This window comes from Apium graveolens, chromosome 7 (genome assembly GCF_009905375.1).
Source record: "Apium graveolens cultivar Ventura chromosome 7, ASM990537v1, whole genome shotgun sequence".
NCBI classification, from domain to species: Eukaryota; Viridiplantae; Streptophyta; class Magnoliopsida; order Apiales; family Apiaceae; genus Apium; species Apium graveolens.
In genome coordinates, this window is record NC_133653.1 from 179,832,745 (window position 1) to 179,904,833 (window position 72,089).

The 72,089-nt window shown below is 36.3% G+C and overlaps 1 protein-coding gene and 1 non-coding gene across 2 annotated transcripts; both read left to right on the forward strand.

The window, feature by feature from the left end:
- The first annotated feature begins 8,207 nt into the window (after window positions 1-8,207).
- LOC141670995 (uncharacterized) lies at window positions 8,208-9,404 on the forward strand. Its single transcript, XM_074477059.1, has 5 exons — window positions 8,208-8,375; window positions 8,482-8,589; window positions 8,684-8,753; window positions 8,837-8,935; window positions 9,017-9,404. The coding sequence occupies exons 1-5, from the start codon at window positions 8,233-8,235 to the stop codon at window positions 9,110-9,112; spliced, it is 516 nt and encodes a 171-aa protein (XP_074333160.1). The 5' UTR covers window positions 8,208-8,232; the 3' UTR covers window positions 9,113-9,404.
- Window positions 9,405-35,250: 25,846 nt separating this feature from the next.
- LOC141675812 (small nucleolar RNA R71) lies at window positions 35,251-35,357 on the forward strand. Its single transcript, XR_012556444.1, has one exon. It is a non-coding gene; the product is annotated as a small nucleolar RNA R71 (small nucleolar RNA).
- Window positions 35,358-72,089: the final 36,732 nt, after the last annotated feature.

Sequence of the window (72,089 nt, forward strand, 5' to 3'; positions counted from 1 at the left end):
CAAAAAAATGTTGTTTACACCTACCATCTCATCGCAGAAGATATGGAGTTCCAAAAATACAAGGTACACACTGCCAAGGATCAGTTGTCAGAGATGGTATTTTTCTTCTAAGGAAATGAATAGCTGCAGGGATAGTATGCCCAATATTACTGAAGATACGATCTTGCATGAAATGTTTCAGCAGAATGAGAAGCTAGGTGGCATGTTTAAAGAAATTATTTATTAGCCAAATGCATCAACTTTGGTAGATAAATTTGATTTGATTGCAAAAGAGTAACACAATTCATGAAGAATTGATGAAGAACGTTCATGTTGGTAACAGCTTTTTAAACCTCTTCTCGCTTTCCCATTGTCTTGTATGCTATCTCAATTATCCTTCCTCTGATTTCATCTATTAGATTGACCTTAACCTGTTTTGATTTTTTTTCAGACAGCGTCATTGTAGGACTTTCCAATATTTATGAACTGAAAGACAGACTCTTACATTTAATTTCTGAAAATTCAGTTCATATTTAACTCACTGGCTTCATAAATGTTTGTGTACGTACTTACTATGTTCGCAAGTTATGCTGTTCATACCAGTAGAATTTTGCCCTTTAATTTTTACGACCCAGAACTGTCAAGTAGCATGGTAATTGGCACATGTCTTTGTGATAAATGGACATTTTTGATTTTTCCATGCCGACTGCATGTCTTTGTGAAAAATAGACATTTTTCCATGCCGATTGCATTGGAGCAGTTTTTCCAGCTTCTTACTGTTTTTTGCTACCGTCTATCTTTGTGTCCCACTTTGAGAGATTTTGAAGTGAATAATAGTCTTGCATTAACTTGGAATTGGTTTTTAGACACTTCGCGACTGGCTTAAAAACATCTGGACTTATTGGCCAACTAGATTTGGAGCCCGTGCAAGAAGACATGGGCATGCTCTAGGTCATGCCCTTTAACACGAGTATTCCAGTTACGATTCTCAGGTCAAGATAATGCATATACAACGAAATTTTTTATAATCTGCTTGAGGTTTGAATAAAAAAAGTATTATTTCCGAAGGTATATGGCTCGAACAAAAGTAGATTATATCTGTTGGCATCACATAATCTGAGTTCCTGTGGTGGCGACAACATGAACAACGGAGTTGCCATCTTGGAGCTTGGTCAACAGGTGTGGTCCCTTCTTCACTCTTTTGTTCTTAGTAGAGCCACCAAGGCTCCCCTATTCGATATGAAGAAACAAACATGAGGCTGGATGGTCGGGTTCGAATAACTTCTGTGGCCATATCTGTAAGGATGGGTACCAAAATCAGACGTCTAGTTGATATCACACACAAGGCAAAGTTTTAGAGTTGAATTCTACATTACACATCTGTCGGAGTGAGTTATTTGGCTGCCTACTGCAGGAACAGGAATAAGAAGCATTAATATTCCATAAGTATATGTATCGGAAAAGGCAATTCACTGAACACGGTATATGGAAAACTGCATGTTATAGGAAATTTTCAGTCCTGCCGTCCAGTCTAGGTTGTCATATCTTTAGTAAAAGGAATGTGTAGCCAAAAACCTGTAGGCTTAAATAATTTATAAGTTGTAATTGCTTTTTGTAGAGCACGTACGATAAACACAAGGACTTCAGTTTGCAAAATGTTACCAAAGGTGATGTCTTGAAAATTATTCCTTCGGTTATAGGAACTGTTTTTACCAAAATTTGTAGGTCTAGTGTTGGTTGATTGTTTTGTTTCAGAGATATTATTAGATTAGGAACAATGTAACTAAAAGTAAGTAAAGCAACAGAAAGAATTATTGGTGACGCTGAAAACCCTTAAATGGGAAAAAATCGCTGGTGGAATTTATTACCCAATTAACCTAAATTCGATCCACTAAATGATCTATAATGATTACAATGGATTTCACATGATACATTGTTTCTTTCTCTTTCTATGATTAGTGCTACTATCGTGTTTGTAGGCTTCGTGCTAGGTTAGTGTATTCTTGGAGCTTGCAGGATGTACTTCTTCGACGAAGTCTGTGAGGTGTAGTTTAGTTGTGTGTTATTGCTGTATTTCATTGATGCATGCTTTATATCCACCCTTGTATCCCTTATCCCCCTTATTCTTCAAATTGGCTTCCTTATCTTCTAGTTTGTTCATCTCTTTTTCTCTAACTTCCCACTTTTTCTCCCACTTTTCAATATAGTTGCCATTCATGTTAAATTGCCTGGCTGTTACTCCATTGAATTCGGACCGTAGATTGACATAGTCTTCTGGTGTTTCTGGTGTCATTGCGTTTGTTAATGTCTAGGACGCCTTCTTACTCTTCCTGTCTCGTCTCGTCACTCGCGTTCCTTGTCGTCCGTTGATCTGATCATATCATGGCATGGCTAAAAATATGGATATAACAATGTCCCCAGATTTTGTTAATTAAATAATTTAATTAACAAAATCTCCAACCATATTATTAATCAGTAGCGTAGATATATGCTATTATATCGTGTATAACTGGATCATTTGTGAACAGCTTTATGATATACATGCATAGGCTGTTTGTTTATCAAGAAACCCTTCCCAAAACTTATCAATAATTTCCTCTATTCCCTATATACATCCATCCTCCAATTTAGCCCCTTGTATTATATTCTCTCCACATCGTCTACGAAGCCCACTCTTCAAATCCTCCTCCTGAACCCTTCCGATGGCAATGTAAAACGTTAAGAGCTCTAACTCTCACAGTTCTACCCCCATTGAAACCCAGGCTGAAACCACCGATTGGGTTGCCACTGGTCTACTTGATTTTAAGGACAACCTCCAAAACTTTATGAAACCTGAAAAATTTGAAGAGGCAAAGATGCGGTTCCAGTCTAACGTCGTCGCCGTTATTCCTGACCCCTCTGTTCTTGCTGATTTCTACAAGACGAGATGGGTATACTTTTACTACTATCCTTTTAATGTTGGTCTTACGTTTCCTTTTTCCAAGTTTGTGTCTGCAGTTTTAAAAACCCTTAATGTGTCACCTGGGCAACTAATGCCTTTTGCATGGAGAACCCTGGCTTGTTTAGATGCTATTGATACAAGGCATCATCTAGGAGTGAATGTTAAGGTAGTGAAGCACTGTTATTGTTTGAAGAAATTTAGTGGTCGCCGAATTGGATTTAGCAATAAGAACACTAATGACCCATTGATACTGAACAACGATACTTTTAACGATCGTAACCGGAAGAAAGATTACCTTTTTGTTGAGAGTAGGTCGTTTGGTGATGATGTTGACTATTTGTTGGATCGTTGGAACAACTCAGGTATAACAAGTACCTCTTTTCTTGCTTAATTTCTATTTATTATTGCTTCTATTTTCATAGATCGCCGTTAACTGCTATTGCATGTCTTTTACTCGTTATAGACCCAATCAGTCATGCAGACCATGCTTTGAGTGCTAAATTTACATAAGTCCCTACCTCTTCGATGTCATTAGTTGTCGATCTGTTGTCATTTTCTTAGCATTACATTTCCATTTTCGTGTAGTTAAACTCGTATTATACCTATATGTAAAGATTTGTATACAAAAGTTCTATTATACTACACACGCCATTATATATTATACAAACTAATTTTGATTTTATAAATAAAATCAATGGCTAGGATGAAGGTCTCTAGTTCTCTTGATAGAGAGGTTCTCTCTAGATGTATATAATAAAAGTAATGACACATAAACACCTAAACTTGTATTCAAAAAATTTACACTGATTTCAGGATAATAATAGTCAAAGATATCAAGCTCAAAACATTATTTAGGATTGAATTTAAACCAACAAAGATAAAAAATAAAGAATTTATGAGTGATGATTCATGCATATAATAAACGTTATAAATCGATTATGGTTGCTAGGAGAGACGTTCAACTAAAATTTCAAATAAAGCCACTGAATGAGCATTTTAAAAAAATTATAAAGGAATATACTAATGGTTTTATAGAAAATAAAGTCAAATAAATATTTCCTTTTTTCCGGTTTTGGTTGCATATAATTAAGTCACTATTGAAGAGTACACACATTGTTTTATATATATATATTTTTTATCCTCGTTACATATATGTGATAGGGTATAACCACCCCTATAGTAATCAAACCTGCTCTGGGAGGATATCCTCAACCCTGGAAATAAGCTAATGGAGTGAGCCAGGCTCACATGGTTAGCCGGGCCCAGAGCAGGGTTACCTCCCAGCTAGAGTCCAACCCTATCATAGGGTAAGTCGAGCTCACGGAAGTTCCAGGCCCATCGCAACTCAGACACAAGCCTACCCCACAACCCACCAAGGAGGGGCACGTGGGCACGATCCAGGGCATCGACAATGACAGCTATCAACAACCAATAATTGAGACAAACATGACACGCGTCAGCATATCTTTGGTGCATTCTAAAGGTGGTCTTTACGTAGACACTTGTACGAAATATATCCAAGCCAGGTGTCCTCCGCCCCAGCAACAAACAGTTCTGATTTTAAGGTACCAACCCCTAAAACCTACCATTGGACTATATATACCCCAAAAGGAAGGGATTTAGGGGTTATGCTCTCTAACACACTCATATACACACACAACCACATCTTCCCAAAATAAGTTTTTACTCTCACATCGGAGACACCGCGGGATTCAAACCCCCTTCCGGTGTCGTTTTGCAGAAATCCCACAACAGTTACACCACAACCACGAGAAGGGTCCAGGCGCGACGTTGGAAGGAGCCCCGCATACCGGAGTTATAAATATGCATTTTCTCTATCTTTGTAGATCGTATTATGTTTTCACAGTAAACCTATCATTGTATTCCCGCATAAAAAATGATTATATTACTACATATAAAAGGAATCTGGAATAAACCTACGTCTTTCTGTCGCTAAACTTCATTGATTATGTTATCCTTTCATTTAATTTCATGATTTTTTTTTCTTTGTGGCCTGTCATTTGATTTCTAGCCCCGTTGTCTGAGTACTACACTTTTTAAACTCGTTTTTTTTCCTTTCATCCGTTCTTATACTGGTGTGACACCTTCTTCATTCAACAATAACTCCTCACAGTCATTATCATGTTTCTCCAGAAAAAGAGTCGGCTCATCATCTTCTGTCTGTGTCATTAGAGCTTCATGCCTCACTTCTTTCTCACGCTTTAGTTTCCTGCACTCAGCAACATAGTGGTCATATATATGACAGTTATAGTACCTTACTCTACTAGCACCTTATTCTACTTTTATCTCTTCCGTCACGACCCTTTACATTGGAACTACCTTCAACACCTCTTTTGTTCATTCTTTTCTGTCATTCTTCTCTAGTAAGGAGTAGTTTTTTTATCACTGCCTCCTTCCTTGATCCATTCTTCCTCTGTCAATAGCACCTGAACACTAACATTTTATGTGCTCCCTTTTATACTTTCTTCATGTGCCTTCAACGATCCTATCACTTTTTCCACCATCACTGTTTCTAAGTTTCCAAATTACTTCATAGTTGATGTTATTTACAAGAATTTTAGACGGAACTGCATGTAGAAATTTCTTTACCACATAGGTTTCTTTCACATCTCCTCCACGGGCTCGAATATTCGTCAGAAGCCCAACAAGTTTCATACTAAAATCATCCAGCATATTTGTATCCTTCATACTCAAGACTTCAAATTCGGCTTTCAAAGTCTGAACTTTTACTGATTTTTCTCTATGTACGCGTTGACACATAGTCAGTATCGCCTCTCATGTATCCTTGGAATGTTTATTTTCTAAGAGAGAGAGAGTAGCATTTTGTCAAGAATACTCTGATAGATTATTTCCATAGCCACCTTATTCACCTTTTCTTCCAGAGTTGCTTTTGGATCAGTCTGTTCCACAACCTCCCAACCTCATGTGCTTGCATAAAGACCTTCATTTTCATCACTCAAACTGTGCAATTCGTCCTCGTTAACATTGGATAACTCAAGCCCATTGGTCAGCCATTGCTCTTCCCTATGTCCATTGTCTTTGATATGTGTACTCGTCAAAATATGAGATGTTAAAGCTCGAATACCAAATATAGTTTGGTAACATAGATATGCAAGATATATAGAACTGATATTGAAGATAACACACAAGGCAATGTTTATTTAATAACAATATATTCTCTTTCTTTAATCTAACTGAAAGAAGTACAAGAAAATTTAAAACAAAAATACTTCCACACATAGTAGCTACAAACTTGGAAATAGAAAATGCACATACTTTCCTATATATCTCTACTTCTGCCATTATTCACTCATGATCCAAAGAGCAACTTCAGCGCGCCCGACTAATTTTTTATATTATTGAGCCCACAATTAATCCACGCAAGCAAAATATGGTCACAAAAAATAACTAAGTGACCAATTTCTTCCAACCCTCCCTCCTAACCTTTCTTTTTTTAATATTACTTTTTACATCTTATAGGTCCCATGTTCATTTACATGCCAAAATAAACGTAAATATATCATTTATTTTACATGGTATTCGTGCAATGCAGTTGGGTTGTGGCCACCAACTAGTGCATTTCCCTGTTTCTTTATTCTCCTCTGGTGCTAATAGAGAGGCCACGTCCGGATTGCTCTGGATCATCCCTTTAGTCATCATTGTGACTCTTTATGTCTACTACTATCAGAATTCTAACTACTGTTGCAGGTAAGTCTTTGTTACTTTATCCTATCTGCTAGGTAAATCACAGCCTCTTTACGATAAAATAAAGGTAATTTTGTGTATATATGCATTTTTCTGAGAGAATGAAAGAGTTTTGTGCACCAGGTACTCCCCTTTATCAGAGTTATAACTTCTCCGTAATACTCTGTACTGTACAATCATCGAGTAATTCTTAGAATAATGGAGAAACTGAATGAAGAACATATAACCATGTATTGTTTATTGCATAACATTGTAAATATGAACAGATTGAATATACTAATGTTGTACAATTTTGAAGAACACATTCAAAATGTGGGTATCGGTAAGGAAACATATATTGAAGAACATATTCAGGAGAAACCTTTGGTGGATGGCGAAGAACATATTCAGGAACATGGCGAGGCTCTCAAGGTTGTTGATGTTGAGGATAATCAAATGTTGGTTGAGGATGTGTGTCTGGAACCTAATAATGAGGAGGTGTTGGAGGTTAAAGGATGCACAGAGTGGGAATTAGCAATTGGCTCCCCGACAAATATCGTTGCTTATGCAACAGTCGATACTAAGTGTCAGGTTCTTCATGGGAAACAACTGGAAAAAGAAAATGTACGGGTCTCAATCACTCGTGTACTCCAAGGATCTGAAAAGATTCCCTTACCAATCCAAGATGAGATCGTGACGGTAGAACAAGCTGTGGGAACATATATTGCATGGCCGAGAAACCTCATAATGGAAGTGAAGACAAGCGCCGCTGCAGTGAAAGGAAGTCCAAAGGTTAAATTTTCTCTATATATATATGCAAGTATATTTTTAAACTTAGTAATCTAATTTTTACAATATCGGGTCTATATTTTGCGATATTGTTTCTCATGTTTAGGTTGAATAATTGTTTGGTTCAGTTTTTTATATAATAATTTTTTCCCCTTATTTCAGTGTTGATTTTGTGGTGGTTGTCACATATTTATTTTTGTTAAAATGTTGGAAATAGGTTTGATAATTAAATTAATAATGATGCAATTTTTAATTTGTTACGTATTAATGAATTAAATCTGTTTATATTATAATTCTTTTGAAACTTATGTTGTTTTTTAAAAGTAAAGAATAAAAACATAATTTAGATTTTCAATTACTTAACATGTCAACTTTCTTTAACTTTGCATTCTCTATTTTCTTTTTATATTTTCAATTCAGGGAGGCAAGAAAACTACTGGGAAAAAATGGAAGAAGGTAAAAGATTGTGTCCCGGAACCAGAGTATGTATTGGACATGTGTGCGAATTATCCCCCTGTTTTGAAACGTCTGTGGCTTTGGGCAAAAAATGCCCTAGCTGATGGACAAGTAAACTCTTTTATCTATGCCAAGAAGCTTTTGGAGTAACCGCTAAGAAGGCGCTGTTTTTATCGGATGTGCACGCTTTGTGCTCTGGGGGTGAGATATCAGGGTCCACCATTTGTATTTTTATCAAGTAAGCATTTTTCTAAAGTTTTGTTGCCTTTATGAATACTTATTGAGTTTTTTTTTTGAATTTTTCATAATCTGTATCTCCAATTTTTAACAGTTTATTGCAAGAGAATTTGAAAAAGCGCAAGATGGTTGACATGATAACGTTTGTTGATCCTGGGATGATAGGCGCACTTGGTTGTGGTAGTCCAGGAGAGAGGTCAAAATCCTTATCTATCAGATTCAGGAACGCTAAACCAGGACAAATTTTCCTGCTACCATATAATGCTGTGTTAGTACATGTTATAATAAATAATATATTCCTTACTTAAAGATTGTTTTTTGTATATCATCATCTCTGTATGTTATTGTAAATTTTGTTGTTCATAAATTATCAGGAATCATTGGACGCTCACTGCTGTAAATCCAGATTCACAAACTGTTTATCACATGTACCCATTGAAGCGCAGGATTGCAACTGAAGAATGGACAGAAGTGATTGACAAGTGAGTACAATATTAAAATTTTATTTCAACTACAATCACTTTAATAATTAAATACAAATATGACTTACAATTGATCTATATTATATTTTCGTAGTGCCATCAAACTCTACCAGGAAAAAGCAAAGAAGTTCTTAAAGAAGAAAATATCTTGGGAGAATCTGGGGGTAAATATAGTATATTTTATCAATTTCTCTATTCTACAAGAATAGTGTAGCTAGACATATATAAAGTTTTTAATGTTCTCCAGGGGGTACCTGTCCAAACTGGGAGCAAAGATTGTGGTTTGTTTATAATGGGTTACATGAAAGAGATTTGTGCCGATATGGAATTAAAATTTCATGAGAAGGTAATGTTATAGTTATCTTTCTTTTTTCTATATCCAAGTGTATTGTGGTAAATAAATGTGATTTTTACATCCATGTTTCAGTGGTTACGCAGAAGCAACCTAAGTTATGGCATGAAAGAACTGAAAGAGATAAAGACTGAATGGGCAAAGTACTTCATGAAGAAGCATGCCACTTGAACTTGCATACAGTGCTGCTGGGTATTTTGAGTTGTGAACATATTTTGTGTTGAAATTTGGGAGTTCTAGTCATGGTAGTTAACTCTATTTAAACGTTGTTTCTAATTACTGGCGTTTTTGTGGATATGTTCACCTGAAAATATTTTGCTTTCTACTTGAATGGTCTTGTTTTGTTTAAGATAAAACTTGGTTATAAGTTAGTTCTTGGTTGCAATGGTTAAATATTGGTTTAGTGGATTCATGTAATGGAGGGTTGGTTGATTGTTGGTGTAATAGAAGGATTGATGGTTGATTGTTGGTGTAATGGTGACAATTTGCTTGTAATCTGAATGATAGTTTGGGTTTTAATTTTATGGCATGTTCATTTTATAATGTTGTTGTGTTTAATTTTAATTTGAAAAACCATTGTTTGAGGAGCTTTTAGCCAATAAAGTTATACAATAACCATATTATATTGTGTCTCACACAACACTTATAAAGACCAAGCTCATCATGTTTTATAACATATAACAATGCTATTTAAAACTAAACATTGTTAAAAGAAGATTCACACAATAAAAAACCATTGTCTGAACAAAACTAACTATTATCCATTGTCCAACAATGCTATTAAGAATAAAAAGAATTATGCCTTGAAGACCACACAACACTTTCTACATTAAAATATAAGTGCAAAACATAATCATACAATACCAAGTGATAAAAAATGTTGTATAAAGCAATTCCAACAATACAAATTTAAAATAAAGGGGTTGTCTGTATGGTTGTAAGACAACAAAATTTTATCTTTTGAAAATTGTGTGTTAAGGTAGAGGACAATAAATAATAAGGGTTGTGTGTTATGTTCTACTCCTAAACTTTTAGTAAGAACATACACAACGTTTTCAAGAGAACTTGTCTAAGTATACTTGTTACAACAGAATATATAGAAAATACTTGTTTGTTATGGTTGTAATACAACGGTGGTTATCGTTTGAATTGTGTGTTAAGGTAGAGGACAATATATATATCTGAATAAGGGTTGTGTGTTATGTTCTATTCTAAAACTCTTAGTGACCACATACACAACCTTTTTAACATTACTTATCTAATAAATCTTTTTACAACAGAATTTATGGAAAGACGTTGTTTGTTCTGGTTGTAATACAATGGGGACTCATAGTTGGTCGTTGTCTTCGATGACTCACACAACTGTTTCTAATAGTTGTCTGATCTATGTAAGAGACGGTGGCTCAATAGACAACGGGTTTTCAGGGAATCAGATAACGGGTTAAAACACTTGTCTGAGCCAGTTTTCCTTGTAGTGACATCTATGGTTATAGTTTGAAGTCAAAGTGCAAGTATGCTTAAATATTCATGGGTTGACAGTATTAGGACTTCTAGTAAAAATGGTAGGCTACAGATAAAACCAGAGACGTGCATATATATGAAAGATTGTAAGTCCATGATTAACCAACTTTTTCTTCCATTTTAACACTTTTATTTGTGCTAACACTCTTAATACTCTTATTTGTGCTTTCTCCATTATCAACCGACTTTCCCTTCCATTTTAAATCATTCTTCTTTTAATAACTGCACTCTATCTCTTCATCTTTTCCATCATGGACCGATTTCTCATATGATCTCGATTCATCCACAATCTCATCATGATCAGATACATTTCCGCAAGTCTCATCTTCAGATCCTTTACTATCATCTTCAATAGAGGAATCAGACAATTTCTTATCCGCTACCAAATCTTTGAACTTGATCTCCTCTATGTGACTGTTAAATTTATAAAGATTAAAAAAAACTCTGAGTTTAGATTTAGATGTACTTTTTTAGAAAAAACTCTGGTATTATGTAGGCAACTTCTTACTAAATTTACTATAACTTTAGCTTTTTTTCCTATCTATTATAATCATCATGATTATACATATAAAGGTCTTAATTGTGGATGTGCTTAGGTAAAAGTCGAAACAATTAGTATTTCTTGGTTCATCACAGGAAAAAATTGATAGCAACCTACGTAGACGGATATTAAGTTGATATAAAGCTATCTGAATTCTCTTTACTTTCTGTTATATCCATATTTTTAGTCATGACATGATATGGTCAGAAGACGGACGACAAGGAAGGCGATAGACGTGACGGGAAGAGTAAGAAGGCGTTCGGGATATCAACAAACGCAATGAAAATCACCAAAAAAACTAGAACACTATATCAATCTATAGTCCGAATTCGATGGAGTAACAGCGGGGCAATATAACAAGAATGGCAACCATATTGGAAAGTGGGAGAAAAGAGTAGGAAGTTAGAAAAAAAGAGGGGAACAAACTAGAAGATAAGGAAGCCAATTTGAAGAATAAGGGGGATAACCAATACATGGGTGGATATGAAGCATGCATCAATGAAATACAACACACAAATACAACTCACAGACTTCGTCGAAGAAGTACATCCTGCAAGCTCCAAGAATACACTAACCTAGCATGAACCCTACAAACACGAGAGTAACATTGATCATAGCAAGAGAAACAAACAATGTATCATGTGAAATCCATTGTAATCATTATAAATCATTTAGTGGATCGAATTTAGGTTGAATAATGAATCTCACCCACGATTTTTTCCCATTTACGGGTTTTCCGCCTCACCAATTCTTTGCGTTGCTTTACTCTTTTTAGTTAAATTGTTCCTAATCTAATAACATCTCTGAAACAAAATAATCAACCAACCTTAACATTAGACCTACAAATTTTGGTAAAAACAATTGGCGTCGTCTATGGGAATCTTGTTAAGGATCCGGTTGGTTCACTATGATGGCAGGTGACGATATTGAAGAACATGTTACAAATCAAGGGGCTGAGACTGAGAGCAACAACAAAGAAATGGAAGCAACGTTGAAAAAACTACTAGATGAGATGGAGAAGATACGCTCTGAATATGAGACGTTGAAGAAAGAGTTAACCACGGCCAAATTACGAACCAAGACAGCAACAAAGAAGACGATCCCAAGTGTTGTTAGACGTTTGGACATTGATATTGTTGAGGAACAGGATCAACACGAAGGGCCAACGAAGGGTACTGAGGATGTGATTGAGATAGAGGATATAGAGAACATACCAAATAATGGTGATAACATAAAAAGACAATGTGATGAGCAACGTTATGATGATCCTGAGCATCGAGAAGGGGATAATGATAGAAAGAGATCACGCGATAGCAGTAGAAGGTCTCGAAACCAAATTACAGAGGAATTCAAATTTTTTTTACATGAAGTGAGGGACTTAATTGAAAGAATCGTTGGTATTCCAAAGCCATTAGAGAAGGAGACTCCTATAAGCTATGTTGATTCACCTTTTCATGAAAACATCGCTTTGGTAGAGATACCGAAACGCTTTACGGTGCTGTAAATGAGGCCATATGACGGTACTAATGATCTATTGGAACACTTCACACAATATAAGCAACGAATGTTTACGGTACCTATCACACGTGACTTAAAAGAAGCTTGTATGTGCAAGGGATTTAGTTCTACATTGTCAGGACCATCCTTATAATGGTTCGTGAATCTTCCACACAAGAGTATTAAGACATTTGCCAACCTAGAAGACGCATTGAACATGCAATTTTCTAGTACACTACAAGAAATCTTACATTTACCTACCAGTAATTTAGCTACAATTATGTAATAGTAGATAAAGACTAATTTTCATTTAAAATTATATAATTATAACCGTTTTTGGTAGCTAAATGTCGACGTAATGGAAGTTGTTATGCACTTTAAGCTATGGACCCACATCCATGCTGAGGTGTTTGTATTGCTTTAAAGTTTGAGCCGCGGTCAATATTCCTCCATGTTAAATTAATTTTCTCCTTCAAGTGCAAGTCATTGCGTTGCTTACCTGTAAGTTAAAACTGTTATTTAGCAAAAAAACGTTAAAATTGTTAGTATAGAAATAAAATTAAATCAATATACTACTCAATTATAATAATTGTTATGCGTATAATTGGAGAGCAATTCAACATATCCGGAAATGGATCACAAGTTTGTTATTAAATAACACGTGATACTTTGTCATTCCTCAAACTCATATGTATGCATTAAGGGTCCAATTCTCGAATCCGTTAAATCCAATTATTAAAAAAATATACTACGAGACTCTCAAGTTCGAATTTTGTTAAAAACCAATATTTTTATAGTTATTTATATGAAACTACAAATAAGTTTTCAAGTTGTAATCCAACCGACAACAAATACTTACATTATCATTTATAGATTTACAAATTAGATTGATGGTTTAAATTTGTCAATCATAAACTATTATACAACATTTTAAGAAAAATTATCAAAAATATAATTTTTCTAATTTTTTCGTTTTACAAATTTACTATATTATGAAAATTATTTACAAAAACACGGTGGAAATAAAGTCTAACTATACATGCAACTAGCTAGATATAGTTTTTTGGTTGGGTTCGAGGTTAATATTCATTACATTCTACGTTATATATAATTGTAAGGAGTTGTAAAAATTGTCGAATTTGCATTTATTTGCATCTAACTAATTGCAGAAAAATCGTATCTTTTCAAAAGAAATTTGAAAATTCAACATTTTAAAAATTAAAATTAAAAAATATCTTTTTTTTGCAATTTTTTTTAAAAACCAATAGTATTTTGAGAAATTACCAAAAATACTATTTTTTTCTAAATTTGTTTGTAATTTTACGATCTTTTAACAAAAATGCAAAAATACAGTTTGTAACTGAAAGCAACCGCGTATGCAATTTCTCCGAAGAAGTGCCGAAAAATACTTTTAATTGAAATTGTGGTTGCGTCGAGTTGCATTTGAGCTTATATCGGGTTGCAATGTGTTGCAAAATCGTATTTTTGTAAAAAAATTGAAAAATCGTATTTTTGCAAAACAAAAATTAAAAAATTGTATTTTTGTAAAAATCTCTAATATATTTACAAAATAAATTTTGAATTTTGAATTTTCAAAAAAAAAATCTTTTTATAAGCAGTACATAGCCCAATAATTGTTAGAGTACAAATTAAAGAAATGTGTGAACAGTAAAAGGAATTAGCGAGCAAACATCGATAAATAATTAATGATTTTTTTAAAATTAGCGCCTAAAATTCCCCCATAAATTTAAAATTTTTTCAAACTGTATAATGATACAACAAACCACTACATACACGTAATCTATATCGGAAAGTACAAAACTAACCAGTAGCGTAATACTATCCGTTCTTTACCTGCAAGACCTCCCCTCACCATAACTTGCCATAGTATCATCCATATAGATTTAATAAAGTTTTGAATAGTTCTATCTTTAAGTACTTCTTTTCACAATTGATACCATACTTAAACACATATCAACGACTCTTTTAACGAATGTGGCAAGGATCAATATTTCGTATAAAACTTATTTTATGTCCAATTTTTAGTCTGCCGTGGGTTGACTATACGGTGGTCCATTATTGAAATAGAGGGTAAAGGTAGTTGTCTAATTATCTTTTTATTGAACACCTTTATAGTTTTAATATTTTACTAGATGCTTTACGGACACCTTTCTCATGTATTTATTGAACTGTGTATCATTTGTTTGATGCATTACCTATCTATGAACCATACTTAATCTTTGTAAAACACGAGCACGTGCTTAATTCTTTTAACACTCGCATAGAACTATACATTCATTGCACTTTTCTTGTTCAATTTATTTCAGGAAAAGGTGAGAATTGATCAAAAGTTGTGATCGATATGCGAAGAATTATCATATAAGTTCAAGTTCCACGTGCATTTGGGAGTCGAAGTGGACGAAAAATTGCTGGAAAGATGGTTATAGTCAAGAACTACATGCTCCCGTTGTTGCGGTTCTTTCCGACTTTAACACCGACGTTTAAGAAAATAAACAAATGTTTTGTACTTGGTATTGTGTTCCCTTACCTGTTAGACATTGTGGCAGCTAAAAGCAGCGGTCAATAAACATCTTAGCTATGCAATAAATGCCCGCGGTGAACAATTTATACAAAGCAGCTTCTGATAGCTTAATTTTCTGAGGCGCTTCTTTCAAATTTCTGTGTATCTTATACATTTTTTAATTTTCGAATTGTATGAACTGACATGAAACATAATTTTTTGAATGTATTTTTAATTTGGTATTATGTTTTATTCATTTTATAAAAATGTTGTTTGTTGAAGGGATTAATTTGTTATGGATCAAAATTCTAATATTAACAAATCATTTAAAAAAATTAGAATATTATTATATTATGATAATATTAAGAATTAAATTTAATATTATCTTTAATTATATAGAAGACGCAATCAACATGCAATTTGCTAGTACACTACGAGAAATCTTACATTTACCTACTAGTAATTTAGCTACAATTATGTAAGAGTAGATAAAGACTAACTTTAATTTACCATTATATAATTGTAACCGTTTTTGGTAGCTAAATATAGATTAGATGGAAGTTGTTATACACTTTAACCTTTGGACCCACGTACATGCTGAGGTGTTTCTATTGCTTTAAAGTTTGAGCCGCGGTCAATATTCCTCCATGCTAAATTAATTATATACTTCAAGTGCAAGTTAATGCGTTGCATACTTGTAAGATTTATTTCTTTCTAAATATCAATTATTTTTAATTATATAGTTTCTATTATATCCACTGCGCTCGTAACTCAGATAACGTATATGTGTAATATAACTTATTTTATTCTTCCAAAAAAAAATAGAGAAATACTTTTTATAATTTTATTATAGACTAGAAGATAATAAAATTGAGATATTTGAAAATAAATTACGAAAGTGCATCAAACTAAAAACTATATCATCAAACTAGTGAAAGTTAATTTTTTCAGAATTTGAAATACAATTACACATTATACGACATAAGTTGGTTCTTCCATTTTTTATTATGAATTTATTATTTAGTATAAAAAATGGGAATTTATCAAAAAAAAATTGAAAATTATTTGCGATTTTACCAATTTTTTTACAGAAAAATGCTATATATTCTGAAAATATGTGTAAAAATACGATGTTGTATAAGAAGTTGCATTTAGTCTAAATTATGGTATCATCGTAAAATTTGAATAGTTTTAAAAAACCCAAAAATATAATATTTGAAAAATATGAGTATTTTTAGATAACTATTTCAAATAGTGTGATTTATGAATTATTACCATGATGCAAACAGAGGAGTAGATTTGGGTACGGAACTACCTAAAACCTTTCCTGTGAGCTACGAATAAGAGTATTTTCCCGCTTATCTATAAGTATCAGTTATCTCTCCTCGACAGTTTCTGTTCAAGTTTGACTTTGCACATTATTAAATCCTACTGATTCTAATTATAACCAGTTTTGTGGGGAGTCTGCCACTCGAAATAATTTATGTTAACACGATTAAAAAGTTAAAATTGTTATTTAGCAAAAAAACCTTAAAATTGTTAGTATAGAAATAAAGTTAAATCAATATAATACTCAATTATAATAATTGTGATGTGTATAATTGGACAGCAATTCTACATATCCGTAAATGGATCAAAAGTTCGTTCCTAAATAACACGTGATACTTTGTAATTACACAAACTCATATGTATGCATTAAGGGTCCATTTAATTTAAGTTTTATCAAAAATACAAATAAGTTTTCAGGTTGTAATCCAACCAATAACAAATATTTACATTATCATTTATAGATTTATAAATTAGATTGATGGTTTAAATATGTCAATCATAAACTATTTTACAACATTTTAAGAAAAATTATCAAAAAAATAAGATTTCTAATTTTTTCGTTTTACAAATTTACTATATTATGAAAATATTTACGAAAATATGGTGCAAGTATGCTTAAATATTCATGGGTTGACACTATTAGGACTTCTAGTAAAAATGGTAGGCTATAAATAAGACCAGAGACGTGCATATATATGAAAGATTGCGAGTCCATGATTAACCAACTTTTTCTTCCATTTTAACACTTTTATTTGTGCTTAACACTCTTAACACTCTTATTTGTGCTTTCTCCATTATCAACCAACTTTGCCTTCCATTTTAAATCATTCTTCCTTCTATAACCGCACTCTATATCATCATCTTTTCCATGATGGACCGATTTCTCATATGATCTCGATTCATCCACAATCTCATCATGATGAGATTCATTTCCGCAAGTCTCATCTTCATATCCTTTACGATCATCTTCACTAGAGGAATCAGACAATTCCTTATCTTCTACCAAATCTTTGAACTTGATCTCCTCTATGTGACAGTTAAATTTATAAAGATTAAAAAATAACTCTGAGTTTAGATTTAGATGTACTTTTTTAGAAAATTGATAAATATAAAGGCCTTAATTGTGGATGTGCTTAAGTAAAAGTCGAAACAATTAGTATTTCTTGGTTCCTCGCTGGAAAAAATTGATAGCAACCTATGTAGACAGATATTAAGTTGATATAAAGCTATCTGGATTCTCTTTAGTTTCTGTTATATCCATATTTTTAGTCATGACATGATATGGTCAGAAGACGGATGACAAGGAACGCGATAGACGAGACAGGATGAGTAAGAAAGCGTTCGGGATACCAACAAATGCAATGAAAATTACCAGAAAGACCAGAAGACTATGTCAATCTATAGTCCGAATTCGATGGAGTAACAGTCGGGCAATATAAAAAGAATGGCAACCATATTGGAAAGTGGGAGAAAAGAGTAGGAAGTTAGAGAAAAAGAGAGGAACAAACTAGAAGATAAGGAAACCAATTTGAGGAATAAGGGGGATAATGAGTACATGAGTGGATATAAAGCATGCATCAATGAAATACAACAACACACAAATACAACTCACAGACTTCGTCGAAGAAGTACATCCTGTAAGCTTCAAGAATACACTAACCTAGCATGAAGCCTACAAATAAGAGAGTAGCACTGATCATAGCAAGAGAAAGAAACAATGTATCATGTGAAATCCATTGTAATCATTATCAATCATTTATTGGATTGAATTTAGGTTGGGTAATGAATCTCACCCACAGTTTTTTCTCATTTACGGGTTTTCCGCGTCACCAATTCTTTATGTTGCTTTACTTTTTTTTAGTTAAATTGTTCCTAATCTAATAACATCTCTGAAATAAATAATCAACCAACCTTAGCATTAGACCTACAAATTTTGGTAAAAATAATTGGCGTCGTCTATGGGAATCTTGTTAAGGATCCAGTGGGTTTACTATGATGGCAGGCGACGATATTGAAGAACATGTTACAAATTAAGGGGCTGAGGCTGAGACCAACAAAGAAATGGCAGCAACGTTGAAAAAACTACTAGATGAGTGTTAGGGCGAAAACATGCGCTAATAATACACGCAAATATACGCGTTCACAAGTAATATAGAATACTTTCTAGTTCGTTCCCACAGAGACTCAGACTAATTATGTTCAATTAACACTCACTCACAAATGTATAATTACTTCTAAATGTCAAGACAATAACACTTAGATTTGATCAACTAATTATTAACTACAATTAACTACGAGAATTAAGCACTTAATTGACACTTAAATTAACAATATTAAAACACTCATGAGATCACAACTTCATTACTACTTCCTTCAATAGTTATCGTTATTACCCTTAGCATGCAACAGTGATGATATTAATCGAATAACACGAAACTGATAAAAGCCAACTTTCGTTGTACTAATACCATTCTACCAAACATCCACAATTAAGATAGAAGTTGAATAGGCATCAATTATGTTGAGACCCTATATGTCTACAAAATTTGACAATATAACGATTTAAGCACAAGTTATTCCTTATGATTACACATGATAAGTAAAACGGTTAGAGTTACCCACTAATCATGCATACACATACATGAACCTATGCTAGCATGGCAAGTTCTAAACCTCAAGATCCACTGTCGCTTCACAAGAGATTAACACCCTATCTTATATGTTCGAGACACACATAAGACGAATAAGCACAACCAATACTAGATATCATACAATCATCACACACTAAGGTATTGAACAAATAACTAAAGAATTCCATAGTAAATCTATTACGACCCCATGATTACGATTAGCCCATGAATGAACCCATCGTCACCATGGGTTCATACGAAAACATGATAATAACACACGAAAATATTAACTAAAACTACTTATATTAAACTAGAGTACGTCACAAGAGTAAATAGGTTCAAAGTAAAGAAAACTAGCATCCAAAGTTACAACGAAATAAAGAATCACAAGAAAATATGCTTCCTCTTCGTTGTGATGTGCTAAAACGGTCTTCTTCCTTATCTCCTCGTTCCTCGATTAATACTACGATTCGACACCCTGTGAAACGTCTCTGAAAACTACTTATATAGGAGTCCCACAAAACCCAGCTATCTCAGAAGTTGGAAGCTTAACAGAATCAGGAGTCTAAAATAATTATTTTAAATTTCCGTCCCTGAGCGGGCACTCAGCATTCCTGAGCGGGCGCTCAGCTTCCTGAGCGGGCGCTCAGACCCCTTCTGGAAAATGCTCTGTTTTTACTCCCGTTCTTTGCTGCATTCTGTTCCTATCTTCCCACTTGCAATGCCAAACACATGCCAAGGCTTATTCTTGATAAAACCTCTCCACAAATGCAAGTAATACCCTGAAATGCACAAACACTAGAAAAACGCATCAAATACACAAAATACTTGATTTCAAGACACCAATTCAAGCCATTATAAGACGTTCTAAGTGGTATAAAATGCCACTTATCACACCCCCAAACTTAAATCGATGCTTGTCCTCAAGCGTCACAGACTCAAAAACAAAAACAAAAACATGCATGAATGCAATCTATATGAATAAAGATCAATCAAATCATGCAAACTAACATACAGCCGGAAACGTGGTGTGTGCGGATGCTTAACATATATGCTTCGAAACTAGATTAATTATCATAACTCGACTATCCTCAAGGTAATCACATGATTATATGAAGAATAAATTTCTAGGCACAAAATGACTTATAACACTTCAAGATTACTGGAGCTTATTACGGAATCATGCTTTTTATTTAATACAACAAACAAATGCTTATTTGACCGTGCAATGAGTGAGGTCCCCAAAAGACTTATACAATGGCATCCATGTAGCGAACGTTAGGTTAGCGGATCCCAGACTATAAAAGCCATAGGTCACTAAGCACAAAGTCCCCTAAGAACTTAATAACTCGAATACCAAAGAGCCCACTCGTGATCAATTATGCATTAACTCTCTATTTTTTTTCTTTGTTTTATATTTGTTTTTTTTCTTTTTTTTCAAAATTTCTGAGCAAGTGTGTTGCGCTCCATCTTGCTCAACCCTAGACTACTCGCATAAAAATACGAGCCGACTACTAGCCATTTGACGCCTAGCCACAATTAGAAATGAATTCCACTTTTTACTCCAATTTTTCTTTTCATGTCTTTTATCACTAAGAACCTATTATAAATTCTAAGCATAATCAATAGATTAACCTTGAAAACCATCAAACCATGACAACAATCTAGTCCTTAAGCATTTTCTAAGACTTAGTGAAATTACAAATATTTCTAGCATGCACGTCAACCTACAAGACTCAACATCACTTTAACGCTATCACTACACTCGCATCAACATCACAAATCAATTGGTAAAAGCACACAAAAGGGATCACGGTATATGCATGAGCTACATGACATGATAAATAAAGCTATAAAATAAAATAAAAAAAAACTATATGACAAAAATATGCAATTATATGAACTAAATTATCATGAATATGCAACTATATGACATACAGAGTCTAATTATCTTAATTGTGGATGTGCTTATGTAAAAGTCAAAACAATTAGTATTTCTTGGTTCATCGCAGGAAAAATTTGATAGCAACCTATGTAGACGGATATTAAGTTGATATAAAGCTATCTGGATTCTCTTTAGTTTCTGTTATATCCATATTTTTAGTCATGACATGATATGGTCAGAAGAAGGATGACAAGGAACGCGATAGATGAGATGGGAAGAGTAAGAAGGCGTTCGGGATACCAACAAACGCAATGAAAATTACCAAAAAAACCAGAAGACTATGTCAATCTATAGTCCGAATTTGATGGAGTAACAGTCGGGCAATATAACAAGAATGGCAACCATATTGGAAAGTGGGAGAAAAGAGTAGGAAGTTGGAGAAAAAGAGGGGAACAAACTAGAAGATAAGGAAGCCAATTTGAGGCATAAGGGGATAACGAAGACAGGGGTGGATATAAAGCATGCATCAATGAAATACAACAACACACAAATACAACTCACAGACTTCGTCGAAGTAGTACATCCCCAAGCTCCAAGAATACACTAACCTGGTATGAAGGCTACAAATACGAGAGTAGCACTGACCATAGTAAGAGAAAGAAACAATGTATCATGTGAAATCCATTGTAATCATTATAAATCATTTAGTGGATCGAATTTAGGTTGGCTAATAAATCTCACCCGTGATTTTTTCCCATTTACGGGTTTTCCGCGTCACCAATTCTTTGTGTTACTTTACTTTTTTTAGTTAAATTGTTCCTAATCTAATAACATCTCTGAAATAAAACAATTAACCAACGTTAGCATTAGACCTACAAATTTTGGTAAAAACAATTGGCGTCGTCTATGGGAATCTTGTTAAGGATCCGGTTGGTTCACTATGATGGCAGTCGATGATACTGAAGAACATGTTACAAATCAAGGGGCTGAGGCTGAGAGCAACAAAGAAATTGCAGCAACGTTGAAAAAACTACTAGATGAGATGGAGAAGATACGCTCTGAATATGAGACGTTGAAGAAAGAGTTAACCACGGCCAAATCCAGAACTAAGACAACAACAAAGAAGACGATCCCAAGTATTGTTAGACGCTTGGACATTGATATTGTTGAGGAACAGGATCAACATGAAGGGCCAACGAAGGGTACTGAGGATGTGATTGAGATAGAGGATATAGAGAATGTACCAAATAATGGTGATAACATAGAAAGATAACATGATGAGCAACATTATGATGATCCTGAGCATCGAGAAAGGGATAATGATAGAAAGAGATCACGCGATAGAAGTACAAGGTCTCGAAACCAATTGCAGAGGAATTCAAAAAATATTACATGAAGTGAGGGACTTAATTGAAACAATCGTTGGTATTCCGAAGCCATTAGAGAAGGAGACTCCTATGAGCTATGCTGATTCACCTTTTCATGAAAACATCGCTTTGGTAGAGATACTGAAACGCTTTACGGTGCCGCAAATGAGGCCATATGACGGTACTTGTGATCTATTTGAACACATCGCACAATATAAACAACGAATGTTTACGGTACCTATCACACATGACTTAAAAGAAGTTTGTATATGCTAGGGATTTGGTTCCATATTGTCAGGACTATCCTTATAACTGTTCGTGAATCTTCCACACAGGAGTATCAAGACATTTTCCAACCTAGAAGAGGCATTTAACATGCAATTTGCTAGTACACTACAAGAAATCTTACATTTACCTACCAGTAATTTAGCTACAATTATGTAATAGTAGATAAAGACTAACTTTCATTTACTATTATATAATTGTAACTGTTTTTGGTAGCTAAATGTCGATGTGATGGAAGTTGTTATGCATTTTAACCTATGGACCCACATACATGCTGAGGTGTTTCTATTGCTTTAAAGTTTGAGCCGCAGTCAATATTCCTCCATGTTAAAATAATTTTCTACTTCAAGTGCAAGTCAATGCGTTGCTTACCTGTAAGATTTGTTTCTTTCTAAATATCAATTATTTTTAATTATATAGTTTCTATTATATCCATTGCGCCCGTAACTCAGATACCGTATATGTCTAATATAACTTATTTTATTTTTCCAAAAACGAATAGAGTTATACGTTTTATAATTTTATTGTAGTCTAGAAGATAACAAAGTTGAAATATTTGAAAATAAATTACAAAAGTGCATCAAACTAAAAACTATTTCATCAAACTAGTGAAAGTTAATTTTTTTATAATTTAAAATATAATTACACATTATACGGCATAAGTTGGTTCTTAAATTTTTCATTATGAATTTATTATTTAGTATAAAAATTGGGAATTTATCAAAAAATTGAAAAATTATTTGTGATGTTACCAATTTATTATTTACAAAAATGCTATTTATTCTGAAAATATGTGTAAATATATGATGTTGTAAATATTTATGTGAAAATATGTTGTAAGCTACATGACATGATAAATAAAGCTATAAAATAAAATAAAAAAAAAACTATATGACAAAAATATGCAATTATATGAACTAAATTATCATGAATATGCAACTATATGACATACACACAAAATATTCCTTAACTACCACCCCCAAACTTAAAATCTTCACTGTCCCTAGTGAAGGTAGTAGAAAGGAACACAGGGTATACCTACTCGGAGAGATCATCATCATCATCACCCTCAAAGGGTGGAGTATCAGGAGGCGGATACGCAGAGTTCTCACCAAAAACGGGCCACTGTATATCAGCTCCCAGGCCTCTAAAAGCAGTCCCATGCGCAAGGGTGAGCTCCTGAGCAAACCTGCTCTGTGTCTCGTACATAGCATCCATCCTCCTCGACAACCTCCTATACTGGGCATCAACCATCCCAGCACCCTCCTGAGCTCTAGAAGAACCTGCCTTATCACGCCCTGGTCTCGCCATGGTAGCACCTCGTGCTGGACGCCCACCTGGAAGACGATAACCCAGCCCATGCTCCTCGGGCTCTCCACCAGTCCACTCCTGCATAGCATTCAGAGTCCCGGAATCAATAGAAGCGGCCGGCAGCTGCAACTGCTCGTGAGAAGGCCACTGAACTCCCACTGCTCGGAAAAACTTTGTAACAGTAGATGTATAAGGGATGTTCATGTGTTTCGCTCCCCTCAAAAACTTCAGAATTCCTTGATAGATGAACTCACCAAGGTCCACATAGTACTCATTCAAAATACCCCATAACAACTGTGCTCGCTCAACTATAACCTCATGTGCATGTGAAGTAGGCAGAATATTAGCATAAATAAAGGCATTCCATGCACAGGCATACCTGTTCATCGCAATCGCCGGAAAATGACGATATTCGTTAGTCCCAGTCTTTAACGTCCAAACCGTGCCCGGCCTACAGAGAGTAGCACAAATCAAATCCAAGTCAAAATCTTCAGCAGTCTTCTCCTTCCAATTCTCATCCGTGGGCTTCCTCTGTCGCTGCCCAATCACACGGCGAATCGCCTCAGGGTGATAATCCACCATCATCCCCCGCACAACAGAAAACCCATTCTTTTCAGCCTTCACGTTCGCATAGAACTCGCGAACCATGCTCATCGAAACTGCCTCTGGTGACTCACAGAAAGCGATCCAACCCTTCTCAGCAATCATTGGCAACAACTCACCATCCCTCCCCGATGGTAAGAATCCCCTCTCCTTCAAGATCGGCTTACCCAGAGTCCTAGTATACTCCTCCTCAGCAGCCCTATCAAACAAAGGAGGCCTCGCAGCAGTACCCCTTGAAGAATCATCGGTAGGAACAGTGCTGCTATCAATAGTCCTGGATCTCTTGGGTGCCATCGAAACTGAGAAAAAGTGTTTAAGAATTGTGTTTTTGAATATGGGAGAGAGTTTAAGGTTTGAAAGTGTATGGGGGAGTATATGGAATAGTTGTATGTATATATAGGGTAGAGATTAGGTTAAAATTTGATTAGGAGTGGGTTTGAGGGTTAAAAATGTGGGTAATGGGAAGATAATTCGTGGGTAGTGGGGCTGTGTTTTTATTTTTATGTTTTCTGTTTTTTTTTTCTATTTTTCTAAGGCTTAAAAAAATTCTGCCAGTCGGGCCCTGAGCGGTCGCTCAGCAGAGCTGAGCGGGCGCTCAGGGGTCTTCTGGAAAAATAATTTTCTTGCCCTGTTTTTCTGATTTTATTGTGGTTTTGGATAGGTTACGAACTTCTAAGGGTGCCTATAACAACAAATCATGGGTTGCCTCCCAAGAAGCGCTTCTTTTTCATCATTAGCTTGACGTAACGTACCTTACTCAAGTTCATAGTAATGCTTCAAACACTGACCATTAACCTTGAATGCTTGGTCCAGATCATTCTCAAAAATCTTCACCGCTCCATGTGGAAACACAATTTTGACAATAAAAGGTCCAGACCACCTTGATTTCAACTTTCCAGGAAAAAGTCGGAGACGAGAGTTGAATAAAAGAACTTGCTGCCCCAACACAAATGACTTAGGATATAGCTTCCTGTCGTGCTACCTTTTCACTTTTTCCTTGTACATTTTGTTGTTTTCATACGCTTGGAGTCGAAATTCATTAAATTCATTTAACTGAAGCATTCACTTTTTACCAGCTGCATCTAGATCAAGGTTCAACTTCTTCAATGCCCAATAGGCTTTATGCTCAAGCTCTGCTGGTAAATGACATCCCTTACCATAAACAAGTTGAAATGGGTACATCCCAAGTGGAGTTTTGTATGCTGTTCTGTAAGCCCAAACAGCTTAATCAAGCTTTAAAGACCAATCCTTTCTTGACGGACAAACAACTTTCTCTAGAGTGCGCTTGATCTCTCTATTAGACACTTCCGCTTGACCATTTGTTTGCGGATGATAGGCAGTAGCAACACGATGATTTACATTGTAGCGCTGCATCATAGAAGTGAACTTACGGTTGCAGAAATGCGACTCCTCATCACTTATGATTACTCGTGACATTTCAAATCTTGTGAAAATCTGCTTATGAAGAAAATTTAACACTACCTTTGCATCATTCGTCGGCAGAGCTTTGACTTCTACCCATTTTGAGACATAATTGACTGCCAGCAAGAGGTACCGATTATTGCAGGATGAGACAAATGGTCCCATGAAATCGATTCCCCAAATATCAAAGACCTTGACTTCAAGCATCACATTTAACGGCATCTCATCCTTCCTCTTAAGATTCCCCACTCTTTGGTAACGATCACACCTTAAAATGAACTGACGAGCATCCTTAAACAAAGTAGGCCAGAAAAAGCCTGCTTGCAGAATACGGGCTGCCGTCTTCTCACCACCATAATGTCCACCATAAACTATGGCATGGCAGTCTCGTAATATCCCCTCCGTCTCACAGAATGGGATACATCTCCTGATGATCTGGTCAGCTCCCTGTCTAAACAAATATGGTTCATCCCACATATACCACTTCACCTCATACAGAAATTTCTTCTTTTGAGCTGTATTCATATTATGAGGCATTATATTGCTGACAAGATAGTTCATAATATCTGCGAACCATGGCTCTTCCTCCTGAACTGCGAACAACTGCTCATCCAGAAAAGATTCGTTGATCAATGTCTTATCATGTGAAGTAGACTCGGGATTCTCCAATCTAGAGAGATGGTCAGCTACTTGATTCTCAGTACCTTTTCGATCCTTGATCTCTAACTCAAATTCCTATAACAAGAGCACCCAACGAATGAGTCTAGTCTTCGAATCCTTCTTGGAAACCAAAGGGCGAATGGCCGCATGATCAGTGAACACTGTCACCTTTATCCCAAGCAAATAAGATCGAAATTTTTCGAAACCAAAGACTATAGCCAAAAGCTCCTTCTCAGTAGTGGTGTAGTTCATTTGAGCTCCATTTAAAGTCTTACTAGCATAGTAGACCACATGAAAGAGATTATTCTTGCGCTGCCCAAGAACTGCGCCCACCGTATAATCACTCGCATCACACATCATCTCAAAAGGCTTTGTCCAATCAGGTGCTGTAATAACTTGTGCAGTTATCAACCTCTTCTTGAGAGTATCGAATGCCGTCAAGCATTCATCATCAAATTTGAAAGGCACATCCTTCTCAAGCAAGTTGCACAACGGCTTAGATATCTTCAAAAAGTCCTTGATGAAACGCCGATAAAAACCCGCATGACCAAGAAAACTATGGATTCCTTTCACAGAAATAAGTGGTGGAAGATTTTCAATGACTCCCACCTTGGCTTTGTCCACCTCAAGACCCTTGCTAGAGACCTTATGCCCAAGAATAATGCCTTCGTGCACCATAAAGTGACATTTTCCCAATTGAGCACCAAATTAGTTTCCACACTCCTTTTGAGCACCGCACGAATATTATTCAAACATTCATCATACGAATGTCCAAAGACGGAGAATTCGTCCATAAACACCTCTACATTATTTCCAATCATATCAGAGAATATAGCCATCATACATCTCTGAAAAGTGGCCGGTGTGCCACATAAGACAAACGAAACTTTGCGAAAAGCAAACGTGCCAAATGGAAAAGTGAAGGTAGTCTTTTCTTGATCCTCTGGTGCAATACATATCTGATTATACCCCGAATAGCCATCTAGAAGACAATAATATTCATGACCGGCCAACCTGTCAAGCATCTGATCGATAAATAAAAGAGGGAAGTGATCCTTCCTTGTGGCCTTGTTCAACTGTCTATAGTCCATGCATACCCTCCATCCTGTGACTGTTCGAGTGGGGATGAGCTCGTTCTTCTCATTTGCCACCACAGTAATACCTCCTTTTTTAGGTACACATTGCACGGGGCTCACCCAAGAACTGTCAAAAATAGGATAAATGATTCCTGCATCCAGCCACTTCAGAATTTCTTTATTCACCACTTCTTTTATGATAGGATTAAGTCTGCACTGTTGCTCAACAGTCGGCTTGCTACCCTCCTCTAGCAGAATTTTATGCATGCAGTACGAATGGTTGATCCCCTTGATGTCTGCTATAGTCCATCCGATAGCCGATTTGAATTCTCTCAAGATCCTCAAGAGCTTGTTCTCCTCACTACCTGAAAGTTCAGATGCAATAATAACAGGTAAAGTAGATGCATCACCTAAAAAAGCATACCTCAAGTGTTCATGCAATGGTTTAAGCTCCAAGGTAGGTGCTTCCTCAATTGATGGTTTGAGCTTTCCTTCAGCATTTTTGAGGTCAGAAGTACCAAGAGATTCAAATGGCATGTCTAGCTTTCGCCTCCAAGGAGAAGCATTTAAATATTATAGTTGCTCATTTCCATCCTCATCATCACTGTCAACGTCTCCCACTAAGGCTTTCTCTAATGCATCAGACATTAGCATATGATCAAGTTCTGAAGTAACCGCAGGATCAATCAAATCCACCTTTAAGCACTCCTCATCTTCTATAGGGAATTTCATCGCTTTGAATACATTGAATGTCACATCCTGATCCTGCACTCTCATAGTAAGTTCTCCTTTCTGCACATCTATCAAAGTACGGCCTGTAGCCAAGAAAGGTCTCCCCATGATTATGGGAATCTTCTTATCTTCCCCGAAATCCAGAATAAAAAAGTCTACAGGAAAGAAGAGCTTATCCACCTTTACTAGCACATCCTCCACTATGCCTCGTGGGTATGTAATAGAACGATCAACCAATTGTAGAGACATGTAGGTGAGCTTTGGATCAGGCAAATTCAACTTTTTGAAAATAGACAACGGCATCAGATTGATGCTTGCTCCCAAATCACACAGGCACTTGTCAAAAGACAACTTGCCAATGGTGCAAGGAATGGTGAAGCTACCTGGATCTTTAAGCTTTGGAGGTAATTTTTGTTGCAGCACATCACTGTACTCTTCGGTTAGAACAACGGTCTCAAGGTCATCCAGTTTCACCTTCCTTGAAAGAATACTCTTCATAAATTTCGCATAACTAGCCATTTGCTCCAGATCCTCAGCGAAAGGTATATTGATGTGAAGTTTCTTGAACACCTCCAGAAACTTACCGAACTGCTTATCCAGCTTTTGTTGTTGCAATCTCTTAGGGAAAGGTGGTGGAGGATAGATCTGTTTCTCCCCTGTATTACCCTCAGGCAGAGTGTGTTCAACAGTAGTCACTACAAGAATGATATCAATAGACATCACACATTAGACATCGGTTAACTTTGCCATTGATGTTAAAAAAAATATTGACATCACCCCGTGTTTTTGTGATGTCTTTGTTCTTTGTAGACATTGGTTATAATTAAACCGATGTCTAAAATTCACCAAAAAAATAAAAATTTGTGCCCACCTTTTCTTTCCCCCGTTAGTGAAATTTTCATTCAGTTTTTAGTTCTACATTCCCCTCAATCCCAAAATTCTCCCCCTAACCAAATTTTGGTTCCCCTCAAATCAATCTTCAGACACAACAAAATCAAACCTCTCTCCCTCTTGAAACTCTCTCTCTCTCTCTCTCTCGATCGAACCTCTCTCCCCTCACAATCTCTCTGAACTCCGGCCATCATCTCACCATCACAATCTCTCTCTCTCTCTCTCTCTCTCCCCCTCTCTCTCTCTCGAACTGGAACCTTTCTCTCTCTCTGAACCTCTCTCCGCTCTCAATCTCTCCGTTAAGCCTCTTTCAGTTAACCTATCTACTTCGGTAAGTGTTGTATCTACTTGAATCAAACTGGTCTTCTCTGCGAACACGAGTTTTAAAAGTTGAGGATTTTAGAATTCAAAACCCTAATTTTGTAAATTGGGGTTTTTTCTAATTCGAAACCCTTATTTTTTTTATTAATTTAGTGTCTAAACTTGTTGCTTATACTTTTCTTCTTGTTGTATACAGGACCTAATCTGAGAAAAAGATTTAAAACTTTAGGTAATTTGGGTGTTTTTGGTTGTTCATGTGTATTTTTGTTTGTTTTTTTTAATTTTTGTAAATTGTGTAAAGTTAACGATCCTTTCATGTCTACTGATTACATGGTATTCAATTCTTTCTTGTGATAATGAGCATGTTGGTAGCTAATTCCAGTATATATGTTTTTTTTAAAAAATAACTAATAGTTTACTAGTATTTTTTTATATCAGTGGTATATAGCTAATTATGTCAAGGGGAACTGTGTTTGATATCTAATTGTATGAATTTCCCTATATGTTTTTGTTAACAAATTGTTGTCACTAATTTGTACATGTTCAGCATTTAATTATAGTTGCTTATTGGTTTCAGGAAGGTCACAAGGTATGCTTGAACGTCTATGACTTGAGTCAAGGAATGGCAAGGCAGTTGTCAATGACTTTTTTGGGTAAAGTTATAGAAGGCATTTGGTAAGTTCCTGATTGTTTCATTTGTCTTCTCTTTGCATGTTCTTTGCTTGTGTAAGCTAAGATTCTATTTTCATGAAAATTTAGCTTTTTATCTTTATGTTATGCATTTAGTTCTGGCATTTTATTATCTTAACTATTTTAGTATCTCGAATCGGTGCAGTCCACTCGGTATGATAAAAAGACCCATGTCCTTTGTTACTAGACTTCTGATGCTTACAATCTGTGATGTCTTTGAACAAGCATTTATCGAAGTACTACAAGTTTGATTTTTTCCAGGTTGTTTTTGCTGGATTCTCTGCTGAATCTGTTGCCCAAAGAATAAGTGATTGTAAACCAAAGGTACTGATAACTTGCAATGCTGTCATGCGAGGGTCTAAGCTGATACGTCTCAAACAAATTATTGACGCTGCACTCACAGAATCATCGAAGAACGGGTTCTCTTTAGGTATGTTTTCTTTTGTTAAAGAAAGACCGAGTACATGAAATAGTGTAACCTGTTCGAGTCACAATATGAAATATGTGACCACTAATTGATTTGCTGATATGATTCTTTCTAGTTAGGGACTTGTTGATTCTGATACCTTACCACTAAATGTCTCAAGAGAAATGCTTCAGTAGCACAGCAGTTTGAAGACGGTAAAAAAGAAACTCAGAATATCATTTTCATGAGTTTCTTGAAAAATACTAATTACGTGAGTTTTATGTGCTAATTACTAATTACGATCTACCAAATACTCATGCATTCATTGAAATAACTTTTTACGGTTCTAAAAACTCTTATGAGAGCGGCCTAGTTACTGCTTCCTGTCTGTCTATGAGCAGTTCACCCAGTACTGCATACATAATGACTTTCATCTTTTCCACCCTTTAACTCCTTGATACATAATATATTTAAGTCTCTATCGTGCACTTTAATTAAAGCCATTCCATGCCAGGGATGAAAGTTTATAGCACTGAGGAGAAGGAATTGATTATGGAACCAACACTGAAGTGGGCAGGGAACCCTAACATCCTTGTAGCAGCCAAGGCATTTGGATTGAAAGCCACTGTTCAGGTAGTCTTAATTCATTTCTTTTAGATCCCACTACCAGCTGGGAAGAGCACAAGAGTACACCCACACACACATATTAAATGGTATTGCTTTTGACTTACATGATCTCTCTCTCTCTCTCATACACACACACACACACATTTCTTCCCCATATTATTGTGAATTCTAATTCCTGAGAGTGTTTCAGGTGGTTGACTTGCAGGTATTTGCTTCTCCACGTATCACCCTGAAGTCACTGGTTCCATCATTCCCTTGTTTTGCAAAAATATTAGTGTCTCTTATGGAGAAGGTGAGGTGTATTGTATAATATATTTATTTTACCGTTATGCTTAATTATATGTCAACATGAAAAAGTCTTTTTACGCTATCTACGGGTATAATCCTTTTTAGAATCTTTCTACTAGTATTTAACTTTTTCTTCATAGCAAGTTCTTGCATTAGTGTTTGTTATTCTCTCATTCTGGAAGGAATATGACGATGCACTTTCCCAAATACATAATTTATCAAACAAGAATGTAATGAAAAGATGCTACATATTAATGTCACTTCTTCTTTGTCATTGTAAATGACCTCACAAATGTTTAAACAAGCTTCTTATCGTATCTCTCTCGCACTGTCTTGAATTTCCAATCATGCAGCCTCATGTTGACTTTGGACTAAAGTTGCTCGGAGCAGATGCTATGTCCATCCCGGGCCTGTATAGCTTTGTCCAGGTGTGTATAATCTTGTCTATGTTTTGCAGTAATATTTTTAGTTAGCATTGGAATTTTTCTTACTTTTCCTTAGAACAATATTTTTTTTTCTTTTTTTCCTAATAGTTTCCTGGTGCCCTTGATATCTGCTCACTAGCGTAACGTAGCACTTGCTACTTACCGGAAGTTACGTGAATTTATCTTAGCTACTTTGAGCATGGAACACAAAATCCATTTGACGAGCCCAGCCCTTCCAATCTGAGAAAATTATGAATTGATGATATTAAAACCCAAAAACGATTATTCAGTCGCATCTTCACACTCTACATAATCTGAAAAATCTATTAATCTATTTATCTTGTGCTAGTCTCTAGTTTTGTGTTTCCAGTTGTGCTCTAGATCAGTTTGGTAATAAATCAATTATGTCTGCTGCAAGCTTTTCGGCTCCGGTGGCTGGATCCACCTATGTTGGCTTAAAACCTAGCCCGCCAAAGCTGATTCGAATGGATCTAAAACTCACTATATGAAGGTACTTTGATCGGAACTTGTATTTTTGTTTTTAATTTTTTTTAAGCTGCTTATATTACCACCTTTTGTACTGCTTATAGTTGGCTCTCGTTTGTGTGTAAACAGACTTGGAACCCGATTGATAACAAGAATTTGCTATTTGCATCCACTCTTTATCATAATTTAAATTATGTTGTAAACTTCAGTTTAGCAGGTGTATTGTTTCTTGATAGTTGATAGTGATAGAAATTGGACTCCAATGGTAGAAACTGCATATTTTTTATATAGAAAATATTCGATGTGTGTCCGATGTTATCAAATTTTCTATAAATGCACTCCAAATTGTGGCACTGATGAATAATTTTGTTCAATCTTGAAATTGCCATCTCTGGAGATGAACTTTCTGTTTCTTTTCTCTCTTGCATGCACAAAATCATTATATAAATCAATGGCTTGAAGCAATATTCTGTGGTCTGAAGTTTTTTGTTAAGCAGGGGTTGAAATACTGATCTCTTGTTCTGAATATTTTTGTCTACAGCTGGGGTATGTTTATCGCTAGAATAGCAGAATTCCTAACTACTACGATGGGAGGTATTGGACAATGTGGAAGCTTCCCATATTTGGTTGCACGGACGCATCTCAAGTCCTCCATGAAATCGCGGAATGCAAGAAGGCATATCCTAGTGCTTACATCCGGTGCCTGACTTTTGATAACATTAGGCAAGCTCAATGTATGTCGTTCGTCATCCAAAAGCCCACAACCACCTCCTAGATCCTCTGCTCCTTGAAAAAGTTGCAGTGTGACCATGTTCTGCTTCTGCATGTTCTGCTTCTGCATGTTCTGCTTCTACATGTTCAATGAAATCAATGAGTGATTCCATAGGGGTAATTCAAAATTTCCTTATTCTAAACTGCTTATAGTAGTTATTATTGCTAAAAGGAATTGGTTGTACATAGTTGCTTGTATCAGTTGTGTTGTCATACTCAACAATTTTCATTAGACTGAATGTCTTTAGTTGGTTTCTGGAGAATGTAATAGTTTAGATTTCAGATCATATGTTTTACTATTTTGGTTGACGTTCTCAGACAACAATTACACAATTAGTGATGTAAAACTTTACACAATTTGGTCTATAAACTTCTTACACATCACTTTCAATTAAGAAAAGCTGATGTCAAAAAAGATAATGTACATCACTTTAAGGTAAAAAACTGATGTCAAAGAAATCCAAGTTCAAGTTTAAATGAAATATAGAAATCACTTTGTTTAAGATTAAACTGATGTCAAGTAACATTATAAACATCACTTTTAACCAAACAAAACTGATGTCAAAAAATACAATGTACATCAGTTTCAGACAAACAACTGATGTTAAAGACTAACATGTTCAAGTCTAAATGATACATAGACATCACTTCATTCTAGAAAACACTGATGTCTATACGCTAAATTAGACATCACCTCTCATTAAAGAAAGAGATGTTTAATATGTCATTTTACATCACCTCTGTCAAAATTATCGATGTTTTTGTGATAAAAAACATAGCTCAATATATGTTTAATATGTTTTAATAGGTGTAATTTAGTTATTAAATAATTTTGTTATAGCATTTTTTGTAAAAAATCATCACATAGACATCAGTATTTTTCACTAAAATCGATGTTTTTGTGACAAAAAACATAGCTCATGATATGTTTAACATGTTTAATTAGGTGTAATTTAGTATTTAAATAATTTACTTATAGCATTTTATGTAAATAATCAACACATAGACATCTGTTTTTTAACTAAAATCAATGTCTAATCGAGTATAGACATCGGGTATTCACCGATGTCTAGAATAGACATCACCGACATCAACATCGGTTGGGAAACAGCATAGACATCAGCCAAAAAGCGATGTCTATGGACTTTTTTCTTGTAGTAAGTCCTCCTTGGTTCCGCCGCTTTCTCCCTTTGCTTAGCTTCTTCATCAACTTCAGCTTCTCCGTATTTTGCTTTTTCAGCATCATCAACTTTTCCAGACCTTAAGGTAATAGCCTTGACTTGCTCTTTAGATTCCTTCCTGCCTGGCACTTTAGTATCATTGGGAAGTATGCCAGGTTGACGATTGAGCACTGCATTGGCTATTTGACCGATTTGATTTTCTAAGGTCTTGATGGAAACAACCTGACTTTTGCACAACAGCTTGAGTTCCTCAAAATCAGCACTACAAGGTGGAGCTGCACCTCCTTGTTGAGGATATGATTGCCTTTGAGCATAATGATGTGGTTGCTGGAATCCAGATGGATTAAACTGTTTACTTATGCCTTGCTGATATGGTTGCTGAATAGCATTCTGATTATTACTCCAGCTGAAATTTGGAAGATTTCCGTTATTAGGATGATAAGTAGCTGGCACAGGCTGCTGCGGTCGCTGATAATTGTTCACATACTGCACAGATTCATTAACAAGTGAACACTGATCCGTAGCATGAGAACCTGCACAAATCTCACAGACCAAGCTATCTGATTGAATCCATATGTGGCTAAAGAATCGACCTTCATAGACAGCGCTTGGAGCTGCGCTGCAATAGCTGTAGCTGCATCAACTACCAGAATACCTGCTACCTTCCCAGGCATCATCCTTTGAGTTGGGTTTTGATGCTCATTTGCAGCCATAGTCTCAATAAGATTATAAGCCTCAGTATAGCTTTTGGCACACAAGGCGCCTCCAGCTGCTGCATCGACCATGGGCCGAGATTGGGCCCTCAAACCATTATAGAAACCAGTGATCACCATCCAATCAGGCATATCATGATGTGGACACTTTCTCAATATCTCCTTGTAGCGCTCCCAAGCTTCGTACATGGATTCTGTAGGTTGCTGCGCAAACTGAGTAAGAGCACTCCTCATAGCCGCAGTCTTCGCCATTGGATAGAACTTCACCAGAAACTTTTGCGCAAGATCTTGCCAAGTAGTGATGGACCCAGCTGGTTCAGAATGTAACCAGTCCTTAGCTTTATCCCTCAGTGAGAATGGGAAAAGCCTCAGCTTGATAGCCTCATCAGTCACACCATTATATTTGAAAGTACTACAGATCTCGACAAAAATCCTGATGTGCATGTTGGGGTCTTCAGTCGCAGCACCTCCGAAAGAAACGGAATTCTGCACCATCTGAATGGTGCCCGACTTGATTTCAAAGTTATTGGCCTCAATAGCTGGATGCATGATGCTTGACTGAATGTCATCAATTTTAGGCCGAGAAAAGTCCATAAGAACTGGATCTGCCAGAACTATATGATCACCCATGATTACTGGTTCTTTCTGCTCATTTTCTGTATCCGAATCTTCAAAATCTATCTTCTCTGGAATACCAAGAACTTCGTCTGTCTCCTCAGTCGTATCTAAAGTCCTTTTGCGAGTGCGATAACGTGTTTGCATAAACGCTCGCTAAAGTACCTGAAATATAACCGGAAACAATAAGTAACAAGTCTTAATCAATGAGTCCTAAAGACCACTGATGGTAAGTACATAAACTAAACAAATACGCCGAGTCCCCGGCAGCGGCGTCAAAAACTTGTTAGGGCGAAAACATGCGCTAATAATACACGCAAGTATACGTGTTCGCAAGTAATATAGAATACTTTCTAGTTCATTCCCACAGAGACTCAGACTAATTATGTTCAATTAACACTCACTCACCAATGTATAATTACTTCTCAATGTCAAGACAATAACACTTAGATTTGATCAACTAATTATTAACTACAATTAACTACGAGAATTAAGCACTTAATTGACACTTGAATTACCAATATTAAAACACTCATGAGATCACAACATCATTACTACTTCCTTCAATAGTTATCGTTATTACCCTTAGCATGCAACAGTGATGATATTAATCGAACAACACGAAACTAATAAAAGCCAACTTTTGTTGTACTAATACCATTCTACCAAACATCCACAATTAAGATAGAAGTTGAATAGGCATCAATTATGTTGAGACCCTATATGTCTACAGAATTTGACAACATAACGATTTAACACAAGTTATTTCTTATGATTACACAGGGCAAGTATAAAGGTTAGAGTTACCCACTAATCATGCATACACATACATGAACCTATGCTAGCATGGCAAGTTCTAAACCTCAAGATCCACCGTCGCTTAACAAGTGATTAACACCCTATCTTATATGTTCGCGATGCACATAAGACGAATAAGCACAACCAATACTAGATATCATACAATAATCACACACTAAGGTATTAAACAACTAACTAAAGAATTCCATAGTAAATCCGTTACGACCCCATGATTACGATTAGCCCATGATTACACTCATCGTCACCATGGGTTCATACGAAAACATGATAATAACACATGAGAATAATAACTAAAACTACTTATATTAAACCAGAGTACGTCAAAAGAGTAAATCGGTTCAAAGTAAAGAAAACTAGCATCCAATGTTACAACGAAATAAAGAATTACAAGAAAATATGCTTCCTCTTCATTGTGATGTGCTAAAACGGTCTTCTTCCTTATCTCCTCGCTCCTCAATTAATACTACGATTCAACACCCTGTGAAACGTCTTTGAAAACTACTTTTATAGGAGTCCCACAGAACCCATCTATCTCAGAAGTTGGAAGCTTAACAAAATCAGGAGTCTAAAATAATTATTTTAAATTTCCGTCCCTGAGCGGCCGCTCAGCATTCCTGAGCGTCCGCTTAGCTTCCTGAGCGGTCGCTCAGCAGAGCTGAGCGGGCGCTCAGACCCTTTCTGGAAAATGCTCTATTTTTACTCCCGTTCTTTGCTGCATTCTGCTCCTATCATCCCACTTGCAATGCCAAACACATTCCAAGGCTTATTCTTGATGAAACCTCTCCACAAATGCAAGTAATACCCTGAAATGCACAAACACTAGAAAAATGCATCAAATACACAAAATACTTGATTTGAAGACACCAATTCAAGCCATTATAAGACATTCTAAGTGGTATAAAATGCCACTTATCAATGAGATGGAGAAGATACGCTCTGAATATAAGACGATGAGGAAAGAGTTAACCACGGCCAAATCCAGAACTAAGTCATTAACAAAGAAGACGATCCCAAGTGTGGTTAGACATTTGGACATTGATATTGTTGAGGAACAGGATCAACATGAAGCACCAACGAAGGGTACTGAGGATGTGATTGAGATAGAGGATATAGAGAATGTACCAAATAATGGTGATAACATAGAAAGATAACATGATGAGCAACATTATGATGATCCTGAGCATCGAGAAAGGGATAATGATAGAAGGAGATCACGCGATAGAAGTACAAGGTCTCGAAACCAATTGTAGAGGAATTCAAAAAATATTACATGAAGTGAGGGACTTAATTGAAAGAATCATTGGTATTCCGAAGCCATTAGAGAAGGAGACTCCTATGAGCTATGCTGATTCACCTTTTCATGAAAACATCGCTTTGGTAGAGATACTGAAACGCTTTACGGTGCCGCAAATGAGGCCATATGACGGTACTAGTGATCTATTTGAACACATCCACAATATAAGGAACGAATGTTTACGGTACCTATCACACATGACTTAAAAGAAGTTTGTATATGCAAGGGATTTGGTTCCACATTGTCAGGACCATCCTTATAACTGTTCGTGAATCTTCCACACAGGAGTATCAAGACATTTGCCAACCTAGAAGAGGCATTTAACATGCAATTTGCTAGTACACTACAAGAAATCTTACATTTACCTACCAGTAATTTAGCTACAATTATGTAATAGTAGATAAAGACTAACTTTCATTTACCATTATATAATTGTAACCGTTTTTGGTAGCTAAATGTCGACGTGATGGAAGTTGTTATGCACTTTCACCTATGGACCCACATACATGCTGAGGTGTTTCTATTGCTTTAAAGTTTGAGCCGCAGTCAATATTCCTCCATGTTAAATTAATTTTCTACTTCAAGCGCAAGTCAATGCGTTGCTTACCTGTAAGATTTATTTCTTTCTAAATATCAATTATTTTTAATTATATAGTTTCTATTATATCCATTGCGCCCGTAACTCAGATACCGTATATGTCTAATATAACTTATTTTATTCTTCCAAAAATGAATAGAGTTATACTTTTTATAATTTTATTGTAGTCTATAAGATAACAAAGTTGAAATATTTGAAAATAAATTACAAAAGTGCATCAAACTAAAAACTATTTCATCAAACTAGTGAAAGTTAATTTTTTCATAATTTAAAATATAATTACACATTATACGGCATAAGTTGGTTCTTGAATTTTTCAATATGAATTTATTATTTAGTATAAAAATTGGGAATTTATCAAAAAATTGAAAAATTATTTGTGATGTTACCAATTTGTTTTTTACAAAAATGCTATTTATTCTGAAAATATGTGTAAACATACGATGTTGTATAAGAAGTTGCATTTAGTATAAACTATGTTATCATCGTAAGACTTGAAGAGTTTTTAAAAAACCCAAAAATATAATATTTGAAAAATATGAGTATTTTTAGATAGCTATTTCAAATAGTGTGATTTATGAATTATTACCATGATGCAAACTGAGGAGTAGAATTTGGGTACGGAACTACCAAAAACTTTTTCTGTGAACGAATAAGATTTCACGGGTATTCTCCCGATTATCTATGAGTATCCGTTATCTCTCCTCGACGGGTTCTGTTCAAGTTTGACTTTACACAATATTAAATCCTACCGGTTCTAATTTTAACCGGTTTTGTGGGGAGTCTGCCACTCGAAATAATTTATGATAACACGATTAAAAAGTTAAAACTATTATTTAGAAAAAAAATATTAAAATTGTTAGTATAGAAAAAAAATTAAATCAATATACTACTCAATTATGATAATTGTGATGTGTATAATTCGAGAGCAATTATACGTATCCGGAAATGGACCACAAGTTCGTTCCTAAATAACACATGACACTTTATCATTCCTCAAACTCATATGTATGCATTCAGGGTCCAATTATCGAATCCGTTAAATCCAATTATTAAAAAAATGTACTACGAGACTCTCAAGTTCGAATTTCGTTAAAAACCAATATTTTTATAGTTATTTATAAGAAACTACAAATAAGTTTTCAAGTTGTAATCCAACCAATAACAAATATTTACATTATCGATTATAGATTTACAAATTAGATTGATGGTTTAAATAAGTCAATCATTAACTATTTTACAACATTTTAAGAAAAATGATCAAAAATATAATTTTTCTAATTTTTTTTTTACAAATTTACTATATTATGAAAATTATTTAAAAAAACACGATGCAAACAAAGTCTAACTATACATGCAACTAGCTAGATATAGTTTTTTGGTTAGGTTCGAGGTTAATATTCATTACATTCTACGTTATATCTAATAGTTATCGTTATTACCCTTAACATGCAACGGTGATGATGTTAATCGAATAACACGAAACTGATAAAAGCCAACTTTCGTTGTACTAATACCATTCTACCAAACATCCACAATTAAGATAGAAGTTGAATAGACATCAATTATGTTGAGACCCTATATGTCTACAAAATTTGACAATATAACGATTTAAGCACAAGTTATTCCTTATGATTACACACGGCAAGTAAAACGGTTAGAGTTACCCACTAATCATGCATACACATACATGAATCTATGCTAGCATGGCAAGTTCTAAACCTCAAGATCCATTGTCGCTTCACAAGAGATTAACACCCTATCTTATATGTTCGAGACGCACATAAGACGAATAAGCACAACCAATACTAGATATCATGCAATCATCATACACTAAGGTATTGAACAAATAACTAAAGAATTCCATAGTAAATCTGTTACGACCCCATGATTACGATTAGCCCATGATTGAACTCATCGTCACCATGGGTTCATATGAAAACATGATAATAACACACGAGAATATTAAATAAAACTACTTATATTAAACTAGAGTACGTCACAAGAGTAAATAGGTTCAAAGTAAAGAAAACTAGCATCCAACGTTACAACGAAATAAAGAATCACAAGAAAATATACTTCCTCTTCGTTGCGATGTGCTAAAACGGTCTTCTTCCTTATCTCCTCGCTCCTCGATTAATACTACGATTCAACACCCTGTGAAACGTCTCTGAAAACTACTTATATAGGAGTCCCACAAAACCCAGCTATCTCAGAAGTTGGAAGCTTAACAGAATCAGGAGTCTAAAATAATTATTTTAAATTTCCGTCCATGAGCGGGCGCTCAGCATTCCTGAGCGGGCGCTCAGACCCCTTCTGGAAAATGCTCTGTTTTTACTCCCGTTCTTTGCTGCATTCTGTTCCTATCTTCCCACTTACAATGCCAAACAAATGCCAAGGCTTATTCTTGATGAAACCTGTCCACAAATGCAAGTAATACCCTGAAATGCACAAACACTAGAAAAACGCATCAAATACATAAAATACTTGATTTCAAGACACCAATTCAAGCCATTATAAGACGTTCTAAGTGGTATAAAATGCCACTTATCACACCCCCAATATTAAATCGATGCTTGTCCTCAAGCGTCACAGACTCAAAAATAAAAACAAAAACAAAAACATGCATGAATGCAATCTATATGAAATGCAGCGATCCTCCTTACTACGACCAAACCAACCAACTTACGACATCTCAATAAATGCAATTATGCGAATAAAGATCAATCAAATCATGAAAACTAACATACAGCCGGAAATGTGGTGTGTGCGGATGCTTAACAGATATGCTTCGAAACTAGATCAATTATCATAACTCGACTATCCTCAAGGTAATCACATGATTATATGAAGAATAAATTTCTAGGCACAAAATGACTTATAACACTTCAAGATTACTAGAGCTTATTACAGAATCATGCTTTTTATTTAATACAACAAACAAATGCTTATTTGACCGTGCAATGAGTGAGGTCCCCAAAAGACTTATACAATGGCATCCATGTAGCGAGCGTTAGGTTAGCGGATCCCAGACTATAAAAGCCTTAGGTCACTAAGCACAAAGTCCCCTAAGAACTTAATAACTCGAATACCAAAGAGCCCACTCGTGATCAATTATGCATTAACTCTCTATTTTTTTTCTTTGTTTTATATTTTTTTATATATTTTTTTCTTTTTTTTTCCAAATTTCTGAGCAAGTGCGTTTCACTCCATCTTGCTCAACCCTAGACTACTCGCATAAAAATACGAGCCGACTACTAGCCATTTGACGCCTAGCCACGATTAGAAATGAATTCCACTTTTTACTCCAATTTTTCTTTTCATGTCTTTTATCACTAAGAACCTATTATAAATTCTAAGTATAATCAATAGATTAACCTTGAAAACCATCAAACCATGACAACAATCTAGTTCTTAAGCATTTTCTAAGACTTAGTGAAATTACAAATGTTTCTAGCATGCACGTCAACCTACCAGACTCAACATCACTTTAACGCTATCACTACACTCGCATCAACATCACAAATCAATTGGTAAAAGCACACAAAAGGGATCACGGTATATGCACGAGCTACATGACATGATAAATAAAGCTATAAAATAAAATAAAAAAAACTATATGACAAAAATATGCAATTATATGAACTAAATTATCATTAATATGCAATTATATGACATACATACAAAATATTCCTTACCTACCACCCCCAAACTTAAAATCTTCACTGTCCCCAGTGAAGGTAGTAGAAAGGAACACAGGGTATACGTACTCGGAGAGATCATCATCATCATCACCCTGAAAGGGTGGAGTATCAGGAGGCGGATACGCAGAGTTCTCACCAAAAACGGCCCACTGTATGTCAGCTCCCAGGCCTCTAAAAGCAGTCCCATGCGCAAGGGTGAGCTCCTGAGCAAACCTGCTCTGTGTCTCGTACATAGCATCCATCCTCCTCGACAACCTCCTATACTGGGCATCAACCATCCCAGCACCCTCCTGAGCTCTAGAAGAACTTGCCTTATCACGCCCTGGTCTCGCCATGGTAGCACCTCGTGCTGGACGCCCTCCTGGAAGACGATAACCCAGCCCATGCTCCTCGGGCTCTCCACCAGTCCACTCATGCATCGCATTCAGAGTCCCGGAATCAATAGAAGCGGCCGGTAGCTGCAACTGCTCGTGAGAAGGCCACTGAACTCCCACTGCTCGGAAAAACTTTATAACAGTAGATGCATAAGGGATGTTCATGTGCTTCGCTCCCCTCAAAAACTTTAGAATTCCTTGATAGATGAACTCACCAAGGTCCACATAGTACTCATTCAAAATACCCCATAACAACTGTGCTCGCTCAATTGTAACCTCATGTGCATGTGAAGTAGGCAGAATATTAGCACAAATAAAGGCATTCCATGCACAGGCATACCTATTCATCGCAATCGCCGGAAAATGACGATACTCGTTAGTCCCAGTCTTGAACGTCCAAACCGTGCCTGGCCTACAGAGAGTAGCACAAATCAAATCCAAGTCAAAATCTTCAGCAGTCTTCTCCTTCCAATTCTCATCCGTGGGCTTCCTCTATCGCTGCCCAATCACACGGCGAATCGCCTCAGGGTGATAATCCACCGTCATCCCCCGCACAACAGAAAACCCATTCTTATCAGCCTTCGCGTTCGCATAGAACTCGCAAACCACGCTCATCGGAACGGCCTCTCGTGACTCATAGAAAGCGATCCAACCCTTCTCAGCAATCATTGGCAACAACTCACCATCCCTCCCCGATGGTAAGAATCCCTTCTCCTTCAAGATCGGCTTACCCAGAGTATAACGACTCGTATATTTTATTATTTAAATGTATAATTGGTAAATAAATAATAAATAAAATATGTGGATTGGTAGTGTCAGCAGTATATTGTGTGTTACTATTTTTATGTGTGACTGTGGATGTATAGGGATTATTTGTGTAATAAATAGTGAGTGGTATTGTTTTGTTCCACCTTAAAAAGTGGATTTAATTACAGATTTATTTCCATAAATATTTGGATGATCTCTAAAATTTGTTTTATGATTTTATAATTACAATAATTATTTTTGGGACTTTCTAAAATTGAGAAAATAATATTTCATCAATTATTAAACCCTGTGTGATTGTCTGATTACATTTATTTGTAAAATCTGAGTTAATTTTAGGAATCTTTAAAAATTATGAAACTCATATTTATTTAAGTTTGGAATATTCCGAGAATTTTAAAATTATTTTGGAAATTTTCGGGATTGATTTCACCCGCACGTTGTTTCATTTATTTGTTAAAAGCGGGTGTAAGTTGCGTTTCAGAAATTGTTTTAAAATTTCGAAGTTTATGTTTTTATAAACTTCGGGATATTTATAACATTTTAAGACTATTTTTGTAATTTTCTGAATTTGTTTTAAGTGCAGCTTGGTTCGTTAATTATGAATAGCGGGTGTAATAACGCGATTCAAAATGATTTAAAAATTTCAAAAATTTTATTTTATTAGTTTTTGAATATTCCAAAAAATTTTAAAATTTATTTGAAATTGTTTCGATGAAATTTTATTGCGCTATATGTGTCGTTAAATTCGCGATTCAGTGCTAGAACTAGAAATTTCAGTCTAATTAAAGTGATACGTGTCCTTTATTTCAGGACACATGTTTGCTTCAGGAAGGCAGTGGTATTAGATTGGGTAAACATCAACACCACAACTCTCTTCTTCCTCTATTCTTTTCCTTTTCTTTCTTTCCTTTCTGATTTTTTTTTCTTTTCTTTCCGGCACGGTCGCCGTTTTCTCTCCTTCCGACGAGTGGTTGCTGTTGTTCCTCGTCTCTGGTAAGCGCTGTCAGATTTCTTCCTTTTTCTGGCCGCTGGTCTATTTCATGGCTCAGCCTTTTCGGTTCCACTGATTATTACATACATATACTTGTATGCATATATGTGTAATCAGTCAAGGGAGGGCTGGGATTGTTGTGTTATGTTATGCTGCCGCCTCCCGGATTTCCGGTGAGGTGTGGCGGCGTAGGCTCGCTGCGCGTATGCGCGTGTGGTAGGGAGGTTTTGCTGCGATGTTTGTGTTGTCCGAATAATAATTCGTGAATTCTTGATTAAATTATTTGATTACGATTAATTTAGTTTATTCGAATTTATTTCTGAAAAAAAAAATTGGATGGATTTTTGATGATTAATCGAATAGTTATTTCAATTATTCAATATTTAATCGGTAGAAGTTGTGTTGGAAACCCGAAACTAATCGGGTACCCGCAAATTTTACCGCCGTCCGCGATGAATTTCGACAAGCGGACGGTGGGCGACGATGATATTTATCTGAGTCCTAATATTTGAAAATATAAATAATAAGTAATAATTGTAATTAAGTGAAATTTGGAAATGCGTGAAAATAAATTTATTATTATTGAGTTGATTGGAGGCTGGGAATTGTATCTGGATTAATTGTGGTGATTGTTGTGTATTGACGTCGATTTATGTTTCGACGGGTAGTCCGATAAATAGAGGAGACCCTGCTCGATTTCCCGGAAATCAAAACTACGGAAATACAGGAGTGTATCCGGTAATTATCGGGACATTAAACGAGTATATATAAATACATACATATGTTTTATTCAGAACTTGATTGTATTCTGTGGTGAAGTATTCTACCAAAACCAGTAATTCTAATTTCGTAAAATAACGAGTATACGTATTTCCTGAGAATGAATACCAGACCAATTTCGAGAACCTGAACCCTAAGGGTTCTGTGTGTTATTATAAATGTATATGTAATTCCCAGTGGACTAACAATGAGATTTACAGAAGGGGGGTTGAATGTAAATCTCAAAACGTTTTCAAGTTTTGAGCAGTTTCTAAGGCTAAGTGTTTTAGTGAGCAAATGTGTGTGAATTGCTTGAAGCTAATACAGACAGATATATATTCAAACATAAATGTAAGGAACACAAAGAACTTAAAAACTTTTCTAGTGGATTTGTTGCTCCACCAGAGATGTGTTATTTCAGAAAATCTGTGATTCAAAGAATTTAATCACAGCTGCCTCCTAGTACAAACTAGATGATTATCTCTCTGGATTTTCTAAACAGCTCTGGAAAATTCACATCTAATTACTAGCTGCTACTTGGTTTATATATCACCAAGTTTACAAGTGAAGACAAAACTGTAAAATACAATTAAAAAGGCTCTTCACATGTTTCTTCTTCATTTCTCTATCCAATGCAATTTGGGTTTAGCTGTTAATCTTTGAATACTCCCTTGTTTGCACCAAAATGGAAATGCTGCATTTTCTTGATTCCTCCTAGAGGCTGTCATATTCCAGTTTGTCTCTGTCAACCCATGTGCCTCTGTCAGCGGTTGAAGTCTTATCCGTTGAAGCACTTATCCGTTGATGGATATTATCCGTTGAAGCTTTAGAGACATCCGTTGAAGCTTTGTTTCTTATCTGTTGAAGGTCTTCAATATCAGTTGATACTTCTTCACTTATACAAAATTACAAGGCATGAAATATTTACAATTAGCCCTCCTATTTGCATATCCACTAGTAGTCAACATGACTGATAATTTCCTACAACATCTAAGAATTACAACTTGAATCCAGAGAATGAAATGTGCTACAATACTAAACTTATTGCTAAGTAAAGCTACTTCTTCAACGGATAACCAAGATGGTCTTATCCGTTGAGGCTACAAACACTAGATTTTTACTTAAGTGTTTTGTTTAACTTATCATCAAACTAATACACATATTCCTAATAATCACCCCCTATTTATGTCTACTAGAACTGTAGGCATAAATTTGGGTTTAGCTTGATGATAACAAAACACTTGACAAACATATTAACTGTAATAAAGCAGAAATTCAAAAGTGCTGCAAAAATGTGTATACTGAGATGGAATTGAAGAATTACATTGTTTCGAAGGGTGCTCCTTTAGCCTGAGCAGATTAATTTCTTTTCCTTTGATCCCTTGTTTTCTTTCCTAGCCTCCTGTCATTCTCCTCTATTTGAAGTTGAAGTTGTTTGTAGAACTCAGCTTCATCTTCTGCATTGATGTCCAACTTAGATTGCATATCCTTGAGAGTTTCATTACTGGCAATCTTGAGCTGATCTTCAAGTCTGAAAAATCTTCTGACTCCTTTGTTGTCTCTGAACTCCATCAACCAATGAGATGATTTGTGAACTATAATTCCTCTTTCTTGAATGAGTAATGTTCTAGGCAAGGCATTGGGCTCCTACCAAGTCTTCCTTATGTTGGCAATCTTGTTGAGAATCTCAGTCTTGGCTGTTCTGGTAAAGCCAGAATCCCTTTTTATGGCTGAGTAGACTCTAACCAAGGTAGAGTAGCCTTCATTCAGAATCCTGTAGAGAGGCCAAGTTCTTTCCCCACTTCCTTTGTATTTGAACACTAGTCTTTCTGGTAGCTGTCTGTAGGCATCTATTCCCCTTACTTCCTCCAGCTCATCCAGATAGAGTTCAATGTCTAAAAATTCCTTTATGTCACAAATATGAACATAATCATCCTTAGAGGCTTGTAGCTTAGGCTTAGGCTTTTGAGTGAATTTGATTGAGGTTGGAGGAGGTGTTGATTTGATTTTTCTTTTTTGCTTCTTTGATGGTGGAGAAGAGGTTAAGAAGGTGGGCAATTTGATGGTGTCCCAATCAATTGGTTCCTCCTTAGGAGTGATTGTTTCACCATGGATATTTATGAAGGGGTCAGGCACAATGGGTTCAGAAATAAAAGGTAGTGGTTTGGATTTTGATTGGGTTTCTTCATTCTCATCTACCATCTTTCTTTTTGCATTGGCCTTCTTTCTGTTCCCTTTCTGCCATTTCTCTCTTTCCTTACTTCTTTCTCCCACATCATCACTAAACATGTCTCCCATACCTACATCTTCACTCTTGTCTTCAATTTCTTTCTTTTTTTCAGCTTGACTTGACTTTAGCTATTTTTCAAGCTTTACTTGTGCTCTTTTGTCAGCCTTTAGCTTTTTGGCTTTTTCCTTCAACCTTCTGGCTTCTTCCCTCTTGGCTATTGAGAATTTGGGATGTCCTTGCATCACACAGATGCTCTTTCCCTCTCTAAAGATAATAGCCATGTTCATCCTTTCAGCCACATCCATGGTCTCTTTGTGCTTTATGATACTTCCACCCAAAACCTTGTGTTCATCAGCCTTTGGAAGAGGAACATCTACTTCTTTCATCTGAGCAAAGCTTAGAGGATTCTTTGTAGAGTCCATATTGGATCTGTTGTTGGGCTTGAGAGCCATAGGTTTCATATTCTTGGAAGAAGTTTCTCCAACCTTATTCCTCCTTACTGGCTTGAACTCCATAATGATTGATTCCACCTTTGTGCTATGCTTCACAGATTGTGATTTAGAAGCTGTAGAACCAAAAATTTGTTGCATCTTTTCATCAATTTTCCTCCTTTGCTCTTTGACTTGCAATTCAGCTGCTTCTATCTGGATTAGATCAATTCCATCAAGCTTTCCTTTGATTTGAATAGTTGGAGAAGTGGTGATGGCAGGAATTAGCACTTTAGATATTTGAACTGTTGTTGATGGCTCTCCTTCCCCTTCCCTTTTATTCTCCCCCTTTTGTTATCATCAAGGGTAGGGGTCAAGCCTTGTGCTTTTGCCAGCTGCATTAGTAGATTTGTATGAGTTTGTTGATTCTGAAGAATGGTGACCATAGAGTCTTCAATGGTCTGAACTCTATTTTCCAACCTGGCCAACCTCTTTTCAGCATCAGATTCTCTCCTCAATCTCACTAACAAATCTTGCATAATACCATAAGGCATGACTGAATCCAACTTCTCAGCATTGTAGGATTTCAGATCAGCAATATCCTGCTTGAGTTCATCCACACTTAGATTCTGTCTGATATGTTGCAACTGCAAGAGATGCAGAGAGTCTAGATGAGCTTGAAGAATGGCCTTTATACCAGCATCTGTAGTCTTCTGAAGCGCCTTCTGTATAGTCATTACTTGCTTGACCAAAGCTACACCAAACTGTCTTGGTGTAGATTGATTTGCCCATGCCCAGTCAGGTACATTTGGAACAGAACTTGGGCAGTTGCTCCCCCTAAGTTCATGCTCTCATCCAAAGAATTAGAGTCATCATCATTAAAATTTACTCCAAATTCTTCAGATGGCTCACTAGCTTGAGAAGGCAGCCTATTAACAGCAACTTTGTCTCTTAGGAGAGATTTTGAAGTGTGTACAATGTTCAAAGTCTGCTCTGCCTCCACATTGCCCTGAGCAGCCAACAATTGATAGGCTGGAACAGGGTGAGTAAAAGTGTCAGCATCCAAGGAAATGTTATCAATTACAGCTTTGTAATGTTGCTGAAATTGTCTTTCCTTTTCTGCATCATCCACAATCATTGACTCACTAGCAATGGCTGGATCCACCCTTATAGCTTCTGTGCCTGCCTTTCTCTCATTTTCTCTATTTTCTTGCATCAGGGGCTCCCCCTGGCTCACACACATCCTCACACCCTCACCCTCACCTTCTAAGGTGGCAATCCCCTCACTTAGTTTTGCCATGCTGGAAGAAATAGCATGCATATGTTAACTCTCAACCTCTCCTTTTTCCTGGGAGCAACTCAGCCTCTCACTCAAATTATCACTCCCTTCCCTCAAACCTAAAAGTGATTGAACAGTAACCATGTCTTCTACAGTTGGAATTTTTTCTGTTATATGTGTAGAGACCATCAACGGATAGGGAGTATCCGTTGAAGTGGAAACTGATGGTATCAACGGATAACTGCTGTTAAGCTTATCTGTCGAAGAACAACCACTTGTCAACGGATGAGAGATATCCGTTGAAGAAGGAAAAGATGTAGATATTGAAAGTGACATAATTGTTGAATCTGTGTGAATTGATTTTAAGTGAGGTGACACAGATTCTTCAACTATATCTGAAAGAATTGGCTGATGATCTAACAAATCATCTAAAAGATGACGATCATCAGGATTTGAGTGGGGCTCCTCCCTGAGTTTTAAGGAGGGAGAATCAGGAATTGATGTGAATATCATATCCACATCCAGAGAGGGTGATGGAGAGTTTGATGATTGATGTGTTTCTATTATGAGAGAATGGGGTTGTGAGTCCACATTTGTTGGAGTCACATCAAGCTGAATTTGAGAAGGCAAAGATACAAGTGGATGTATATGTGCTGTGTGTCCCCCCGTATGGAAACTAGGGTTTTAGCCTTCTTCTTCCTTGAAAAGGCTTTGATTGGTGAATGTGTGGCTTCAGTGTCCCTCCCTCTTTTGTTCTGTGTCCCTGGTTGGGGACTATTTTCAATAGCTGCATCCTTTTGGGAGGATGCAACTAGGGATGTGTTTGACTCCTTTTGAACCACCACAGTCTTTTGAGAGACTGTGGGTTGGCTGGCTGGGGTACCACTCACCTCTCCCACCTTATCCTGGGGGGTTTCTTGATGTTCACCCCTCCCCTCACCACTCACACCCTGTTCACTCCCTTCAAGGTTTATGGTAATTGTTACAACTATTGTCTTTTGAGAAACAACAAAGGTGGTTTTCTTTGACTTGTGTTTTGAAATTTTAGTTTTGGTGGCTTTGGTAGGAACCTGTTGGGACAAAGACACAGATTCCATTGCCACACTAGAAGGCAAAGAAATAATGGGGTTGGAAACAGTAGGAGTTATAGAAGTGTTTACCTCACTTACCTGTGGTGCATTCATTATTGGCAAATATACCAATGGCACCTGGCTGCTGAGGTTGATTCTCACAAGGTCTGCAAGGACCCATTTCTCTTGAGCCCAGCATTTGAGTTTATTGCTCTCATTATATATAACCAACCCTTCAGCAACATGGTTAGCCAATAACATAAAGAATCTAGCATAGTAGATGTTATGGGGTCTATTAGCTTTGTTACCTAACCTGGAACCTAATTCAAGCATGACATAGTTGCTAAAATTAAAGTACCTATCAGAAACTAGCATATAGAGCATATTAACAAGAGATGAAGTTATGGCATCAAAATTGCTAATCTTCCCAGAGAAAACCTTGATAAAGGCATCTCCAAGAAAACTCCATTCTTTCCTAAGGCCCTTCCTTCTAATACTACCTAAACTAGCAGAATTAAAAGCATAGCCTATGAAATCTAACATAGCAGATACATCTTTCTCAGTATGTAGTGTCATGGCATTATTCTCAGGCAACTTAAAGCAAGACTGTATATTATCACAGTTAATGCAATAATCCTTACCTTTGAGAGAAAAGGCAATAGTCATATCTGTGGAGTTGAACTCTGTAGTTGTCCAAATCTCCACAATTACCTCACAGTAAATGGTTGGGGTTTCCAGCATTGCATAGCTTAGTTTGCAGTTTTTGATGAAGTCCATCATCTTGTGATAGTCAGAATGGGCTTCATTCTTTTCAACCAAGGCTACGAAATTGTTCTTTTCATAAACAAATCCAGACGGAGACATAATTTTGACTACTGGTGCCATTGTTGTGAGTAGAGGTTGCAGAGAAAAACTTGAGAGTTTTGGGAGAGAAAGAGAATAAAAATTGCAAGAAAGCGTAAAGTGAAAATAAGAATTCAATGGGCTTTTATACTTTCTTGAATTAAAACGTAAATAAAATGATTAAATGATACTTTTAAATAAATTACAGCCGTTTGAGAATAAAGAAAACTGTAGAAATTCTGAAAACTACCTTTAATACAGATACATACAACAGTGTATATCTGTATCAATCGGTTAAGTAAAAGAATCAACGGCTGTGACTCACTTAAAGTAACTGATGTGACACTTCAATGGATAAGGTAAATAGTTATCCGTTGATGATCAATACTATTTTATTCGTTGAGGGATAAAATTACCGAAAATGTATTTGTCTTTCAACGGATTGATAGAACAATTTTGGCTTTCAACGGATAGGGAATATCCATTGATAGAATAATTTTTACTTAAAGCCAACTTTTTTCTTGCAGCAAATTCATTTCAGGCTTCAAGGCAGATTATAAAGAGGACATAAATTTATGAATAATTAAGCATACCTAGCTCACTTACTAATCTTGTGAATGTTGATTCATCAAGTGGCTTGGTAAATATGTCTGTAATCTGCTTTTCACTTGGAACAAAATGAAGTTCCACTGTACCTTTCATCACATGTTCCCTAATGAAGTGGTACTTGATGTCAATGTGATTGGTTCTTGAGTTCTGCACTGGATTTTCAGTAATGGCAATGACACTTGTGTTGTCACAGAATATAGGAATTTTGTCAACAGTTAGTCCATAGTCAAATAGTTGATTCCTCATCCATAGTATATGTGCATAGCAACTACCAGCAGCAATGTACTCAGCTTCAGCTGTTGATGTAGAAACATAATTTTGCTTCTTGCTGAACCATGACACAAGCTTGTTCCCTAGAAATTGACAGGTGCCTGTTGTGCTTTTCCTGTCTATTTTACAGCCTGCATAATCTGCATCTGAGTAGCCGATTAGATCAAAACCAGACTCTCTAGGGTACCAAATTCCTAGATTTGGAGTCCCTTTGAGATATCTGAAGATTCTTTTAATAGACACTAAGTGAGATTCTTTAGGGTCAGCTTGAAATCTAGCATAGAGATATGTAGAAAACATTATATCAGGTCTACTAGCAGTTAAATATAAAAGTGAGCCAACAATACCTCTATAACTTGAAAAGTCCACAAACTTTTCAGCCTTGTTTAATTCAAGCTTGGTGGCAGTGGCCATGGGAGTTTTTGCAGATGAACAGTCCATTAAGTCAAACTTCTTTAAAAGATCATAAATATATTTAGTTTGACTAATGAAAATTCCACCACTAACTTGTTTAACTTGTAAACCAAGAAAATAAGTTAGCTCTCCCATTATGCTCATTTCATATTTACTTTGCATTAACTTAGAAAACTTTTTACAAAGCTTATCATCTGTAGATCCAAATATAATATCATCTACATAAATTTGAACAAGTATTGTAGAGCCATTAACATTTCTAAAGAAAAGAGTTTTGTCAACAGTACCTCTTGTGAAGTGATTATCTAGAAGAAATTTTGACAAAGTCTCATACCAGGCTCTAGGTGCTTGCTTTAGTCCATAGAGTGCTTTCAACAGATAATACACATAGTCTGGAAAGTTTGGATCTTCAAATCCTGGAGGTTGGCTTATATAAACTTCTTCCTCCAATTCCCATTTAGAAATGCACTCTTGACATCCATTTGATAGACTTTGAAATTGGCATGGGCTGTATAGGCTAGAAAGATTCTGATGGCTTCAAGTCTGGCAACTGGAGCAAATGTCTCATCAAAATCTATTCCCTCTTGTTGAGAATAGCCTTTAGCAACCAATCTGGCTTTATTCCTTATGACAATGCCATTTTCATCCATCTTGTTTCTGAATACCCATTTTGTGTTAATAGAACTCTTGTTCTTTGGCTTGGGTACCAGCTTCCATACTTTGTTCCTCTCAAATTGGTTTAGCTCCTCTTGCATTGCTAAAATCCAATCTGGATCTAATAGAGCTTCTTCTACTCTCTTAGGTTCCTCCTGTGATAGAAAGCTACTATACAGACATTCATCTTGAGTAGCCCTTCTAGTTTGCACTTTAGATGTAGCATCACCAATGATCAGTTCAAAAGGGTGATTCTTGGTCCATTTCCTTTGAGGTGGTAGATTAGCTCTAGATGAGGTTGCCTCAGTATTGTCATGATGTGTGATAGAATGTTGATTGGTTGAAACTCCCCCTAAGTTGCTGATCCTTTGAAAGGAATTTGGAGCTCTATCAACTGATGAAGTGAATTGATTATCCATTGACAGACTGTGATCAACGGATGCTTCATTATGAACTTCAACGGATGATGCACTTTGTCTTTCAAGGGATGCTGCATTGCTTTTTTCAATAGAAGCTGAATTATGACTTTCAACGGATGCAGCATTCTGTGCATTATCGAAAGGCAGATTTTGAATTCTTCTTGAGATGCCTTCTTCATCATTCTCATCTTCACTATCATCACAATATATCTCAATATTATCAAATTTGAGTCCTTCATGATGTCCCTCATCTGTTAGTCCATCAATCTTTTTATCATCAAACACAACATGCACAGATTCCATGACAATGTTGGTTCTTAGATTGTAGACCCTATATAATTTTCCAGCAGAATAACCAACAAATATTCCTTCATCAGCCTTTGCATCAAACTTCCCTTTGTGATCAGGTTGATTCCTTAAGATGTAGCATTTGCAACCAAAGACATGCAGAAAGTTTAAAGTTGGTTTTCTTCTCTTGAATAGTTGATAGGGAGTCATGCCTTTTGCCTGATTGATTAGAGAAATATTCTGAGTGTAACATGCACAGTTAACAGCCTCAGCCCAAAAGTAAGTTGGGAGTTTTGACTCTTCAAGCATTGTCCTTGCAGCTTCAATTAGTGATCTGTTCTTCCTTTCCACCACACTATTTTGTTGTGGAGTCCTTGGAGCTGAGAACTCATGTATGATCCCATTTTCTTCACAGAACAACTTCATGGTTGAATTCTTGAACTCAGTTCCATTGTCACTCCTAATATTCCTTACTTTAAAATCAGGATGGTTGTTGACTTGCTTGATATGATTGATAATGATTTCACTAGCTTCATCCTTTGATCCAAGAAAATAAACCCATGAGAACTTTGAGAAATCATCTACAATCACTAGGCAATATCTTTTCCTTGAAATTGACAATACATTTACTGGTCCAAAAAGATCCATGTGTAGCAGTTGTAATGGTTCATCAATTGCAGATTCAAGCTTCTTACTAAATGATACTTTCTTTTGCTTTCCTTTCTGACAAGCATCACACAGTCCATCCCTTGTGAATTCTACTAGAGGCATTTCTCTAACTAAGTCCTTTTTGACTAGATCATTCATTGTCTTAAAATTCAAGTGGGACAGCTTCTTGTGCCATAGCCAACTTTCAACTGGACTTGCTTTGCTGAAAAGATAAGTAATAGATTCTGTATCTGTAGAGTTGAAGTCAGCTAAATACACATTTCCTTTTCTAACTCCAGTTAGAACCACTTTATTGTCCTTCTTACTTGTGACAATACAAGCTTCAGAATTGAAGGAAACAGTATTCCCTCTGTCACATAGTTGACTGATGCTCAATAAGTTGTGTTTGAGACCATCAACCAATGCAACTTCATCAATGATGACATTTTCTTTTGAAATCAAGCCATATCCCATAGTGAATCCTTTGCTGTCATCTCCAAAGGTTATACTAGGGCCAGCTCTCTCCTTAAACTCTATGAGCAGGGTGAAATCTCCTGTCATGTGTCTTGAACAACCACTGTCCAAGTACCATAGATTCCTTCTTTTTCCCTGCACACAACAAAATCAATCAAGTTGATTTTGGTACCCAAGTTTCCTTAGGTCCAGCCTTGTTAGTCTTTTTCCTAGACTTCATTCCTCCTGCATCTTTTGACTTAGGTAACTTTGGGTCAACCTTGGTCTCAGATGTAGTTGGTTGAAGTGTAGGGTTAGTCACAGAATCATTTAGCACATTTGATTGAATCTGATAAGGCATAGATTGTGCAAACATATTATTCCATATAGGCATATTGTATGGCATTTGAGGCATACTAAATGCAGTAAAATAAGGGTTATTAATATATGACATGTTTGCATAATGTGCATGGGGATTCTGAAGAGACATAACAGGCATAGCATGTAGAGGTGACATAGACATGTTAGGCATGGAGGGATTTGAAGGCATGAGAGCATTCTTAACAGATTTGCAGTTATCAGATAAATGATTAACACTTTTACAATGCACACAGCTTTTTCTAGGAGCATACTTATCAGGTGTGTAATTTTTATGTTTATTAATCCCTACCTTCCCATTTCTTTTAGATTTTCTTTTAGTTTCCTTTTTATCCTCAACCAACTTGAGCCTATTTTTCAGCTGATCTAAAGTCATGTGTCCTATATTCACCTTACTGGCATCTTTGGATGTGCTAGCTCCTTCTTTGACAAAGTTCTTGAGAGTTGAACCATCCTTCTTATTGAGATTTTTATTTTTAAAAATACTTGCCTGTTTTAATTGATGAGCCTTCAATGGATGCTCTTTTTCTTCCTTCAACGGATAACTTTCATCATCCGTTGACAATCCATCAATTAATTCTAACTCCTTTTTGTTTTTCTTCCAGGCATCCTCACAGAATGATTCAATTCCCTGAACCTTGGCAATCTGAACACTAACATCCCTAGATGTTTTCCAGGCCTTGATTACCTCTTGCTCACTCTCTAACTGTTTAGAAAGAATTTCTACTTTCTTAACAGCTTCTTCTAGTTCACTCTCAACAGTCAAGCATTTAAGTTTAATCTTTTCAAGCTCAATTATCTGATCCTCTAACACAACATTCCTATCACTTAAAAACATATTATTCTCTTTGATCCTAGTGTTTTCTTTAGCTAGTGATTTAAGGGAAACACGCAAATGATATAATTCATTGGACATATCATTTATGGCTTCATTGCATTCATTTTTAGAAAGCTGAGAGAGATCAGTAGTAATTACCTGGTTGCTTGATGAACTAGTTTTATTTTCATCAGAATTAGCCATCAGGGCTAGGTTGACATATTCCATATCATCATCTTCATTGAATCCATCTGCTCCCCAATCATCTTGAGTGAGAAAAGCTCTTTCCTTTTGTTTGAGCAAATCAAAATACTTCTTTTTGTAATCAACTTGCTCAAATTTCTTCTTATCAGAGGTTGGCTTCCTACACTCACTTGCAAAGTGTCCACTAATACCAAAGTTATAACATTTGAACTTGGATTTGTCCACCATGTTTTTGTTTGGCTTAGTGAATTTTGTATTTCTCTTGAATTTCATCTTTGCAAACCTCCTGGACAAAAAAGCCAGATGTTCATCAACATCATCAGAGTCATCCTGACTGGAATTGTCTTCATCCTCAGCTACTTGCTCCTTACCCTTACTTGATTCTGATTTGTTTGTGCCAATTTTGAGACTTGGCATTGTCTTCTCCTCATTACTGGCTTTAATCTTCTCACTGTCAGCTACAAGTGCAACTGTTCCTCCTTTTCTCTTTCCCTTTTCCAGCAGCTCATCCTGCCCCATTTTAAGTTCATAAGTCTTCAAAATTCCATATAATCTTTCAAGTGTGAAGTTCTTACAATCTTGAAAATTCCTTAGAGAGACAGTCATAGGCTTCCATTCCTTTGGTAGAGACCTCAGAAATTTTAAGTTGGAATCCTTGACTTGGTACACTCTACCATATAGCTTCAATCCATTTAACAGTTTCTGAAATCTGTTGAAGGTATCATTTAATGATTCTCCTTCTTCAAAGTGAAAATATTCATACTGTTGAATAAGAAGCTGCATCTTGTTCTCTCTAACCTGCTCAGTACCTTCACAGATGATTTGTACAGTATCCCAAACTTTTTTTGCAGTTTGGCTATTGATGACATTGTCAAACATATCTTGATCTAAGCCATTCAACAAAATGTTCATGGCTTTCTTGTCCTTGCGGATTTGTTCCATGTCTTCAATAGTCCATTCTGTTTTTGGCTTGGGAATGGACTGTCCAACAACAACTGTTGCAGTAGCAACTGTGGCCACTTTGTGAGGGATGTGAGGACCATTTTCAATACAGTTGATGTAGCTTTCATCTTGAGAAAGAAGATGTAAATGCATCTTCACTTTCCAGTAATGATAGTTATCTTTTTCCAGGACTGGAATCTTTATACCAATATCCTTCCTAGCAGGAGGGTTCTTCTGTGCACTCATGACGTTAGCATAATAGATCTTTAAACTCTTTGTATATTAAGAGCTTGCTCTGATAACAATTGTTATTCCCAGTGGACTAACAATGAGATTTACATAAGGGGGGTTGAATGTAAATCTCAAAACTTTTTCAAGTTTTGAGCAGTTTCTAAGGCTAAGTGTTTTAGTGAGCAAATGTGTGTGAATTGCTTGAAGCTAATACAGACAGATATATATTCAAACACAAATGTAAGGAACACAAAGAACTTAAAAACTTTTCTGGTGGATTTGTTCTTCCACCAGAGATGTGTTATTTCAGAAAATCTGTGATTCAAAGAATTAAATCACAGCTGCTTCCTAGTACAAACTAGATGATTTTCTCTCTGGATTTTTCTAAACAGCTCTGGAAAATTCACATCTAATTACTAGCTGCTACTTGGTTTATATATCACCAAGTTTACAAGTGAAGACAAAACTGTAAAATACAATTAAAAAGGCTCGTCACATGTTTCTTCTTCATTTCTCTATCCAATGCAATTTGGTTTAGCTGTTAATCTTTGAATACTCCCTTGTTTGCACCAGAATGGAAATGCTGCATTTTCTTGATTCCTCCTAGAGGCTGCCACATTCCAGTTTGTCTCTGTCAACCCATGTGCCTCTGTCAGCTTATGAATTGTCACTATCAACTACTATTGAACTAAGCATCCGTTGAAGTTTTCATCCGTTGATGCCTTATCCGTTGAGGCTTTATCCGTTGAAGCTTTATCCGTTGATGCATTAGTAGTTGAAGTCTTATCCGTTGAAGCACTTATCCATTGATGGATATTATCCTTTGAAGCTTTAGAGACATCCGTTAAAGCTTTATTTGTTATCCGTTGAAGGTCTTCAATATCAGTTGATACTTCTTCACTTATACAAAATTACAAGGCATGAAATATTTACAATTAGCCCTCCTATTTGCATATCCACTAGTAGTCAACATGACTGATAATTTCCTACAACATCTAAGAATTACAACTTGAATCCAGAGAATGAAATGTGCTACAATACTAAACTTATTGCTAAGTAAAGCTACTGCTTCAACGGATAGCCAAGATGGTCTTATCCGTTGAGGCTACAAACACTAGATTTCTACTTAAGTGTTTTGTTTAACTTATCATCAAACTAATACACATATTCCTAACAGTATAAGTACGAGTCGAGTTTGAATATCGAATGAGTAGATGTGTTATTGAGAATATGTCAAGCATACCTAGACGTCTAACGTAGGGTATTTCGGCTCTGTAGGTTCTGGTCGAAGGACTCAGGAATTGATATCGAATTAAGATAATCTAGTGATCAGTCGACAAGTGGCTCGAGGTTCCAAGCGAAGAACTCTGAGAGTCTTGGATACTATCTTGAGATAGTTTGGGGCGAAGCAGAGATGCCTTCTAGTGAGACAGTCATTTTCCATGAGAGCCGAACGTTCAAGTTTATCAGAAACATTCAGTGATAATCGTAACGCTCTGCAAGACAAGTACCCCTGACCATTCTTTTATGGTTCAGTATATGTGAATAGTTGTTGATTTAAATTACGTACTGGAACAGAACATTTTAAGTTACGTATTCCCCATATTTAAATATGTTTTATTAACTGATGTTTTGGGGAAAAAAGTAACTTCTGAAAATGTCTATCTCTAAATTGTGATAAAAATTAAAAAGGGATTTTTAGAATGTGTGCTGTAATTGTTTTAAAAAAAAGAGATATGTGTAAATGGTTTTGGAAACTGGATAAAAATAAATCAGATATTGGATGGTCAGTTGGCGTAAGAGGTCCGTTATTAGGTAACGACCCAGCATGGTTGTGTAAGAGGCTAAGTCGGATGCGCGCACTGGTAAGCCGCTTAGTCCAGCATGACAGAGACCTAGCTAGTCTCTGAGTTCCGGAATGAAATTTGTGGTGGGATAGACTGATCAGCTGTCCCTAGAATTCATCCTCTTTTATATCTGATTTTGGTTTAATGGTTCCCGTAACGGAACAAATAGTTTTGTGGTCCCCGTAACGGGACAAATGATTTTATGGTTCCAGTAATGGAACAAGTGATTGAAGTTCCAGAAATGAAACAAATAATTTTGGGTCCCCATAACGGGACAATGGTTTTATGGTTCCTGTAATGGAACAAAAGGTTTGAAAATAAAAATAGCATGCTAAAATTGAACTCTGGTGTTTTTGCACAGTACACGATTGTTGATTTTGTTTATTTTTGATGATTAATCGAATAGTTATTTCAATTATTCAATATTTAATCGGTAGAAGTTGTGTTGGAAACCCGAAACTAATCGGGTACCCGCAAATTTTACCGCCGTCCGCAATGAATTTCGACGAGCGGACGGTGGACGATGATGATGTTTATCTGAGTCCAAATATTTGAAAATATAAATAATAAGTAATAATTATAATTAAGTGAAATTTGGAAATGCGTGAAAATAAATTTATTATTATTGAGTTGATTGGAGGTTGGGAAATGTATCTGGATTAATTGTGGTGATTGTTGTGTATTGACGTCGATTTATGTTTCGACGGGTAGTCCGATAAATAGAGGAGACGCTGCTCGATTTCCCGGAAATCAAAACAACAGAAATACAGGAGCGTGTCCGATAATTATCGGGACGTTGAACGAGTATATATAAATACATACATATGTTTTATTCGGAACTTGATTGTATTCTGTGGTGAAGTATTCTACCAAAACCAGTAATTCTAATTTCGTAAAATAACGAGTATACGTATTTCCTGAGAATGAATACCGGACCTATTTCGAGAACCTGAACCTAAGGGTTCTGTGTGTTATTATAAATGTATAAGTACGAGTCGAGTTTGAATATCGAATGGGTAGATGTGTTATTGAGGATATGTCAAGCATACCTAGACGTCTAACATAGGGTATTTCGGCTCTGTAGGTTCTGGTCGAAGGACTCAGGAATTGATATCGAATTAAGATAATCTAGTGATCAGTCGGCAAGTGCCTCGAGGTTCCAAGCGAAGAACCCTGAGAGTCTTAGATACTATCTTGAGATAGTTTGGGGCGAAGCAGAGATGCCTTCTATTGAGACAGTCATTTTCCATGAGAGCCGAACGTTCAAGTTTATCAGAAACAGTAAGTGATAATCTTAACGCTCTGCAAGGCAAGTACCCCTGACCATTCTTTTATGGTTTAGTATATGTGAATAACTAAATGTTTTACTTTCATAATGGAACAAAAACATTTTAAGTTACGTATCCCCTGTATTTGAAAATGTTGTTTTAAATGATGTTTTGGGGAAAAGTAACTTCTGAAAAAACCCATCTCTAAACGTGATTTAAATGAAAAGAGGATTTGAGTAGTGTGCTGTGATAGAATTGATTTTGAAAAGAGATAGGTAAAAGTGACGATTTTGAAAACTGGATTAAAACGATCAGATATGGGATACGTTGGGGCCAGAGTAGGCCTATTGAGTTGGCATAAGAGGCTAATTCGGTTGCGCGTACTGTATAACCGATTAGTCCAGCAGGTCAGAGACCTAGCTAGTCTCTGAGTTCCGGAACAGGTAATTGAAATGGCAGTTGGAGCCATGAATGAGATGGCACTTGGAGCCGTTTGGTGTTGATAGCCTGATCATCTGTCTTCACATATCCGCTACGTATCTGATTTGGTTTTGTGTGATTCCCGTAAGGGCATGAGTAGGTAATATAGCGGATTTGGAAATGAAAATGGCATGCTAGAATTATTCTTTGGTATTTATACACAGCACACTACTGATGTTATCGTTTTACAGAGCATGCTAGTTTTGATATCAAGTTTATATATGTTTTACACGTTTCTGGAAAGATATGAATAGTGTTCCTATAACTGTTTTACTTTAAACTGTTTTAGTTGATATTCATATAGTGGTGTTGCTGAGCAAGCAATTGCTCACCCTTGCAGAATATTTGATATGTATTGCAGATGCCTATGTGCTTCTTGCGCAGTAATCAGGACAGAATTCCAGCTCCTTTCGAGTCAGACTCCTCTGAGGTAATGGTGTTCAGACCAGATAAGGTCTGTTGAGTTGCTGCATTAAATTAGTGGTCAAGATTGTGTAGGGTAATTTGAGTTGTGTTAGTTGTAACCTAAATCATACTTAAACCTGGAAAAGGTCTTGGTAAAGGGGTCGTAGTTATGTATTATAATTGTTATTATTGTTATTGATGACGTCAACTCCTGACCCCGGGGTTGAGGCCGTCACAGTTGGTATCAGAGCTACAGGTTTGAGTCCCTGATTTAGGTTATAGGTAGAGTCAAAAGAGTGAAGAAAGGTTCGTAGATAGATGTGAGTCAGCAACTCAATCAGAGGAGCAAGACTATGAGTTTACTCAAGGGTTTCAGAAGTATAACCCTGAAGTTTGTTGAAGATTGACTGGAACTGCCCTAGTTTAGAGTACGTCCCCTTTGTATATGTATTATTAGTAAGGTTCGATAGAGATTTCTAGATTGCCTCTCGAGAATTCGAGTCTGATTGAGCGAATTCAGCTTCTGAACAGACCTTTGCTGTGTCACCTGAAGAGACGCCAACGTTATTTCTAAATATCACAATTTCCGGGTCGAGGAATGTTATTGGATTGATTGTGTGACCTTGGTGAGTTCGGTTAGTGTGATAATAGTCAGAGTAATTGTTTCTTATTCCATAAGTTATGAACCTGAGGTAAGTTACTTAGAGGTCTGTTGGTCTCATCACAAACCAGATTCACCCCTTCCTACTTGTGAATTTTCTTTTTAACATTGTTTCATCTCTCAGAAATTCTATTGGTTGATTGGGGCAAACAATGCATATGAATTGACCATTTGTCTGTGTGGCAAAAGGGTCTGGTGGGACGCCACCGAATTATGTGTTGTGACCGTATGGTACTAAGACTGGCCATCTTATGTACTTGTATGGTTGTTCTCAATTATACCTACATCTTCTTCACGATTTCTTCTTATTTGATTTCCTTGAATTTGAAATTTTCTCTGATATTCCATGATAATAAATTTCTGTGACTGGATGGTCCTCGTTATTGAAAGCAAGTCAGAGTAACTGTCAGAAATCAGGAAAGTCTTATATTAGGGTGTTACTTAAGAGTAATGGTAACCGTGGGAGTTCAGGATTTAAGAATGGAAATGTAGCCTCGAGAAAGGTAATTCAGTGATTGATGAATCACTTGAGGGTGATAAGAAATCATCCTTGGAGAAAGAGGTTGATTGGAATTTGGACCATGATGCTTAGAGGAGTTTAGCATCCCTTAAGCATGACTTGAATTACTAGTGGGCTCTATGTAATTGGTGGTTGTTATAGCCGACCAAGTTTCCTTGTATATTAGATTGGTGTTAATGTGGTAATAGAGCAGTGATGGGATATGGTCAGTTGTTGTCGTATTAAGGATCTATACTATGGTGAGTAGTATTCTAGTTTTCCTGAACTGTTGTTGATTCTGCTACTGTCATGATTGCTGTGATTGCTAGTACTGTTAATCTAGATTCCTTTTATAAGTGGACCTCGATATTAAAGACTTGGGTACTGTGATTGGCCAGCATTTTCCTGATATAGGTGCACCGCTTAAATGGTGATACCTTCTGTCAAATATTTTATTATGTTTTGAATAAAACCCATTTATATATATTCTAGGAAGATGCCACCTAATAAAGTTACCCAGTCCAAAGAAAATAGTAGTAGTATTGCGGATGGTCCAACTATAAATGAAATTCTAGATGTGTTGTGCCAGCAGCAACAATAATAGTTGCAGTTAATCCAACAGGTTCAGCAGCGGTGACTACGGTTGCAGCAACAATAACAAGGAGTAAACCCAAGTGTTTGTTTCAAATCTTTTCAAAATGTTAACCCTTCTAAGTTTAAAGGTGAACCTAATCCAGTAAATGTTGGAGCATGGTTAAAAGGAGATGGAGGATGCTTTCAATTTTGTCCATATAGTGGTAATTTTAAGACTGAGTATGTAAATCAATCCTTAAGGAATAAAGTGAATTATTGGTGGGAATCAGCCAGAGTGTTAGAAGGGAAGGCCCTGTTTTATGGGCTAGGTTTATTGAGTTATTTTTGGAAAGGTATTACCCAGATTGTGTGCAGAATTGAATGAAAATTGAGTTTCTAGAATTGGAACAAGGTGAAAGAAGTATGTGAGAATTTGAGGCCAAGTTTACAGAATTGGCCTGATTAGTTCTTAATCATGTAAGTATGGAGATTCAGAAAGTAAGGAGGTTCCAACAAGGGTTGAAGCCTGGAATTCACAGAGGAGTTGTGGCATTGCAACCTAAGACATACTCCTATATGGTTCAGGTCGCCCTAGTAATGGAAAGTGACCAGAAGTTGATTGTTAGGGACGAAAGTGATAGGAAAAATAAGTTGGAATGTGTTAAGGACAAAGCAAACCAAGGAGAATCCATTTAAGAATTTGAGAATTGGTTTGGCCGGAATAGGGGTAAGAGATTCCGGAGATAGAGTTTATTTCAAGATAGATCTAGTGCCACCTCAGTTGTTTCCCCTTCAGCCTAGTTAGTCAAGTGAGCAGTGGATTGCAAGTCCTGTGACAGGAGATGCAGTGGTGCGTGCAAAAAGAGTGTGCAATGTTTCAAGTATGCATATAAGGGTCATTATGCATCGGAATGTAATTCAGAAAATCCAGGAGTTACTTGTTATAATTGTGGAAAAGTTGGGCATATTGCAAAGAAATTGTAGAATAGTTACTCAAGATACTACACCCCAAAGGCCAACATCCAGCATAGCTAGAGACAGAACTTCTAAAAAGACCAAGAGATTGAACTTTTAGAATTTGGACGTAGTTGCACCTGATCTGACACCCTTCGAGTTAGAGGGGTTTGATGTGATTTTAGGATTGAGTTGGTTGTCCTATGTTATGACAAGGAGTGGTTTCATAAGAAGCAAAGTGTAAAGTGTACAGAAGCCAATAGTAAGATAAATTTTTGGAGGCAGAAGTAATATAGGGAAGTCTTCCAATCATACAAAAAGAAGAAGAAGTGATAAGCTAAAGACATAAGGTAGATCCACCATCTATAAGGATACGAAGAAGATAATATTTAAGCTAGAGGAATTCTGGGTAATAAATAAATAAATGCCCTGGAATCTCTGGAAGTCAGTGGAATGAAATAATAAGTGCGATAGTTGTGAAAGTGATTGAAAGGGAAGTGAGTGTAATAGATAGAGACCCCTGAAATGCAACAGTGATGTTGCTGGGAAATAGGAATGAAATTATGAGATTGTGTATTGATTATCAGAAGTTTAATAAGATGCCGCATAAGGATAAGTAACCTTTATTAATAATTGATTACTTATGCAGCCTAATTCAAGAAATGTGTTATTTCTCAAAATTGAGGTAAGATTCAACCTGATAACATATCAGGGACTGCGATAAGTTATGAGCATTGCAAGTGCTGGTGATAGTATATGAAGTCACCAGTGTACTAGTTTTTTATAAGGATTTTAGGGATATAGTGTGTAAGAAGTACTTGGATAAGTAAATTTTATTTATTGATAACATCCTCCGCTATCTAAGGATTAAGAAAGTCTGTATAGAACGCCGCAGGATTTTCCTACAAAGATTAGAAGGGAAACAATTATACGCTAATTTTTGAAGTATGAATTTTGGTTGAAAATAACATCAGATTTTTGAGTATTTCATTAACAACCATCTAAGCAAAGCCAATGCAGTAGTTTATGTCTCGTGCAGAGAAAAATATGATTGAATATGGTTAAGATGGCTAAGGAATCAGTAAAGGAAATGGAAACCTCGGGAATTGAAGTTGAGTATATGAAAGTGCTGAGAAGTGAGTATATAAGATTATTTCCCCACCTTAGCTGATGGAAATGAGTAAGAAGTGATCGGATGTTGGAAGTTAAAATGAAAATCAGTATTACCTCTCATTCTTAGATAAAGGGTCAAAGTGAGAAGGTGATTCAAACAATATAAGATATGTGGAGAGTATATATGATGGGTTTAAAAAGTGAACTGCGATAATCACCTACCATGGATTGAGTTTCTATGATAATAATTATCCTGTTAGTAAGGAAATGCTACTTTGTGAAGTGTTGTATGAACATACGTGTGGGTCCTCACCCTAGTGAGAGAAAGTGGAAGTAATGATATTGTTAAGTCCTGAATTAATTTAGTACATCGAGAGGGTGGTGGTGTACTCGGGAAAGAGTGGAAACGACTCGAAATGTATAAAGAAAGAAAGCGGATTTTCATTGAAAGAGTATGAATATATAGAAGGAGGATCGGGGTATAGGTGAAAGTTTTACCCTGGCAGAGATTGGTTAAGTTTAACAGAAGGGACAAATTGAGTCCTCAATAGAGTAAGTCATTCCCGGTATTGATAAAAATAAGTATAGTTGCCATAAGTTGACGTGGTTGTTGCTGTTGCAGTATATATGTATGTATATATAATGTATCTTGCATATCAATATCAAGGTGATATATATACCTGATTCGGAATCAAGCCCTTGATTAGGAGCCAATGAGGTCTTATCCAAATTTATTTTGTGTGGAATGATCGATCCAAATATTCGGTCATTAAGAGCGAGTCCTTAGTAATGAATTTATGTCCGTAGTTAGTGTGCTTGGAACAAATCCTTGAGTCGAAAAGTGTACCTGAAAGTCAGGGTCAGATATGCTTGACAAATATCCTCAATTGTTTAGTTAGATTAGATTCTGAGGACAGAATCTTTTTAAGGGGGAATAATATAACGACTCGTATATTTTATTATTTAAATGTATAATTGTTAAATAAATAATAAATAAAATATGTGGATTGGTAGTGTCAGCAGTATATTGCGTGTTACTATTTTTATGTGTGACTGTGGATGTATAGGGATTATTTGTGTAATAAATAGTGAGTGGTATTGTTCTGTTCCACCTTAAAAAGTGGATTTAATTGCAGATTTATTTCCATAAATATTTAGATGATCTCTAAAATTTGTTTTATAATTTTATAATTACAATAATTATTTTTGGGACTTTCTAAAATTGAGAAAATAATATTTCATCAATTATTCAACCCTGTGTGATTGTCTGATTACATTTATTTGTAAAATCTGTAGTTAATTTTAGGAATCTTTAAAAATTATGAAACTCATATTTATTTAAGTTTGGAATATTCCGAGAATTTTAAAATTATTTTTGAAATTTTCGGGATTGATTTCACCCGCACGTTGTTTCGTTTATTTGTTAAAAGCGGGTGTAAGTTGTGTTTCAGAAATTATTTTAAAATTTCGAAGTTTATGTTTTTATAAACTTCGGAATATTTATAACATTTTAAGACTATTTTTGTAATTTTCTGAATTTGTTTTAAGTGCAGCTTGGTTCGTTAATTGTGAATAGCGGGTGTAATAACGCGATTCAAAAAAGATTTAAAAATTTCAAAAATCTTATTTTATTAGTTTTTCAATATTCCAAAAAATTTTAAAATTTATTTGAAACTGTTTCGATGAAATTTTATTGCGCTATATGTGTCGTTAAATTCGCGATTCTGTGCTAGAACTAGAAATTTCAGTCTAATTAAAGTAATACGTGTCCTTTATTTCTGGACACGTGTTTGCTTCAAGAAGGCAGTGATATTAGATTGGGTAAACATCAACACCACAACTCTCTTCTTCCTCTATTCTTTTCCTTTTCTTTCTTTCCTCTCTGATTTTTTTTCTTTTCTTTATGGCACGGTCGCCGTTTTCTCTCCTTCCGACGAGTGGTTGCCGTTGTTCCTCGTCTCTGGTAAGCGCTGTCGGATTTCTTCCTTTTTCTGGCCGTGTAATCAGTCAAGGGAGGGCTGGGATTGTTGTGTTATGTTATGCTGCCGCCTCCCGGATTTCCGGTGAGGTGTGGCAGCGTAAGCTCGTTGCGCGTATGTGCGTGTGGTAGGGAGGTTTTGCTGCGATGTTTGTGTTGTCCGAATAATAATTCGTGAATTCTTGATTAAATTATTCGATTACGATTAATTTAGTTTTTCGAATTTATTTCTGAAAAAAAAAATTTGGATGGATTTTTGATGATTAATCGAATAGTTATTTCAATTATTCAATATTTAATCGGTAGAAGTTGTGTTGGAAACCCGAAACTAATCGGGTACCCGCAAATTTTACCGCTGTCCGCGATGAATTTGGACGAGCGGACGGTGGACGATGATGATGTTTATTTGAGTCCTAATATTTGAAAATATAAATAACAAGTAATAATTGTAATTAAGTGAAATTTGGAAATGCGTGAAAATAAATTTATTATTATTGAGTTGATTGGAGATTGGGAATTGTATCTGGATTAATTGTGGTGATTGTTGTGTATTGACGTCGATTTATGTTTCGACAGGTAGTCCGATAAATAGAGGAGACGCTGCTCAATTTCCCGGAAATCAAAACTACGGAAATACAGGAGCGTATCCGATAATTATCGGGACGTTGAACGAGTATATATAAATACATACATATGTTTTATTCGGAACTTGATTGTATTCTGTGGTGAAGTATTCTACCAAAACCAGTAATTCTAATTTCGTAAAATAACGAGTATACGTATTTCCTGAGAATGAATTCCAGACCGATTTCGAGAACCTGAACCCTAAGGGTTCTGTGTGTTATTATAAATGTATAAGTACGAGTCGAGTTTGAATATCGAATGGGTAGATGTGTTATTGAGGATATGTCAAGCATACCTAAACGTCTAACATAGGGTATTTCGGCTCTGTAGGTTCTGGTCGAAGGACTCAGGAATTGATATCGAATTAAGATAATCTAGTGATCAGTCGGCAAATGCCTCGAGGTTCCAAGCGAAGAACCCTGAGAGTCTTGGATACTATCTTGAAATAGTTTGGGGCGAAGCAGAGATGCCTTCTAGTGAGACAGTCATTTTCCATGAGAGCCGAACATTCAAGTTTATCAGAAACAGTCAGTGATAATCGTAACGCTCTGCAAGGCAAGTACCCCTGACCATTCTTTTATGGTTCAGTATATGTGAATAACTAAATATTTTACTTTCGTAATGGAACATAAACATTTTAAGTTACGTATCCCCTGTATTTGAAAATGTTGTTTTAAATGATGTTTTGGGAAAAATTAACTTCTGAAAACACCTATCTCTAAACGTGATTTAAATGAAAAGAGGATTTGAATAGTGTGTTGTGATAGAATTGATTTTGAAAAGAGATAGGTAAAAGTGACGATTTTGAAAACTGGATTAAAACGATCAGATATGGGATACATTGGGGGCTAGAGTAGGCCTATTGAGTTGGCATAATAGGCGAATTCGGTTGCGCGCACTGTATAACCGATTAGTCCAGCAGGTCAGAGACCTAGCTAGTCTTTGAGTTCCGGAACAGGTAATTAAAATGGCAGTTGGAGCCATGAATGAGATGGCAGTTGGAGCCGTCTGGTGTTGATTGCCTGATCAGCTGTCTTCTAATATCCGCTACGTATCTGATTTGGTTTTGTGTGATTCCCGTAAGGGCATGAGTAGTTAATATAGCGGATTTGGAAATGAAAATGGCATGCTAGAATTATTCTTTGGTATTTATACACAACACACTACTGATGTTATTGTTTTACAGAGCATGCTAGTTTTGATATCCAGTTTATATCTGTTTTACACATTTCTGGCAAGATATGAATACTATTCCTATAACTGTTTTACTTTAAACTGTTTTAGTTGATATTCATATAGTGGTGCTGCTGAGCAAGCAATTGCTCACCCTTGCAGAATATTTGATATGTATTGCAGATGCCTAGGTGCTTCTTGCGCAGTAGTCAGGGCAGAATTCCAGCTCCTTTCGAGTCAGACTCCTCTGAGGTAATGGTGTTCAGACCAGATGAGGTCTGTTGAGTTGCTGCATTAAATTAGTGGTCAGGATTGTTTAGGGTAATTTGAGTTGTGTTAGTTGTAACCTAAATCATACTTAAACCTGGAAAAGGTCTTGGTAAAGGGGTCGTAGTTATGTATTATAATTGTTATTGTTGTTGTTGATGACGTCAACTCCTGACCCCGGGGTTGAGGCCGTCACACAGAGTCCTAGTATACTCCTCCTTAGCAGCCCTATCAAACAAATGAGGCCTCACAGCAGTACCCCTTGAAGAATCAACGGTAGGAACAGTGCTGTTGCTATCAATAGTCCTGGATCTCTTGGGTGCCATCGAAACTGAGAAAAAGTGTTTAAGAATTGTGTTTTTGAATATGGGAGAGAGTTTAAGGTTTGAAAGTGTATGGGGGAGTATATGGAATAGTTGTATGTATATATATAGGGTAGAGATTAGGTTAAAATTTGATTAGGAGTGGGTTTGAGGGTTAAAAACATGGGTAATGGGAAGATAATTCTTGGGTAGTGGGGCTGTGTTTTTATTTTTATGTTTTCTGTTTTTTTTTTCTATTTTTCTAAGGCTTAAATAAAATTCTGCCAGTCAGGCCCTGAGCGGTCGCTCAGCAAAGCTTAGCGGGCGCTCAGCTTGCTGAGCAGTCGCTCAGCAGAGCTGAGCGGGCACTCAGGGGTCTTCTGGAAAAATAATTTTCTTTCCCTATTTTTCTGATTTTATTGTGGTTTTGGATAGGTTACGAACTTTTAAGGGTGCCTATAATAACAAATCATGGGTTGCCTCCCAAGAAGCGCTTCTTTTTCATCATTAGCTTGACGTAACGTACCTTACTCAAGTTGACAATAAAACGGAACTAACCACTTCCCGGTTTGCCGTGTCCCCATAGTAATGCTTCAAACGCTGACCATTAACCTTGAATGCTTGGTCCAGATCATTCTCAAAAATCTTTACCGCTCCATGTGGAAACACAGTTTTGACAATAAAAGGTCCAGACCACCTTGATTTCAACTTTGCAGGAAAAAGTCGGAGACGAGAGTTGAATAAAAGAACTTGCTGCCCCAGCACAAATGACTTAGGATATAGCTTCATGTCGTGTCACCTTTTCACTTTTTCCTTGTACATTTTGTTGTTTTCATACGCTTGGAGTCGAAATTCATTAAGTTCATTTAACTGAAGCATTCACTTTTTACCAGCTGCATCTAGATCAAGGTTCAACTTCTTCAATGCCCAATAGGCTTTATGTTCAAGCTCTGCAGGTAAATGACATCCCTTACCATAAACAAGTTGAAATGGGGACATCCCAAGTGGAGTTTTGTATGCTGTTCTGTAAGCTCAAACAGCTTCATCGAGCTTTAAAGACCAATCCTTTCTTGACGGACAAACAACTTTTTCTAGAATGCGCTTGTACTCTCTATTAGACACTTCCGCTTGACCATTTGTTTGCGGATGATAGGCAATAGCAACACGATGATTCACATTGTAGCGCTGCATCATAGAAGTGAACTTACAGTTGCAGAAATGCGACCCCTCATCACTTATGATTACTCGTGGCATTTCAAACCTTGTGGAAATCTGCTTATGAAGAAAATTCAACACTACCTTTGCATCATTCATCGGCAGAGCTTTGACTTCCACCCATTTTGAGACATAATTGACTGCCAGCAAGATGTACTGATTATTGCAGGACGAGACAAATGGTCCCATGAAATCGATTCCCCAAACATCAAAGACCTCGACTTCAAGCATCACATTTAACGGCATCTCATCCTTCCTCGTAAGATTCCCCACTCTTTGGTAACGATCACACCTTAAAATGAACTGACGAGCATCCTGAAACAATGTAGGCCAGAAAAAGCCTGCTTGCAGAATACGAGCTACCGTCTTCTCACCACCATAATGTCCACCATAAACTATGGCGTGACATCTCGTAATATCCCCTCCGTATCACAGAATGGGATACATCTCCTGATGATCTGGTCAGCTCCCTGTCTAAACAAATATGGTTCATCCCACATATACCACTTCACCTCATACAGAAATTTCTTCTTTTGAGCTGTATTCATATTAGGAGGCATTATATTGCTGACAAGATAGTTCACAATATCTGCGAACCATGGCTCTTCCTCCTGAAATGTGAACAACTGCTCATCCAGAAAAGATTCGTTGATCAATGTCTTATCATGTGAAGTAGACTCGGGATTCTCCAATCTACAGAGATGGTCAACTACTTGATTCTGGGTACCTTTTCGATCCTTGATCTCTAACTCAAATTCCTGTAACAAGAGCACCCAACGAATGAGTCTAGTCTTCAAATCCTTCTTGGAAACCAAATAGCGAATGGCCGCATGATCAGTGAACACTGTCACCTTTGTCCCAAGCAAATAAGATGGAAATTTTTCGAAACCAAAGACTATAGCCAAGAGCTCCTTCTCAGTAGTGGTGTAGTTCATTTCAGCTCCATTTAAAGTCTTACTAGCATAGTAGACCACATGAAAGAGATTATTCTTGCGCTGCCCAAGAACTGCCCCCACCGCATAATCACTCGCATCACATATCATCTCAAAAGGCTCTGTCCAATCAGGTGCTGTAATAACTGGTACAGTTCTCAACCTCTTCTTGAGAGTCTCGAATGCCGTCAAGCATTCATCATCAAATTTGAAAGGCACATCCTTCTCAAGCAAGTTGCACAACGGCTTAGATATCTTCAAAAAGTCCTTGATGAAACGCCGATAAAAACCCGCATGACCAAGAAAACTACGGATTCCTTTCACAGAAATAAGTGGTGGAAGATTTTCAATGACTCCCACCTTGGCTTTGTCCACCTCAAGACCCTTGCTAGAGACCTTATGCCCGAGAATAATGTCTTCGCACACCATAAAGTGACATTTTTCCCAATTGAGCACCAAATTAGTTTCCACACACCTTTTGAGCACCGCACGAAGATTATTCAAACATTCATCATACGAATGTCCAAAGACGGAGAATTCGTCCATAAACACCTCTACATTATTTCCAATCATATCAGA

What these genes read in the sequence shown, in the direction of transcription:
- LOC141670995 (XM_074477059.1), top strand. Translation starts at nt 8,233, where the DNA reads ATGGTTGACATGATAACGTTTGTTGATCCTGGGATGATAGGCGCACTT. An exon ending in CTGCTACCATATAATGCTGT is followed by an intron (nt 8,376 to 8,481) that starts GTTAGTACATGT and finishes ATAAATTATCAG; the next exon opens with GAATCATTGGACGCTCACTG. An exon ending in AATTAAAATTTCATGAGAAG is followed by an intron (nt 8,936 to 9,016) that starts GTAATGTTATAG and finishes TCCATGTTTCAG; the next exon opens with TGGTTACGCAGAAGCAACCT.